General features: G+C 37.3%; 1 protein-coding gene and 1 pseudogene across 1 annotated transcript; one reads left to right on the plus strand and one right to left on the minus strand.

Annotated features, from left to right (window-relative positions):
• Positions 1-26,671: 26,671 nt before the first annotated feature.
• Positions 26,672-52,136, plus strand: LOC119522109 (netrin-G1-like). The gene is made up of 2 exons (XM_037820790.1): positions 26,672-28,350; positions 52,058-52,136. The coding sequence occupies exons 1-2, from the start codon at positions 27,464-27,466 to the stop codon at positions 52,134-52,136; spliced, it is 966 nt and encodes a 321-aa protein (XP_037676718.1). The 5' UTR covers positions 26,672-27,463.
• LOC119523004 lies at positions 49,924-51,354 on the minus strand (annotated as a pseudogene).
• Positions 52,137-72,089: the final 19,953 nt, after the last annotated feature.

Below are 72,089 nucleotides of genomic sequence, written 5' to 3' on the forward strand. Positions count from 1 at the left end.
AAGTGAAGGTCCTCTGTCTGTCTCTCTTAAAAGTCTTCAACTGATTCATTAAATCCAGCTGATTGAATTCTCTCATTGTGGAAGACACACCCTTCATTGATGTAAACAGTCACAGCTGCAGCCAACTGACTGATGATTTAATAAACCAGCCTTCTGGTTTATTTACCAGCCACAAATGTCCTTGCAGTAATGGTTAGGCCAGTGCTTGCTTAACCAGACACTTGGACACCATTACCTGGCCAAGTTGACACATGAACCTAACCATCACATATAGGGTCATGTCTTCTGCAAATAGTGAATATTTTACTTCTTCGTTTCCAATTTGGATGCCTTTTATTTCTTTTTCTTGCCTAAGTGCTCTAGCTAGAACTTCCAGTACAGTGTTGAATAACAGTGGTGACAGTGGACATCCTTATCTTGTTGCAGATCTTAGATGGAAAGCTTTCAGTTTTTCACCATTGAACATGATGTTACCTGTGGCCTTTTCAAATATGCTCTTTATCACGTTGAGGAATTTTCCTTTTATTTCTATTTTTCTAAGTGTTTTTATCAAGAAATGATGCTGAATTTTGCCAAATACATTTTCTGCATCAATTGAGATGATCATGTGTTTTTTTCCCTTTGTTTTGTTAATGTGGTGTATTACATTAATTGATATTATTATGTTGAACCACCATTGCATATGTGGGATAAATCCCACTTGATCATGGTGTGTGATTCTATTAATGTGCTGTTGGATTCAGTTTGCTAGTATTTTTGTGAAGGATTTTTCATCTGTATTCATAAAAGTAATTGGCCTGAATCTGATTGTTAAAGCCATGTGGATCACACTCCCCTTTATCCAGTGTATGGGTGGATGAGTAGAAAAACGGGGGCAAAAAAAAAAAAAAAACTAAAGGAAAAATGTGGCGGGGGGGGGGGGACAATTTGGGTGTTCTGTTTTTACTCCTAACTTTTTATTCCTACTTTTGCCTTCTTTCTGGTACAGAAAATGTTAAAAAAAAAAAATAGATGGGGTGATGAATGAACAACTATATGATGGCAATGTGACCAATGGATTATATACTTTGGATGATTGTATGGTATGTGAATAAACCTCAACAAAAAAATTTAAAAAAGTAATTGGTCTGTAATTTTCTTTTCTTGTAATATCTTTATCTGGATTTGGCATTAGGGTGAATGTTGGCTTCATAGAATGAGTTAGGTAGTGTTCCCTTCTCTTCAATTTTTTGGAAGAGTTTTAACATGGTTGGCATTAATTCTTGGAATGATTGGTAGAATTCCCCTGTGAAGTCATCTGGTCATGAGTTTTTCTTTGTTGGGGGTTTTTTGATGACTGATTTAATCTCTTTACTTGTAATTGGTCTGCTGTGATTTTTATCTCTTCCAGAGTCAGTGTAGTTGTTCATGCATTTCTAGGAATTTGTTCATTTCATCTAGGTTGTCTAGTTTTTTTGGCTCACAGTGCTCATAGCATCCTCTTATGAGCTTTTTAATTTTTGTGGAGTCATTACTAATGCCCCCCCATTTATGATGTTATTTATTTGCATAGTCTCTCTTTTTATTTGTCATTATAGCTAAAGCTTTGTCAATTTTATAGATCTTTTCAAAGAACCAACTTTGGTTTTGTTAAGGCACTCTATTGTTTTTTTCTCTATTCCCTTTATTTGTGCTCTAACCTTTGTTATTTACTTCTGCCTGCTTTGAGTTTAGTTTTCTGTTCTTTTTCTAGTTACTCCAGGTGCATAGGTAGGCCTTTGATTTTAGCTCTTTTCCTTTGTAATATATGAATTTACAGCTATAAGTTTACTTCTGAGCCCTGCTTTTGCTGCATCTCATAAGTTTTTATATGTTTTGTTCTTGTTTTCATTCATCTAAAGATATTTACTGATACTCATCATTTCTTCTTTAATCCATTGGGTTTTTTAAAAGTGTGTTATTTTAATCCCATATGTTTGTTGATTTTCCGGTTCTCTGTCTGTTACTGATTTTAGGCTTCATACCATTGTGATCAGAGAAGATGCTTTGTATAATTTCAATCTTTTTAAATTGATTGAGACTTGTTTTGTGACCCAAAACAAACGTGTGGTCTATCCTGGAGAACAATCCATGAGCACTTGGGAAGAATGTACATACCGCTGTTTTGGGGTACAATGTTCTGTATAGGTCTGTTTGGTCTAGTTCATTTATCGTCTTATTCTAGTTCTCTTTTCCTTGCTGATTTTCTGGCTAGATGTTGTATCTAATGGTGACAGTGGTGTATTGAAGTCACCAACTATTATGATAGAGGTGTAATTTCTCCCTTCAATTTTGCCAGTGTTTGCCTCATGTATGTTTGGGCTTTTAGTTAGGTGATTGATATTTCTTCTTGCTGGATTGACATTTTTATTAATATGTAGTGTCCTTTGTCTCTTTTCACAGTTTTTGACTTAAAGTATATTTTGCCTGATATTAGTATAGCTACCCCAGCTCTTTTTTGGTTACTGTTTGCATGGATTATCTTTTCCCATCCTTTCACTTTCAACCTATTTATGTTTTGGGGTCTAAGATGAGTCTCTTGTAAACAACATATAGTTGGTTCATGCTTTTTTATCCATTCTGCCCATCTGTGTCTTTTGATTGTATAGTTTAATCCATTAACATTCAGTGTTATTACCATAAAGGTAGTGCTTACTTCAGCCATTTTGTCCTTTGTCATATTGTTGTGTCATTTTTTGTGTCTCTCTTTTCCTTTCTTTCAGCCTCTTTTTCTGTATAGTTTATCTTTTATTGTGTATCTGACTGATCTCTTTCTCTTTTCTGTTTCTTTATATTTTAAAAATACCTTCTTTGTGGTTACCCTGGGGTTTTTATTACACAATCTACATCTGCAACCTCTTAATTTGAAAAGATACCAACTTAATTTCAATAGTGTACATGTTCTTTTCTCCCATATCCCTCTGTTTCCCCTCTTTACATTGTTTTTGTCCCCAATTACCTCTTTAAATTTCATGTGCATTATCAGGAAATATGCCTTTTTCTTATTCAATTGTATTCTGAGTCTTACAGGTATTGAAGAGCAGAGTTGTATATTGAGGACACTGTACTATTTGGGTTTGTATTTACCTTTTTACTTACCCTTACTGAAGATCTTCATTTCTTCACACAACTCAAACTACTCTTTCCTGTCTTCTCCTTTAAATGTGCAGAACTCCCTTTAGTAATTCTTGTAAGGCAGGTCTTTTGTTGACAAACTCTCTCAGTTTCTGTTTATCTGTGAATATTTTAAACTCTCCCTCATTTTTGAAGGGGGTTTTTTTCTGGATAAAGAATTTTGGGCTTGCAGGTTTTCTCTTTCAGTACTTTAAATATATCAAAACACTGCCTTCTTGCCTCCATGGTTTCTGATGAGAAGTTGGAACTTAGTCTTATTGAAGATCCCTTGAATATGACAAATCACTTTTCTCTTGCTGCTTTCAGGATTATCTCTTTATCTTTTGTATTTGACAATCTGAATCTGATTAGTATGTGTCTTGGAGTAGGTCTATTAGGATTTATTCTGTTTAGAGTATGTTACATTTCTTGGACATGTATATTTATGTCTTTCATGAAAGTTGGGAACTTTTTGGCCATTCTTTCCTCAAATATTCTTTCTTCCCCTTTTCTCTTTTCTTATACTTCTGGACATCCATGATGCTTGTTTGCATGCTTTATGCTGTCACTCACATCCTTGAGATATTGCTCAGTTTTTTCTATTCTTTTTTCTATCTGTCCTTCTGATTGCATGATTTTGATTGTCCTGTCTTCCAGTTCAATGATTCTTTCTCCTGCCTGTTCAAATTTACTGTTGTATGCATCTATTGTATTTTTAATCTCCATTATGGTGCCTTCGTCCCCATAATTTCTGTTATGTTTCTTTTTAAATTTTCAAATTCCTCTTTACTTTCCAAAATATGTGTCTCCTCTGATGTTTTAATTTGTTCCCTTGACTGAGCCAAATCTTCCTGTTTCTTAATAGTGCTTGTAATTTTTTGTTGATGTCTGGGCATCTGATTTTTTGATGTGTTAACTCTGAATGTCAATTCCTTCTGCTTGCCTAGGGTTTTATTTTTTATTGGCTTTGTGTTAAAACTCATCTTTGATTCTTGATCCAACTTATTCTGGACATTTAGAGTAGGCTGTTCAAATTTTCTCAGCATTTCTGCACCTGATTTTGCACTGGATATGTGGTACAATTTTTAAGATTGCCATTTTTGTGTGCAATTGTTTCACCTCCAGGAGAAAGCTTCCTTTCCTGTTCCTTCTCCAGGAATCTTGATCTTTTCTGTTTGTTTTTGTGCAGAATTTTCTCCCCAGTCCCTATGATTTGTTTGAATTCTCTCCCTCACTCAGTGTCCCCTTTTCATGACACTTTTCAGTTCTGGGACACTTCCTATCTTACAGCAGTTCAGTTCCCCCACCCCTACTTTTTTTCATGAGCCTTTTCTGCCTCTGGTTTCTTCCTCATTAGGGTAGTACACCCTGGTGATCCAGATGGGCTAAATCAAGAAGGGTTCATTTTGTGTGTAGGTTGTCCAGCAAACAGAGACTGGATCAAGTGCATGCACCTCTTGCCAAGTTTTTCTGCAGTCCCTTTTTTTCCCTGGGGGCACTTTTGTACGTGACATTCTTCAGTCACTTGTGATCCACTCTGGGTCTCTGCAGACTTGGGTCCCTGTGCCTGGATATGCAAGTGATTCTAACTCACTGCTGTGAGTGTCTCTAAGGTCTGCATCCATGGAAGGTGGGACCCAGGCCATGCTGCCCCTGTGCAACTCCCACATTGCATGGGAATGAGTAAGGGGGAGGGTCTAGACTGGTGGATCCAAGATGAAAATCTTTGACCTGATTTTGGTGGTGTTTTTTCTTTTCTTTGATTCAGGCTTTGTGGAGTCCTTCACTGGCCTCTATCATACTCCAGAGATCCAAGCAAGTGCGAGTTGTCCTTGTATTAGTTGACTCTGAGGGGAGGCTTTTCCATGCAATGTCTTATTTCACCATGTTGATGACATCACTTTGATTATGTATTTTAATGTAAATTTATTCATCTTTCATTAATTTATTCTGAATTTTGAATTATGGTTCAAAAGGAGTTCTCTATTCCCACATTAAAAAGACATGCAGAGGGGGTGGGTAAGATGGAGAAGTGGTGAGGAGTGGAATTTAGTTTTCCTCTATGGCAGCTGGTAATTAGTCAGGAACCCTATGAAACAGTGCTTTCAGGGTCTCCAGCGACCAGTAACATATTGTACACTAGTCTGGAATGAGTGGAAAAGCTGAGATTGCAGCAAAATTTATAAGTTCCCCTGACCAGGGGTCTGTTGTCTCTCCGTGCCCAGGCCTTGCAGACTCTCCTACAGCTGGCTCCCTGAAAGGAAAAAAAAAACCAATCTGCTGGGAACAAGAAGGAGGGCTCAACCCAGCCTCAACTGCAGAATTAATTAACAAATTAATTACTTAACTTTTGGATCTGGGGGTGCTAGAGAATGGCTGGGCTCTGGGAAGGGGGGAACATATAAGAGGGCACCCATTCCCTGGCTTGAAAAAGGCTTGGTGGTTTTTCCTCTACATTTTGCCCTTTCTTGCTCTCTGATGCCTTATCTTTTTACACTTCAATAGCACCCTGGCAAGGGTGGAATTAAAGCTGTTGGAGAGTAATTATCCAGGTAATAGCCCAAAGGGCATCTTTAAATACTCTATTCTGACACTGACAAAACTTCCAGGCTGGGGAAAGGCTTTAAAAAGGGACTTCTTTTTTTATTCTTTTTTCTTTTTTAAATGACTACTATAAGTAGCTCTTTTCAGATATCTGCAACTGGCCTCTGAACCCAGTCAACAAAGAGCTGAGATATGACTGACAGACAAAGCAGTGAGCTTAGTGGGAGAGACATTTCCCTGAAGGACATAACTTCCCCAAGAAGAGGGGTGTGTGTGATCCAGCTCAATGGGCAGTCCTCCTTCAAGGAGCTCAGACCCCAGGGGCTGGAAATCAGAAATAAGCTTCAGTCAGCCACACCCTTGAGAGGGTCAAACTCAGCAGGAGTACTAAAGACAGGGAGCTGTGAGCTTCCAAGCACCTCCTGCTGGATAGGATAGGAAAACCACAGAATCTAAAGGCCTCACAGGAGGGTCTCATTCTCAAGCAAACTCCATATCATCCTCATGAGACATGGGCCTACCTAGATGGGGAAAACCTGACTGGGGTTGACAAAATCTGAGGAGACCCTCTCACAAAAAGACTACATAGAGGCAGGGCCAAAAAGAAACAGGAAAACAAGAGGTGAAAAATTCTGAACTAAATAGAACCTAAGTTAGAGGTCTAAAATAAGTTGAACAGAGCACCTAAGAATAGTGAAAAAAAGGGAAAACTTTAAGAAAAACCTTGGTAAAAGAGTCAAAATGAGCTCCAGAATAAACTAATCATGAAAATCATATGCCTAGACAGCTTTAGATAACGAGTCATACTAGGAAATACGAAAACATGGACCAGCAACTAAGATACAGGAACTGAAACAAATAACCAAACAGATTGCTTAAATCAATCCAAAAATCAAATCAGTGAGCTGAGGGAACATATGGCAAAAGAGATGAAGGACATAAAGAAGACATAGGGTGACCATGAAGAAGAATTCATAAACTTGAAAAAAAAACAAATGGCAGAACTTATGGGAATGAAGGGCACAATGGAGGAGATGAAAAACACAATGAAGGGACACAACAGTAGATTTGAACAGGCAGAAGAAAGGATCAGTTAACTAGAAGACAATACATTTGAATTCGTACACACAAAAGAACAGATGGAGAAAAGAATGGAAAAATGCAAGCAGTGCCTTAGGGAGCTGAGTGACAACATGAAGCACATGAACATACATGATATGAGTATCCTAGAAGGAGAAGAGAGGGGAAAGGGGGCAGAAAGAATAATAGAAGAAATATTCACTGAAAATTTCTCAACTCTTATGAAAGAGAGAAAATTACAGATTCAGGAAAGATTCAAGAAGTACAGCATACCCCAAACTGAATAGATCCCAATAGACCTACTCCAAGACACTGATCAGACTGTCCAATGTCAAAGACAAAGGGAGAATTCTGAAAGCAGCAAGAGAAAAGCAATCCATCACATACAAGGGAAGCTCGATAAGACTATGTACAGATTTCTCTGCAGAAACCATGGAGGCGAGAAGACAGTGGTATGATATATTTAAGATACTAAAAGAGAAAAACTGCCAACCAAGAATTCTATATCCAGCAAAACTGTCCTTCAAAAATGAGGGAGAGATTAAAATATTTTCAGACAAACAGACACTGAGAGAGTTTGTGAATAAGAGACCAGCACTACAAGAAATACTGAAGGGAGTGCTACAGGCTGATAGGAAAAGACAGGAGAGAGAGGTTTGGAGAAGAGTGTAGAAATGAAGATTATCAGGAAGGGTAAAAGGAGAGAGAGGAAAAAATAAGATATGACATATAAGATCCAAAAGAAAAAATGGTAGAAGAAAGTATTGCCCTTACAGTAATAACATTAAATGTTAATGGATTAAACTCCCAAATAAAAAGACATAGACTGGCAGAATGGATTAAAAAACAGGACCCATCTATATGCTGTCTACAAGAAATTCACTTTAGACACAAGGAAAAAAATAGGCAGAAATGGAAAGGTTAGAAAGATATTTCATGCAAACAGCAATCAGAAAAAAGTGGGAGTAGCTATATTAATATCAGACAATTAGACTTCAAAAGTAAATCAATTAAAAGAGACAAAGAAGGACACTATGTATTAATAAAAGAGTCAATTCATTAAGAAAGCATAACAATCATAAATATTTAGGCATCAAGCCAGATTGCTCCAAAATTCATGAGGCAAACACTGAGAACACTGAAAAGAGAAGCAGATACTTCTACAACAATAGTTGGAGACTTCAACACACCACTCTAATCAATGGCTAGAACATTTAGACAGAGGATCAATAAAGAAATGGAGATGTTGAACTGTATGATAAATGAACTAGACTTGGCAGACATTTACAGAACACCATGCCCCAAAAGAGCAGGATACACCACATCAATAAATCAAAGTGGAAGAACCACATGATCATCTCGATTGATGCAGAAAAGGCATTTGACAAAATTCAACACCCTTTCTTGATGAAAACACTTCAAAGGATAGGAATAGAAGGGAACTTTCTCAATATGATAAAGGCAATATATGAAAAACCCACAGCTAACATCATACTCAATGTGGAAAGACTGAAAGCTTTCTGTCTAAGATGAGGAACAAGACAGGGATGCCCGTTGTCACCATTGTTATTCAACATTGTGATGGGAGTTCCAGCTAGAACAATTAGGCAAGAAAAGGAAATAAAAGGAATCCAAATTGGAGAGGAATAAGTAAAATTTTCACTGTTTTCAGATGACATGATTCTATATGTAGAAAATCCAGAAAAATCTATAGCAAAGCTACTAGAACTAGTCAATGAATACAGCAAAGTGTGAGGCTACAAGATCACTATGCAAAAATCTGTGGTGTTCCTATACACGAGTAATGTGCAACAAGAGGAAGAAATCAAGAAAAAAGTTCATTTACAATAGCAACCAAAAGAATCAAGTATTTAGGAATAAACTTAACAAAGGCCACAAAAGACCTCTACAGAGAAAAACTACAAGAAAATGCTAAAAGAAATTGAACAGGACTTAAAAAATGGAAGAACATACCATGTTCATGGATTGGAAGACTAAATATAGCTAAGACGCCAATTCTACCTAAATTGATTTATAGATTCAATGCAATAACAATTAAAATCCCAACAATTTACTCTGCAGAAATAGAAAAACCAATAACAAAAGTTATTTGGAAGGGCAAAGTGCCCCGAATAGCCAAAAAATATCTTGAGAAAGAGGAACAAAGGGGGAGGTCTCACACTATCTGACTTTGAAACATATTACAAAGCTACAGTGATAAAAAACAGCATGGTACTGGCATAAGGATAGGTATACTGACCAATGGAATTGAATTAAGTAATCAGACATAGACCCTCACATCTACAGACAATTGATCTTTGATAAGGCAGTCAAGCCAGAGCAACTGGGACAGGGCAGCCTCTTCAATAAATGGTGTTTGGAGAACTGGATATCCATTTCCAAAAGAATGAAAGAGGACCCCTATCTCACACCTTATACAAAAATTAACTCAAAATGGATCAAAGACCAAAACAATAGTGCTCAGACCATAAGACCCTTAGAAGAAAATGTAGGGTAATTTGTTAAAAATATTGTGATAGGAGGTGGTTTCCTACACTTTACACACAAAGTGCAAGCAACCAAAGAACAAATAGACAAATGGGATCTACTCAAAATTAAACACTTTTATGCATCAAAGGACTTTGTCAGAAAAGTAAAAAGGCAGCCTATGCAATGAGAGACAATATTTGGAAACCATGTATCAGATAACGGTATAATATTCCAAATATATAAAGCAATCCTACAACTCAACAACAGAAAGACAAACAACCCAATTTAAAAAATGAGCAAAAGACGTGGACAGACACTTTTCTGAAGAGGAAATACAAATGACTCAAAACATATGAAAAAATGCTCAACTTCACTGGCTATTAGGGAAATGCATATCAAAACCACAATGAGATATCATCTCACACCTACCAGAATGGCCATTATCCAAAAAATAGAAAATTACTAGTGCTGGAGAGGATGTGGAGAAAGAGGCACACTTATTCACTGTTGGTGGAATGTAGAATGGTGCAACCCCTCTGGAAGACAGTGTGGCAGTTCCTCAGGAAGCTAAGTATAGATTTGCCATATAACACAGCTATTCCATTGCTAGGAACTGAAAAGTTTAGACATGAATGGACATTTGTAAACCAAAGTATATTGTGGCATTATTCAAGATTACCAATATATGGAACCTGCCCAAAATGTCCATCAATGGATGACTGGATAAATAAACTGTGGTACATACACACGATGGAATATTATGCAGCTATAAGACAGAACAAAGTCATGGAACAGATAACAATGTGGATTAACCTTGAGGACATTATGTTGAGTGAAGTTAGCCAGAAACAAAAGGAAAAATGCTGTATGATCTCACCAATATGAACTAACATTAATGAGCAAACTTTGAGAGCTAAAAGCTGATAACACAGGCTATCAGGAAATAGAAAGAGGGTAGAGATCAGGCACTTGATGCTGAAGGACTACAGAATGTTCAGCAGGATTGATTGTATAGATCCAGAAATAGATAGCAGAATCCTGTGTGATGGTAGCACAATATTATAAGTGCACTGAACAAATATGCCTGTGAGTAAAGTTGAAAGAGGTGAGATAGGGTCATGTATGACACCAGAGGTAAAGATAGATGATAAAGCCTGGGACTGTATAACTTAGCAAAAACTGGAGTGGTCAATGACTGTGAGTAAATGTACAAATGAAAATGTTTTTACATGTGGGAGAACAAATGAATGTTAACCATGCAGAGTGTTGAAAAAGGGATGGCATTGGGGAAAAATATAATCAAAGCAAACTGGAGTCTATGGTCAACAGTAACAATGTAATATGCTTCCAACAAATGTAACAAAGGCAATATACCAAATCTAAATGTGTATGAAAGGGGGCTATAAGGGAGGGATATGGGATTCTTGGTAGTGGTGTTGTTGTCTGACCTTACTATTATATTGTATTACATGATATTTTATTTTTATTTTTATTATCTTTTTTTATTTACTAAAAAAAGAACAACTTTTTTTGTAGTAATCAGTATTTTCAAGTGCTGACTGATGATAAATGCACAACTATATGATGATACCATGAACAACTGATTGTACACTATGGATAATTTTATGGTATGCGAATATATCTCTATAAAATGGTAGGAAAAATAGAAATAGGGATAAAAGTGCTGGAGAAAACGTGGAGAGAGGGATGTACCTATTTACTGTTGATGAGGAGGCAGGATGGTGTAGACTTTCTGGAGGTTAGTGTGGTAGTTCCACAAGAAGCTAAGTATGTGGGGGCTATAAGGTCCTGCAACCTCATTATGGGGTATATACTTGGAAAATCTGAGAGCAGAGACATGAATGGACATTTTCACACTGGTGTTTATGGAGGCAGTATTCATGATTTGCAATGGGTGGAAGTGGCCTAAGGGTACAGCAACTGAGGAACAGAATGGTGAACTGTGGTGTATGCATACAATGGAATATTGAGCAACTACGAGAAGGAATGATGCTGTGAGACATGCAACGAGGTGAATGGATCCTATAGACAGCATTTTGAGTGAAGCATCCCAGAAACAAAGGCATACACTATAATGCCTCAGCAATATGGACTAACTAGAATGTGTAAACTCAGAATTGAACCTTAGAGCACAGCTTATCAGGGGAATGATTATTGTAATGGCCCCTAGATTGTAAGCTCTTACAGCAATCACCTCTATTCCTGAATTGTAATGGCTGTCTCCAAACTTCAAGATGCTGATCCCCTTATGTATAGCCTGATTGGTCTTTGGAATGTGGATAACTATGTGACACCTGAAACTCAGAGCTAGAGTTCAGCAGATATTAATGTCAGTATTAGCACATACAGCTACTGTTAAAAAAAAAAAAGGCTGAAAAAGAACCCAGACGACTTCAATCAGAGATATGAATGAAGCATATCTCGTTAAGACTAGGGCAAATTGGGCTGAAGGGTAAAGGTCAAAACTGACTGTTTTAAAACTTCAACTTCCATGTGAGACCAAGGGAAGAGATGTTTATTTGGTGCAGGATCTATATTTTCTAAACAATATAACTTCTACAGTCGGTTTCTTCAAACACCATAATTACATGGAACTTTGAATAGGAAGTGAGATCTGGTAGGTTTGTATAGGTTAGTGTGAAATAGAGACATATCCCAAAATAATTTTGGCAGAATAAAAATATATATTCAGTGCCCCCCTGAGAATCTGGGGGAAAATGCAGAAGTGTTGGACTCCCTCACCTGCATTGTTGCTGATATTCTCACAAACATTGAGGACTGACAGTTTGGTATGCTGAGCACTCTCTTGGGGCTTGCCCTTATGAAGTTTGTTACTGCAAAAGAGAGCTAAAGTTGCTTATAATTGTGCCTAAGAGTCTCCCCCTGAGTACCTCTTTGTTGCTCAAATGTGGCCCTCTCTCTCTAGCTAAGCCAACTTGGCAGGTGAAATCACTGCCCTCCCTGCTATGTAAGACCTGATACCCAGGGGTGTAAATCTCCCTGGCAATGCAGGATATGACTCCTGGGGATAAATATTGACCCAGCATTGTGGGATTGAGAACATCTTCTTGACCAAAAGGGGGATGCAAAATGAAATAAAATAAAGTTTCTCTGGCTGAGAGATTTCAAATGGAGTCAAGAGGTCACTCTGGTGGGCATTCTTATGCACTATATAGATAACATCTCTTAGGTTTTAATGTATTGGAATAGCTAGAAGTAAATACCTGAAACTACCAAACTCCAACCCAGTAGCCTTGACTCTTGAAGACAATTGTATAGCAATGTAGCTTACAAGGGGTGAGAGTGTGATTGTGAAAACTTTGTGGATCGCACTCCCCTTATCCAGTGTATGGATGGATGAGTACAAGAATGGGGATAAAAACTAAATGAAAAATAGGTTGGGATGGGGGGGGATGATTTGGGTATTCTTTTTTACTTTTATTTTTTGTTCTTATTCTTATTCTTTCTGGTGTAAGGAAAATGTTCAAAAATAGATTGAGGTGATGAATGCACAACTATATGATGGTACTGTGAACAATTGATTGTACACTTTCAATGATTGTATGGTATGTAAATATATCTCAATAAAAATGAATTTAATAAAAAAAGAAGATATACAGAGTCCAGGCAAGGACCTGAGGGCCCAGATTGGAGATTTTTGTGAGAGCAGGTACCATTTTATCTCCATTTAATTATATGCAGTAACTGAAAAGGCATAAATCAGCTATCACTGAAAAAGAAATAGAACCCCTCCAGCCCACCCCAGGTCTGAGATACTCCATCTGTGACTGCATTTCCCTGCTAGATGAAGCTAGTTGGGGCCCTGTGATTACCTTTGGACCAGCAGTATGTGAACGGAAGAGATATGTACAACTTTTTGGGTCAGTTTCATAAACAAAAGCCATTTGCCCTGGATGTCTTCTTTTCCTTTTTCCTCTTTGGCCGGGAAATAAAAAGAATTGCTGCAATAACCTTGTATCCAGAGATGAAAGCCAAATGATGTAGATGGCAGAACTGACTACCTAATCTGGGTTTCGTGTAGCAGAGCTGTCTACCCACTGGAGATTACCCACTTACTTTTGAACTGTTTTGTGAGAGAGAAATAAACTCCTATATTACATAAAAAAAACAAATACAGGAACTTCCAGTTCCAGCCAAGCTGAAATACTTCCATTTCTCCCAGGTCCTTCCTCTAAACAGCTAAAAATTCCTGGACATAATACAACAAAGGTGGAAAGAAGAAGGTGGACTGCCTAAGGACCTTGGAACTTCAAGAACAAGCAACAGTGAATTTTCCCAGTTTCCTTATTGCCTCCCATACATTGCAGGCAGGGCACTGCAGAAGCCTCCAACCAGTAACCACTAACAGGCACAGTCAAAGAAAGCTCCAAGAAAAGCCTATTTCCCCTACAGAAAGGACCAGGTAAGGATATCATGAAACGAGAAAATCTTTTGGTAATACTTGCTGTACTACAGACAATCATAAATGGAAAAACTGCACTCTACCCCCCCTGAGTTTTTTAGGGGGGGCAGTGGAGAGTTGCTCTTCTACCCAAATCCATCCTCACCCCTACCACACCCTGCAGAAGCAAGAAGCAGTGCTCTGATTCCCAAACCTGATGGTATTGGCAGGGCTAAGTGGGGAGCAGATCTTTCATCAACCACATAGGGGAGCAGGTAGTACTCAGCTTTCCTTGCTGGGATAGTATTAGTGGGGCTGAGTGGAGAAATGATCTTCTAACCCCTGCCTAGCAGAAAATGGTGGCAGTGGGGTACTGGTGAGACTGAACAGAGAGCTGAGCTTCTGTTCCCTGTCCAACAGAAACAGGCTATCTTAGTGTGTCAGGTCTGCTATGACAAATACCACACAATGTATTTGTGGTACAACAAGCCTTTGTTGTCTCATGGTTTTGAGGTTGAGAAGTTCAAAATCAAGATGTTGGCAAGACCATGCTTTCTCTTGGAGTAGTTACAAGTCTAGTGATGGCAGTCCTCCATCACATGGCAACCTCTCTGTCCTCTATGGCTTCTTCTGTGTTCTGGTTTCTTCCTGTGTCTTTCTCTGACTGACTGCATCCAAAGTTCTATTTATAAGACCTCCAGTCATACAATTAAGACTAATAATAGCATCTTCAAAAGATCCTGTTTACAAATGGGTTCACACTCACAGAAAAGTGGATTAAGATCTGAGCACATCTTTTGTGAAGGATATGATCCCCAACACAGGCAGTGTTCTGATTCCCTTGCTAGGGTAGCGCCAGCAGGATCAAGCAGCAAGCTATAAGCCTCCACCAGCATCATGCAGCAACAAGTCTTAACAAGGCAGAGAGTGAGATGGGGCTAGCTCTTATTCTGATCCACTCACTACAAATGTTATCAGACACCAGCCATGGAGTATCTACTACCACCTGGCATCAATAAGACTAAACAAGGTAGTGCAAGTCAAGTCTAGTCAGCATCCCTCTATCCTCCCACCTCTGGTGTCAGTGGAGCCCAGTGAGGAGCTGAACATCCACACTGATCTGGCAGCAACAAGACTGAACAAGATAGTGTGAAGGAGGGTTAGCTGGCACTTCAGTTCCTCCTCAGCCCCTAGTGTCAAAAAGGTTCAGTGAGGACCTGAGGTTTCAACCCCACCCAACATTAATGAGGCAGAAGTTAGTGCAAGGTAAGATAGTCGAGACTTGGCTTACTTCCTTTTCCTAGTGTCAGTGGGCCCAGTGGGGAGTTGAGTCCCCAGTCCCATACAGCATCAGTGAGGCAGGAAGAGGTAGAGGAAAGTGGGATTTGTTGGCACTTCACTTTTTCCCCTAGTGTCATTAGAACCCAGCACAGAACTGAACTGCTATCCCCCACCCTCTATCAAAAAAAAAAAAAACCATAATGGGTCAACCCTCCACTTCCCCCCTCACTAATGATAGTGGGGACCTGAGTGTACACCCATACTAGAGATGGTATAAATCAGTACCCACATTTTCTGGGAAGTAAGATGGAGTAAATCAGTTCCCATTTTTTCTGGGAAGGTATCAGTGGGTCTGAGAAGGTAGCTGAACTTCCACTCCACACATCTATAATGAGGCAGTGAGAGTCAGTGCCAACTTTTACTGGGGTAGTGTCACCAGGGACCAGATGGAAGCTGAACATACACACCTACTCAGTCATCCTGCTATATCTAAACCAGACTGCCTGCTAAAAACAATAGAAAAGAATGGATATGATCTAAAGTCTGATAATATAATATCCAAAATGACTAGGATATAATTGAAAATCACTCATCATACCAAGAACCAGGAGAATCACAACATGACTGAAAAAAGACAATCAATAGACACTATCACTGATGAATCCGATGATGGCATTATCAGACAAGGATTTTAAAGCAGCAATCATAAAAAATGCTTCAACAAGCAATTACAAATTTTCTTCAAACAATGAAAACTATGGAAACTCTCAGCAAAGAAATAGGAGTTATAAAATAGAGTCAAATGGAGATTATAGAATTGAAAAATACAATAACCAAAATAGAAAAATATCACTGGATGGGCTCAATAACAGAGATGACAGAGGATAAATCAATAAATTTGAGGACACATCAATAGAAATTACTCAATCTGAACAACAAGATAGAAGATAGATCAGGAATGAAATAAACAGAATCACAGGGACTAATAGGGTGATAACAAAAGTGCTAACAGTTATATCACAGGATATCATAAAGATAGGAAAGAAGTAGAACTGAAAAAGTATTCAAAGAAATAATGGCTGAAAACTTGCCAAATTTGGTGAAAGACATAAACCTATAGATTCAAGAAGTCAAGTGAACACCAAATAGTATAAACCTAAAGAAATCTATACCAGTACACATAATAATAAACTTCTGAAAACTAAAGATAAAGAAAAAAATCTTGGAAGCCAACCAGAGAGAAACAATGCATTAATTATAGGGAATGCCAATTTGAATTACAGATGATATATCATCTGAAACCATGGAGGCCAGAAACAATTGGCACATTTTTCAAGTATGGAAATAAAAGGTCTGTCAACTGTGAATTCTATATCCAGTGTAAATATCCATCAGGAATGAAGGGAAAATAAGGCATTCATAGGGAAAGGAAAATTAAGAGAATTTGTCACTACCAAACCACCCTTAAAGAATGGCTAAAAGTTCTCTAAACAGAAAGGCAATGATGACATAAGAAGGCTTGAAAATTCAGAAATGAATGAAAAACATTGGACTGGATGAAAACAAGAAACTAAAAATAGAAAAGCAAAATAAGCCCAAAGCAAGCAGAAGAACAGAAATAATAAAGAGCAGAAATCAACGAAATTTAAAACAGGAACACAATACAGAAAATCAATGAAACAAAAACCAAGTTCTTTGAAAAAAATCAATAAAATTGGTAAACCTTTAGCAAGACTGACAAAGATAAAAAGAGAGAAGACATAAATCACCAATATCAGGAATGAAGCAAAGGATTCCCTACAGATCCTGCAGCCTTTGAAAGGTTAATCAGGGAATACTACAAATAAATGTATGACCATAAATTCAAACTCTCAGAAAAAGTGGACCAATTCCTTGAAATCTACAAATCACCATACTCAAACACAATAAAATAGGCAATGTGAATTCTTCTATAAAGTTTTAAAAATGAATTTGAAATTTAACAACTCCTGCAACAGAATTCTCCATGCCCAGATGGTTTCACTGGAGAATTCTACCAAATATTTAAAGAAAAATTAATGTCAATTTTACACAAAATCCTCCAGAAAATAGCATAGGAGGGAACATTTTCCAACTCATATTATGAGGCTAATGTTACCCTGACCCAAAACCAAACAAATGATACTGAAAATCTCCCATGAATTTAGATGTAAAAATCCTCAATAAAATATTATCAAATCTAATCCAGCAATGTATAGTGTACAATGTACAACATGACCCAAATGGGATTCATTCCAGGTATGAAAGGCTTGTTCAACATTTTAAAATAAATCATTCTAATCCACCATATCAACAGGCTAAAGATGAAAAAGCATATGATCCTATCAATTGAGGTAGAAAAATCATTCAATGTAATGCAACCCTCAGTCATGATAAAACTCTCAGAAAACTAGGAATAGAGGGAAACTATCCAAACTTGATAAAGAACACCTACAAGCAAACCTAACTCTAATATCATTCTTGATGAAAGATTGAATGCTTTCTCCCCAAAATCAGGAAAAAAAGGCAAGGATGCCTGCTCTCACCTTTCTTATTCAATGTAGTCTTAGAAGTTGCAATAAAGCAAGAACAAGAAACAAAAGGCATACAGATTGGAAAGGAGGAAATAAAACTGTTCCTGTTTGGAGATGACATGATTATCTATGTAAAAATCCCAAGGAGGCTACAAAAAACTCCTAGAAATAATAATTGAGTTCAGCAAGGTCACAGGATACACGATCAGCCCACAAGAATCAATCATATTTCTATATACTAACAAACATGTAGAAACCAATATTCAAAACATAATACCATTTACCATCTCCACAAAGAAAATGAAATACTTAGGTGCACACTTAAGAAAGCATGTACAGGATCTGTATGCTGCAAATTACATGCTGATGAAAAAAATCAAGGAAGAACTAAATAAATGAAGAGACATGCCATATTCATCGATCAGAGCACTCAACATAGTAAAGATGTTAATTTGTCCACAAATTGATCTACAGGCTTAATGCAATTCTTATCAAAATATCAACAAGGATTTTTTTAAACATAAGCAAGCTTATTCAAAAGTGGAAAGACACAGGTCCTACAATGACTAAAGCAATCTTGGAAAAGAAGGGTAAATTGAGAGGAATCATTCTCCCCAATATTAAGGCCTACTATATAGCTACACTAATCAATACAGTGTGGTATTGGTGGTAGAATAGACACATATATCAATGGAACAGAATAGAGAATATAGAAATAAACCCACATAAACATGCTCAATTGATTTTTAGCAAAGATACAAAAGCAATTCAATGGAGGAAGGTTAGACTTTCCAACAAATGGTGCTGGAAACAGTGGACATCCATATACAGAAAAAAGAACCTTGATCTAAACCTCACACCTTATACAAAAAAGTTAATTCAAAAATTTATCATGGGATTGAACGTAAAATGTGAAAGTATAAAACTCTCAGAAAAAAATAGTAGGTAATCTATGTGATCTAGGGCTAGGCAAACAGTTCTTGGAATCGACACTAAATCAAGATCCATAAAAATTAAACTGATAAATTGGACCTCATCAAAATTAAAAAAAAATTCTCTCTGAAAGACCCTTTTAAGAAGGTGAAAAGACAAGCAACAGACTGGGAGAAAATATTTGCAAACCACATCCCAGCAATGGACTAGTATCTAGAATATATAAGGAACTCTCAAAACTCAACAGTAAAGAATGAAACAATCCATATAAAAATGGGCAAAAGACCTAAAGAGATATTTCACAAAAGAGGATATGCAAATGGCAAAAAGAACACATGAAAGGATGTTCAACATCATTAGCCATCAGGAAAATTCAAATTTAAACTACAATGAGATATCACTACACACGTATAAGAATGGTTATACTAAAAAATAGCAACAACACATAATGTTTGTGAGGATGTGGAGAAACTGGATCACTCATACATTGCTCATGGGAATGGGAAATGGTACAGCCACTCTAAAAGAATGAAGCATTTTCTTTCAAAACCAAAGATGAGCTTACCAAACAACCCAGCAATTGTACATTTGGGCTTTTATCCTGGAGAAATGAACACCTATGTTCATACAAAAACTTATACACAAATGTTCATATCAGCTTTATTCATAATAGAGAAATACAGGAAACAACCCAAATGTCCTTCAATGAGTGAATGGTTAAACAAACTGTGGTACATCCATACTGTGGAATACTACTCAGCAATAAAAAGGAATGAACTAGGGGATTGTGGGAAGGTGGCAGAGTAGGGAGCTCCAGGACTCAGTCTTACCTACAGAACAATTATTAAACAGACAGGAGCTCTGTCTGAAACAACTATTTTGAAAATCCAGATGCCAGAACACTGTACAGCATGCAGGGAAGAGGCCCATAAATTATTATAAAGAACAGTAATTTGCTTGCACCATGTATGGTAGCTCCTACTCTCATGGCAGGCTGCTATCAGTTCCACCCCTGGATAGCTCACTGGTGACAGAAAAGGACATAAAAATCCTCTTTCCAAAGAACAGGGGTGGGCACAGCCAATTACTGATCATGGCTTTTGATTTGTGACTTCAGATTGCTGGGGGTCTAGCTCCAAGGGTGGCCATTGTTTCAACCCACCCCAGAAAAAAGCCATGGTGGAAGAGACTTAAAGACATCATATTTCCTCAGGGCTGTGGGGGACAGTTAGTTAAAGAGCTGAAATTGCTGGGCAGGTCAAGAAAGCTCATCTTTAGGGAGCCATGGAGAAGTTCTTAGTGCCCTTCCTGACTCCCTCCCCAGGGCACCATGGAGTTGGTCTACATGCCCTTCATGGGTCCCTGTCCCTGTTGTGGCTGGGAAAAACTGACTTACGAACGTCCTCTTCAGCGTGCTCCTCCTCCCAGAATTTGCCCTCCAGGCAAAAGTAGTTTGAGACAATGATAGGGGTGTAAGAAACTATAGAGGTGGACAATCTGGGGCAAAGGCTTGCTGATTTCAAACCCACAGAAGAGGGAGGCCTGTCTCTTGGGAAAGAAAAGGGATGACCAAACTCCTGTATACAGGGGAACTCCAAAACAACTAACAAACAAAAGCACAGGACAAGACACAGGCCCAGAAAAGATAGGGAAGACACTAAACACTGCATTCTCCATGGGCAGACCTTCCTGACAGGAGGGCCAAAACTCAAGAAAATCTCTGTCTCATCTCCAGTTGGTTACAAAATTAATAAGCACACATCTCAGGGAGTAAATCCCAGAGTTAACATTTTAAAACATTAAAATGTCACTGTGCAACGAGTACAAGACAAACAGGAAATAATGGCCCATCAAAAGGAAGAGAATAAAAATACAGAAAACACTGATGAAGAGGACCAGAATGTGGACATACTGAATAAAGCCATTAAAAAATAATCTTAAAAATACTCCAGGATATAAAGGAAAATGCAGAGAAAGAACTAAAGGATATGAGGAAAACAATGAATAAGCAATAGGAGAATCTTAGTAAAGAGACAGAAAATTTAAAAAGGAACCAAACAGGACTGCTAGAGTTGAAGACCACAAGTATCAGAAATGAAAAATGCCCAGAAGGGTTTCAAGAGCATATTGGAAGTGGAATCAGTAAATTCAAAGACAAAACATTTGAAATGAGTCAGGCTGAGAAGCAGAAAAAAAAAGAATTATAAAAAGTGAAAATAGCCTAAGACACCTCTGGGACACCATCAATTGCACCAATATATGCATTATGGGAGTCCCAGAAGAAGAAAGATAGAATGGGGCAGAAGGAATAGTCAAAGAAATAATGACAGAGAACTTCTCAATCATAGCAAAAGACATGAATATGCATGTCCAAGAAGCCCAGAGAACACCAAACAGGATAAACATGAAGAAAAATACACCCCTCATATACTGATCACACTATTGAATGCAAAGGACAAGGAGAAAACAAACGTGCTATGTATAGGGGAGTCCCAATTAGATTGAGTGCCAATTTTTCATCAGAAATCATGAAGACAAGAAAATGGTGAGTTGGAATTATTAAAGTGCTGAAAGAAAACAACTGCCAACTAAGAATTTTATGTACAGTGGTGAGACTTTCTTTCAAAAATGAGGGAGATATTAACACCTAAACAAAAGCTGTTGGAATTCATCACTTCTAGACCTGTCCTACAAGCAATGCTAAAGGAGTTCTTCAGACTGAAAGGAAAGGACACTAGACAGTCATTTAAAGGAGCATAAAAAAAGACTTGCAGTAAAGGTAACCAATTGGGTAATTATAAGTATTATTTTAGTGTATTGTTTGGTATGTAACTCCACTTCTTACACCCTACAGATGCTAAAATGCAAATGCATAACAATAATGATAAATTTATGGTTTTGGACATACAATGAACAAAGATATAAGTGGTAATAAGCACAAAACAAGAAGCAGAGACAGAGGTTTTTGGGCATATGCTATTGAAGTTCAGTTGGTATCAAAACAGATATGACTGTTATATATTTAGGATGTTAAATTTTAACCCTATGGCTCTAGTGAATTGGAGTAGCTAGCAGTAAATACCTGAAACTATCAAACTACAACCCAGAACCCATGAATCTGGAAGACGACTGTATAAAAATGTAGCCTATGAGGGGTGACAATGGGATTGGGAAACCCATATGGACCACACTCCCCTTTGTCTAGTTTATGGATGGATGAGTAGAAACATGGGGGAAGGAAAACAAACAAACAAAGGCACCCAGTGTTCTTTTTTACTTTAATTGCTCTTTTTCACTTTAATTTTTATTCTTGTTATTTTTGTGTGTGTGGTAATGAAGGTGTCAGGGATTGATTTTGGTGATGAATGCACAGCTATGTAATGGTACTGTGAACAATTGAATGTATGCTTTGTTTTTTTTTTTCTCTTTTCTGTATTTGTGTTTTGTATCATATTCACACACATGCATACACAAAAGACTATAAAATGAAAGGAAAACATGGTTAAATATTCAATACATGTAAATTATGGCTAATAGTTTTTTAAAAAATGAGGTAAATCTACATATAGTGGCTTGAAAAATTTTTGAAGACATGCCATTACCATTGGGAAAACAAAAACAATTTACAGAATGATGCACACAATATGATACACATATCAAAACAAAACAATACTACATATTTACATATATAGTCATAGAGGCATAGAAATGTATAAACATAATTTCAAAAGTATCTATACCAATCTAAAAACTGTGCTTACCTCCAGGGAGGGGAATGGGTATTTGTTGAGGGGGATTTGTATAACTAAAAAGAAATAATAAAAACAAAATAAAAAGAGAAAGAAAGAAGAAAGAAGGGAAGGAGGGAAGAAGGAAGGAAATGAAAAAAGAAGGACCAAGCCAAGAATATTGAGCCAGGCTACCCAAGCTCATTATAGATATGGCCTAGAGCAGCTTCAGATAGAATGTTCTCCAGACATTTCTTTTCTTTTTCCACTGTGGGGGTTGTCAAAAGTCTGAAGAATTGGTTTATTCATTTTTTTTCAACAAACATCTATACTATAAAGTGTGTTCTCCAAGGTAGAGCAGGCTGTAGTTTTCATGTTTCAGTCAGCCATTGAGTAGGAAAACATTCGACCATCACGTGAAAACCTCACCTTGATCAGGTAGATCATGACTGTTTATAAGTGTCACGTGAATCTCTGAGTGTTTAGTTACCTGATCTAAGAACTCAGTTCATCAAAGGCTTAAGTCTTAAGAAGTATAATAACGGCTGCACAGCTTGTAAGAGCTCTAGAAAACTGTAGGAGAGATGCTGATGACACCTTATGGAAGAATCTAATAGACTTGGTGATGGAAATAAAACTCCAAGGAGACAGCCAGCGAACAACAGAAAGAGGAGAAAACAATAATTGGATGTGAACAGCTATGAGGATATGATGGTCTTGGAAGAACTTGATGCAGGACATGTGTATAAGTCCTGTGAGCTGCAGGGAATGTGGGCATATTCTCACACATTCCATCGAGCACACACGTGCTTTTTTTTTTTTTGCCTTTTTTTTATTTTAAATCTTCATTTTATTGAGATATATTCACATACCATGCAGTCATACAAAACAAATCGTACATTCGATTGTTCACAGTACCATTACATAGTTGTACATTCATCACCAAAATCAATCCCTGACACCTTCATTAGCACACACACAAAAATAACAAGAATAATAATTAAAGTGAAAAAGAGCAATTAAAGTAAAAAAGAACACTGGGTGCCTTTGTTTGTTTGTTTGTTTCCTTCCCCTATTTTTCTACTCATCCATCCATAAACTAGACAAAGGGGAGCGTGGTCTTTATGGCTTTCCCAATCCCATTGTCACCCCTCATAAGCTACATTTTTATACAATTATCTTCGAGATTCATGGGTTCTGGGTTGTAGTTTGATAGTTTCAGGTATCTACCACCAGCTACCCCAATTATGCTTTGTTTTGTATGACTGCATGGTATGTGAATATATCTCAATAAAATGAATTTTAAAAAAAATTTAACCCTATGGTAACCACAAGGAAAATAGATGAAAAATACATCCAGATAGAAACAAAAGGGCACTTAATATAGTACAACACACACAAAATATGAAAGTGGGTATTAACAGAATGATTGAAGGACAAAAAAATGGTGTAAGACTTACAAAGGCTAAATAGCAAAATGACAGAAGAAATTCCTACATTATCGGTAGTGACTTAAAATGTAAATGGATTAAACTCTCCAGTCATAAGGCAGAGTATGGCAGAATGGATAAAAAAGCATGACCCAACATATGCTGTTTGCAAGAGACTCACCTTAAATTCAAAGATACAAGTAGGTTGAAAGTGAAAAGATGGAAAAAAAAAAAATATATATATATATATATATATATACCATGAAAGTAGTAACCAAAGGAAAGCTGTGGTAGCTGTGCTAATGTCAGCTAAAATAGACTTTAAATCAACAATAGATATTAGGGACAAAGACAGTCATTATATACTAATAAAGGGAACAGCTCAACAAGAAGATGTAACAATTATAAATATACATATACCTAACAGCAGAGCCCCAAAATATATGAAGCAAATACTGACAGATGTGAAGGGAGAAATTGACAGTTCTACATTAATAGTAGGAGACTTTAAGGCACTGCTTTCAATAATGGATAGCCATCAGATCAATAGGAAATACAAGACTTGAACAATACTCTAAATCAACTAGACCTAACAAACATAGAGAGAACACTACACCCAATAAAAACAGGATACACATTCTTCTCAAATGCACATGTATCATTCTCCAGGAGAGACCACATGTTGGGTCACAAAAGAAGTCTCAATAAATTCAAAAATATTGAAATCTTGCAATGTATATTCTCTTACCACAAAGGAATAAAGCAAGAAATCAGTAACAGAGGGAGAAGAGGAAAATTCACAAATATGTGGAAATTAAACAACATACTCTTAAACAACCAGTGGGCTAAAGAAGAAATCAGAAGTGAAATTAGGAAATATCTTGACATAAAGGAAAATGAAAATACAACCCACCAAAACTTATGGAATGCTGTGAATGCAGTGCTGAAAGGGAAATTTATAACTCTAAATGCTAACACTAAAAAAGAAGAAAGACTTCAAATCAGAAACCTAACCTGAAACCAGAAGAACTAGAAAAAGAAGAGCAAATTAAACCTAAATCAAGTAGAAGGAAGGAAATAACAAAGATTAGAGTGGAGATAAATGAAATAAAAAATAAAAAAACAACAGAGAAAATCAACAAAACAAAAGATTGGTTCTTTGAAATGATCAATAAAATAGACAAATCTTTATCTAGACTGACAAAGAAAAATGGAGAGAGGATACAAATAACAAAAATCAGAAATGAAAAGGGTGACATTACCACCAATCCCACTGAAATCAAAAAGACTATAAGAGGGTAATATGAACAACTGTATTCCAATAAACTAGACAATTTAGATGAAATGGACAAATTCTTATAAACACAAGCTGACTATACTGACTCAAGAAGTAGAAGATCCCAACAAACCAATTACTAGTAGAGATTGAATCAGTAGTCAAAAACCTCCCAACAAAGAAAAAGCCCAGGACCAGATGACCTCACAGGGGAATTCTACCAACATTCCAAGAATTAATACCAATTCTGCACAAACTCTTCCAAAAATTGAAGAGGAGGGAACACTCCCTAACTCATTTTACAAGGCAAACATCACCCTCATACCAAAGTCAGATAAAGATACCATGAGATAAGAAAATTACAAAGCAATATTTCTTTATGAATACTGATGCAAAAATCCTCAACAAAATGCTAGCAAACAGAATCCAACAGCATATTAAAAGAATTATACAGTTTGATCAAGTGAGATTTATCCCTGGTATGTAAGGTTGGTTCAACATAAGAAAATCAATTATGTAATACACTACAACTCACAACTTTTCTAATAATAAAAGAATAAAAAAGAACAGAGAAAAAAAGGAATGAACTATTGATGCAGCAATAACTTCGATGGATCTCAAGACAGTTATGCTTAGTAAAAACTGCCTATCCCACAAGGTCACATACTATATAATTCCATTTATACAATGTTCTTAAAATAACAAAATATATTTATAAAGATGTAGAACAGAGTAGTAGTTGCCAGGAATCAGGGACGGGGTGGGGGTGGGGGGTAAAGGAGAGAGGAGGGTGTGACTATAAAAAGGGAAACTTGATGAATCCTTTTGGTGATGGAAATGTTCTGTAACTTGACTGCATCAATGTCAGTATCCTGTTGTGATGTTGTACTATAGTTTTGCAAGATGTTATCATTAGGGAACTGGGTAAAGGGTACACAGGATCTCTCTGAATTACTTCTTATAACTGCATGTGAATCTACAATTATCTCAAAATGTATAAAAAAGAATTCGAGGGAGAGAGGTAGTGGGTGATCTTGTAGCTACAGCACCCTGAGGTCGTGGAGCGGTGGGAGCGGTGGCCGGAGCAGCAGCAGCAACAGAGAGCCGGACGGAGTTAGGACCGCTCGGAGCGCCCAGGTCTCGAGGTAGTAGAAGGTTTGCAATCCTTCCACTTGCTGGCAGTTGCAGAAGAAGATCTGCTTTTAAGTGAAACGTACATGCCACCCCTCTGAGGGCTGCGGCTTCCCCGGGTTTGCTTCTTTCCTTCCTCCTCTTCCGGCCCTAGCGCTCACTCTTTAATTTGTGCGCGCCCCTAAGTTTGCCGAGAGCTCACTGCCTGCACGGAGCAGGGTCCCGGCCAGGCGCCGCGGGCGGGGGCGGGGAGCCCGGGAACCGCAATCCAGAAGCATCGTGGGCCATGTATATTTCATCAAATGGACTTTGGGTGCGTCGCGTCTCGCAGCCATCAACGCTATGTGCAGTGACATTTCTGACTTGAGTGGAGGAATGCGCGAAGGAAGCCCGGGAGAAATTGGTACTAGAGGATCTTCTTGGCGCCAATGCTAATTGCCCTGATTTATGTCCCTTCTGACTAAGCTCAACGTCTTCATCTGAAATAAAATGAAAGCGGTGCCAAGCAGAGTAGAACTGCCTGGCCGCTGGTTCTGATCCCCGGGAATCAGGAAATCATCCTGCGGCTTAAAAAAAAAAAAAAAAAAAGAAAGAAAAGAATAGAAATCGAAAAAAAAATCCCTCAGTAAAAGTTTAAGGCGAGAAGTGGCAGAGGCAGCGGCGCGAGGAGGTGCGGAGGAGAGCCGGCGAGCGGGGGACTGGGCTGCTAAGACCTCCCGAAGGCAGCGATTTTATTATTAATATCACTATATTTTTGGAGGGAGAGGCACCTTTCTCATCCTCTCTTCCTCTCCGCCCACCCCTATTCCCTCCTCCTCATCTACCTGTCAAAGTCACTGATCTTTTGCATTTCGGAAGAGGACGTCAACGGGAAGGAATTCCCCCTCTCGGTGCAGGCTCCGAGAGGGGGCGACGCGCAGGAGGCTCCCCACCCGGGGCCGGAGGCTAAGGGTGTTGGTGCCAGAAGAAAAGAATGATTGATTGGAAACAGACACCGGGCTATAGACACCCATAGTTTTGCTTCAGATACTGATATCTCAGCGCATCTGGGCATCCCTTGTGAGCCGTGAACATCGAGGATCACTCAGGGTTATCGGATGTACAACGGAAGACTCATCACTCAGCTAAATTATTATCTGCTACATCTTTTACAAATACAAATCAGATCTGAGTCTAATAGATATGTGCTAGGACAAAGAAAAAGCTGCAAATTGTCGTTAACACCAATCACACAAGTATGTTAGGCTTCCAGCAAAGTTCTCAATATATCCGAACACGCACAATATCTTAACACTTCACATTTGGTGTTGGAATCTGCTTTGATATCTCATCCTCTTTTCTTTTTTTAATATACAGATCTACCTACATACAGACATATATGTGTATGTATATATAAAATAGACATAGGTCACAGATAAGCAAACTCGGCTTTAGTTACCACGAAGACTGCAAAGGATTCAGAGATGTATTTGTCAAGATTCTTATCAATCCATGCCCTTTGGGTTACAGTGTCCTCAGTGATGCAGCCTTACCCTTTGGTGTGGGGACATTATGATGTGTGTAAGACTCCGATTTACACAGAAGAAGGGAAAGTTTGGGATTACATGGCCTGTCAGCCAGAATCCATGGACATGACAAAATATCTGAAAGTGAAACTGGATCCTCCAGATATTACCTGTGGAGACCCTCCGGAGACATTCTGTGCAATGGGAAACCCCTACATGTGCAATAATGAGTGTGATGCAAGTACCCCTGAGCTGGCACATCCCCCTGAGCTGATGTTTGATTTTGAAGGAAGACACCCCTCCACATTTTGGCAGTCTGCTACGTGGAAGGAGTATCCCAAGCCTCTTCAGGTTAACATCACTCTGTCTTGGAGCAAAACCATTGAGCTTACAGACAACATAGTCATTACCTTTGAATCTGGGCGTCCCGACCAAATGATCCTGGAGAAATCTCTTGATTACGGACGAACGTGGCAGCCCTATCAATATTATGCCACAGACTGCCTAGATGCTTTCCACATGGATCCTAAATCCGTGAAGGATTTATCACAGCATACTGTCTTAGAAATCATTTGCACAGAAGAATACTCCACGGGGTATATGACAAATAGCAAAATAATCCACTTTGAAATCAAAGATAGGTTTGCGTTTTTTGCTGGGCCTCGGCTACGCAATATGGCTTCCCTCTACGGACAGCTGGATACCACCAAGAAACTCAGAGATTTCTTTACAATCACAGACCTGAGGATAAGGCTTTTGAGACCAGCCACCGGGGAAATATTTGTAGATGAACAACACTTGGCACGCTACTTTTATGCAATCTCAGATGTAAAGGTACATGGAAGGTAAGAGAACATCCTGTCTGACTTGAATGGGTATAGCTGTGTCCCAAGAAAATGTCAGTGTGTTTGTCCAACAGTTGTATAGTGACATTTGTCAATTTCTACTGAAACATTTTCTCAGAAACACCAGCCTAGAGGTAGGTTCTGAAGGCATTTGAGACCCTTCTTACTCAGCAATAATCTGTAACCGCAGACTTGCTGTCACTGAACCTGGCAGGATTCCTTAGAACTTAAACAAAAGAAAAAAGAAAAAAAAAAGCCTCTTATTCCAGAGAAAGGAACTCCCTAGGTCAGGAGATAGAAGGCATTTTAAGTTTTTAAGGCAGTGAAACCAGCAGGGAGCAGAGCCGGTTCCTCTATGAAAAACAAGAAATACATCTTCCTTTGTTTTTGAATGCAAGGGAAATTTAGAGACAGGTGATTTTCTTTGTTTCCTCAATCTCACTCACTAGCCTACTGTGGTCCCAAGTAAAGAAAGGATTTCAGCATGGTACAACTCTCTGCTTATGCTTTGTTATATTCCACAAAAAATTTCCAGAAATTAAAGTTTCATGTCTTTAAATGTATTGATTCAGAACCAAAAGCATCTGGGAAAGAGAATGCATTTGCCAAAAAAGGGGCAAGCTTGATTTTTCATGGTTTTTTTTTTTTTTAATGTTATTATCTTAACACTATATACTACCATTTAAAATATGGACTTTAGTTGGGTTCCCTTCATTTTGTAGGTGAATTGCAGATGGACCAGACACTAAAATTTAAACACATTAATGGACATACTCAGGGATATCTTTGGTTTTGACAATATCCCATTGGCACAATTGAAAAAGTTTCCAACAAATTTTAAAAAGTTTAAGTGGAAAACTTGAATAATGAGAACTGGGACCACCAAGCTAGGGATACATAAACACATTATTAATTATGGTATGCTATCAAAATAATCAACTGATAGGAGTTGAAGCTTGTGGAAATGGGTGGGAAGAGTTAAAACTCAGAATGGTAGACAGCAAAATGGAGAAGAAAAGGAGACTGCAAAGCAAAGCAATAATCATCTCAAAATGCCAAGATAGCTTTAAATAAGAATATATGAAGAAATGAGTATAAACAGTGCATAAGTCATATAGATTTAACCAAGTAATTATAAAACTTAGACGTTTAAGGCAGGATTTGTTCAATTTAGTGATACCCAGTATCCCTTAGGGCAGACCAGTCTTCAGAAACCAGAGAGGAGTCAAGAGTCCCAGCCTTTCAGAGTTGCCTTAGCCTTTTTTGAGGGTAGTGCTCTTGTACTTGTGTGCTTGGAGAAAGAAGAGGTCACTGCTGTTTAGATAATGGCCATGGTGGGCACGCAGAATGGGGTGGTGGCTCTGACCTCAGTATGCTGGCAAAGATTTCAGAATCTTAGCTTTGGAAAAGTGGCAGAAACGGGTAGCCATCTACTACTCTCAGCCTTATTCTAGGTCCTTGTTTCTTACGAAAAAGTCAGGAGTCTTTAGGTGTGGAGCCTTCTTAAAAAGTTTTCAACCAAGATCGTGGTGATGTGTCATGAAAATATCTTTAAAGCAAAATAATGTTTTGGGGAGAAATATGGACAAGTACAATATTGAGCTCATGGGTTCCAGGGTATAGCAGGGAACCAAGAGAAGGCAATATGGATCTGTTACCTTACACATGAATTTGCTATTTAGAATAAAATGCAGCCATTATAATTATGAACACTTCAGCAGAAGATTATCAGTTTCTAGTATCTCATTCTTGGGGACATATGACATAAGAAAATAATTAATATTGACATTAACAATAGTATACACAGTGAAGTAACAAATATTCAGTTCCTCTACTAGAATAAATGTCAGAATTAATAAGCTGAGATTTGAACTTGAAAAATAAAAAAAGAATTCATGCATGTTTTCTTCAATTCTTTGTATGATTTTTCCTTTTTGTTAAAATGTAGATCTCTGATCCATTTACTAATCTACCTTTTAATTTCTTGAACTGGTGTTGCATCACACAGCTATGTGACATCCATCCCCCTCTTCTAGCCAAACCTTTCTACATTCAGTCAAATTATTCTGGTCTTTCAGCTTCTCTTTTTCCAACTTTCCACCCTTTAACCACTCCTTAACCATGCCCAATGAAGACAATATACCTTTGAAGGAAAGACAGAAATTCTGACAGCCACAAATGAATGCATAACACTAATAAACATCAACAATAATAACAGGAATTGATTTATCGACTGCTAGGAGTTTTAGATAATTATATCATTTAATCTTTACATCAGCATTTCAGGAAAGTTAACAGATGAGGTAATTAAATCTTGGAGTGGTAATTAAATCTTAGTTATTTAGCTAAGCCAAAATCACACTTTTATTAAAATGATGTAGTAACCATAAGAATTCAGGTACATTTGGCACAAGAACGTATGTACTTTCCTCTGTGAGGAACTGAATACAACCCAAGAAATCTCACTTAGAAAGTGGCAGGACATTCAGTTGGCTCAGGTCTTTCTTGTCTGAGGTCCTAGATGTAGAATATCAGACTCTGGCCCTGAGACTGAAAAGAAATGAACATTTATAACCAAGATAAACATCTTTACGGAATCATACATAGCTCAAGTAGGTAAAATCCTTCTGTACATTTATGCATCATTTTGAGTCTAGTGTCTTTAAAACTTTTTTTTTTACTATATCCATGATAAAAAAATTTTTAATACTTTTTGCACTTCAGCTCAGTACATTCATATATTTATAAAACTGTACAAAAGTTTCACAAATTAAGTCTGATTACACTAGGGGCATTATATTCAGACACTTTCTATTCCATTCTATTCTGTTTTTTTTTTTAAATTAAGAGAGTGCTAGTTGCCCCTCACTGAATTGATTTTAAGAAATATTAAGTCCTGCTGTTTGAAAATCAATATTTTAATTTGTGCTAAGTCACCTGTGAGTGTCAAAAATTTATATACATTCTACTCCCAAAGCTCTGATTCCCACCACTCCACACATGTATTCAATCAGTTAGACTTTGTTTTTTGAAAATCCCTGATCCATTCTTCATTACTTTCAGTCCCTAATTCCTCCATTTCTGTCAACTGCCCTGTAAACTCTGGCACCATTTCCACTGTAACAAAAAGAAAATTGCCATCTCATGTTGGAAGGGAGACAAAGCAAGCCCACATTTAGTATCCTTCCTCACAATTCTTTCCTGCCACCGCCCCCCCCCCGCCCGATCCTCCTTTCTGATACCATTTTTCAGAAACATTTAGCCACATTTTAGCAGAGCCTCTCTTTCCTTTCATGGAATCTTTTTAAAAATCTTCCTGACATGGTATTGCATTCTGTAAGTTTGGCTACTCCTTTCATAGACATTTGAAGATTTGGGTGCTAGATTCAGCTCTAGGTCTTATACTGTGTAACCATGAACATGCCTCTTAACTCTCTGAGTCTTAGTTGTCTTAAACACAAAATGAACATGATAAAATGTTTCCTGACGACTTCACTGAGTTCTCCTGAGAGTCAATGAAGAAAATACAGCTGAAAAAAGGCTCCTTGCTTCTGGCTTTCTCCCCTTCTGCCTATTTTTAACTCACCAACCAAATCCTGTTTAAACTAAGTCAGGAGAGTTTCCAAGTAAGATAGCAGAGAGGGAGCTTCAACACTCAGTTTGTCCACCAGGGCAGCTAGTAAACAGCCAAAAACTGTCTGAAACAACTGTTCAGGGGCTCTGGAGACCTGAAGAATACTGTACCCCATCCAGAGAAGAGCAGAAGGAAGAGACTTTATTGATAAACTGCTGTGAAGAGCTGTAAGTAAAACTCTCCAAGCTGAGGAGGTTGGTGCCCATCCCACCCTCCTGCAGCAGCCCACCCTGGGATCCATTTCTAGACTGAAAACAAAAGTCCCCTTCCCCAAGAAAACCAGGGGGGCAGCTATGGCCAAACACCAGTCACAGCTCTTGATTAGTGAATTCCAAATGCTGGTTCCTGGCTCTGAGGACTCTGAGGACAGCTACAGTTTCAACCAGCCAGGACAAAAAGCAGCCAGCAGCTTCAATTTCAACCCTGTCCCCAACAGGAGTGAAAGCAGGTGTGATTTAGAAATGCAGTGCCTTCTTGTGGCTGCAGGAAACAGCTTGCTGAAGGATTGCTCTTCCCCAAGAACAGGGTGAAAGCATGGCCCAGCATAGTTTGTGGCTTTTGATTAGTGAATAGGATCCCTGGGTCCCAACTCTGAGCTATATGGTTTCAACCCACCCTAGTCAAAAGCAGCTGGCAGCCTCTGTGTCAACCCCACCCCCAACAGAGGCAGAGTCCATTGAGACTTAAAGGCACAGTACCACCTTAGGATTGGGAGAACAGTTGGCTGAAGAGTGTCATCTGCAGGGCAGGCAAGGATAGTACAGATTCAGGGAGCTGTCAAAGATAAGTTTACATCCTTCTGCGTCTCCTCCCCAGAGCACTTTGGAACCAATCTATGCACCCTTCGTGGGTCCCTGGCCCTGTTTTGACTGGGATAGACTGAATTAGAAAGTCCTTTCTGGGTTGTCCAGCCTACCAGAATTTGCCCTCCAGGCAAAAGCAGCTAGACACAATGAAAGGAGTGTTAAAAAACTACACAGGCAAATCAAAAGCAAATAAAACAGATCAACATTCCCAGGGAAGGAACAGGGGAAAGGAAGCTTTCACGTGGGGGTGAAATAATTGCACAAATAATGCAATCTTAAAAATTGTACCATATACCCAGGGCAAGATTCAGATGAATAAGAGCTGAAAAAATATAAGTTAAACTCACACTGTTCTAAAGGTCTAGAAAAGTTGAGGCAAGTGTCAAAGAAGTGCATTAGCACAAAGCCAACAAGAAAACTCTAGGCAAGAGAAAGAAACTGACCTCCAGAGTAAACTCATCAAGATAATCAGATGCCTAGACACCATCAAAATATTACAAGCCATATTAAGGAACAGGAAGATATGGTACAGTCAAAGGAACAAATTAAAACTTCAGAGGAGACACAGAATTTGAAACAAATAATCAAAGATGTTCAAACAAGTCTCCTAAATGAATTCAAGGTGATGAAGGAAAATATGGCTAAAGAGATAAAGGATATTAAGAAGAAACTGGGTGATCACAAAAAAGAATTTGAAAACATAAAAGATACATAACAGAAATGATGGTAATGAAAGACACAATAGAAGAGACTGAAAATACACTAGAGGCATACAACAGAAGATATGAACAGGCAGAAGAAAGAATCAGAGAGCTAGAAGACAGGACAGTTGAAATCTTACAGACAGAAGAAGAGATAGAGAAAAGAATAGAACAATTTAAGCAGGGTCTCAGGTATTTGAATGACAGCCCAAAGCATTCAAACATATGGATTATGGGTGTCCCAGAAGGAGAAGAGAAGGGAAAAGAGGCAAGCATATTTGAGGAAAAAAATGGCTGAAAATTTCCCAACTCTTATGGAGAACATAAATATACATGTTTGAAGGGGGCAGCCTACTCCAAACACAATAAATCCTAATAGACCTACTATGAGACACAACTAATCAAAATGTCAAATACCAAAGCTAAGGGAAAAATCCTGAAAGCAGCAAGAGAAAAACAATTCATCACATACAAGGCAGCCACAACAAGGCTCAGTTCCAATTTCTCTTCAGAAACCATGGAGACAAGAAGGCAATTGTATGATATATTTAAGGTACTGAAAGACAAAAACTGCCAACCAATAATTCTTTATCCAGTAAAAATGTCCTTCAGAAGTGAGGGAGAGTTTAAAATATTGACAGATAAACAGAAACTGAGAGAGTTCATAAAAAGAGATCTGCCCTACAAGAAATTCTGAAGGGAGTTATGCACACTGAAAGGAAAATACAGGAGAGAGAGGCTTGGAGGAGAGCGTAGAAATGAAGATTGTTAGTAAGGGTAATTTAAAGGGTAAAGAGAGAGACAAAAATAAGATATGATATATAAAAGTCCAAGGATAAAATGGTTGAAGTGAGTACCAATTTTACATTAATAACATTGAACATTAGTGGATTAAACTCCCCAATCAAAAGACACAGATTGGCAGAAAGGATTTAAAAAAAGGATGATCCAACTATATGCTATCTAAAAGTGACTCACCTCAGACCCAAAAACAAAAATAGATTGAAAGTGAAAGGTTGGAAAAAGATATTCCATGCAAACAGTAACCAAAAGAACTGGGGTAGCTATATTTAAGCACTAACCATGGTGCCCCAAAATACATGGGGGAAGCACAGGCAAAACTGAAGGGTGGAATAGATGTCTCTACAATAATAGTTGGAGATTCAATACACTACTGTCTTCAATAGATAGAACACCTAGATGGATGATCAATAAGAAAGCAGATAACTTGTATTATATGATAAATAAACCAGACCCAACAGACATATATAGAACATGCACCCCCAAACAGCAGGGTACACATTCTTCCCAAGTGCTCATGGATCATTTTCCAGGACAGAACACATGTCGGGTCACAAAACAAGCCTCAATAAATGTAAAAAGATTGAAATTAAACACAGCATATTCTCTGACAATAATGGAATGAAGCTGGAAATCAATAACAGACAGAGAACTGGAAAATTCACAAATATATGGAAGTTAAACAACACACTCTTAACTCAACCCAAAGAGTGGGTCAAAGGCAAAATTGCAAGAGAAATCAGTAAATATCTGGAGATGAATGAAAAAGAGAATACAACATATCAAAACTAATGGGATGCAGTGAAGGCAGTGCTTACAGAGAAATTTATATCACTAAATGCCTACATTAGAAAAGAAGAGAGGCTAAAATCAAATACCTAACTGCAGACCTGGAGGAACTAGAAAAAAGAACAGCAAACTACTCCCTAAGCAAGCATAAGGAAAGAAATAATAAAGATTAGAGAAGAAATAAATGAAGTTGAGAATAAAAAACTATACAGAGTATCAACAAACCCAAAGCTGGTTCTTTGAGAAGATCAATAAAATAGCTACACTGACAATGAAAAGAGAGAGAAGATGCAAATAAATAAAATCAGAAATGAGAGGGGGGACATTACTAACAACCCCACAGAAATAAAAATGATCATAAGAGGTTACTATGAACAACTGAATGCCAACAATTTAGACAAGCTAGATGAAATGGGTAAATTCCTAAAAACACAGGAACAACCTACACTGACTCTAGAAGAAATAGAAGACCTCAACAGACCAATTGCAAGTAAAGCGATTGAAGCAGTCAACAGAAACCTCCCAACAAAGAAAAGCCCAGGACCAGATGGCTTCACAGGTGAATTCTACTGATCATTCCAAGAATTAATACCAATGCTGCTCAAACTCTTCCAAAAACTGAAGAGGAAGGAGCACTACCCAACTCATTCTTTGAAGAAAACATCACCCTCATACCAAAACCAGATAGATACTACAAGAAAAGATAATTACACACCAATATCTCCAATGAATATAGATGCCAAAATCCTCAACAAAATACTTGCAAAGCACATCCAACAGCACATTAAAAGAATTACACACCATGAGCAAGTGGGTTTTATCCCAGGTATGCAAGGGTGATTCAACATAAGAAAATCAATTACTGCAATACATCATATTAACAAATTGAAAGGGGAAACCACATGATCATCAGGATGGACACAGAAAATGCAGTTGACAAAATCCAGCATCCTTTCTTGATAAAAACATTTGGAAAGGTAGGAATAGCAGGAAATTTCCTACATGATAAAGGGCATATATAAAAAACCCACCGCTAACAGCATTCTCAATGGTGAAAAACTGAAAGCTTTCCCTGTAAGATCTGGAACATGATAAAGATGCCCACTGTCACCACTGTGATCCAACATCATGCTAGCTAGAGCAGTTAGGCAGGAAAAAGAAATAAAAGGCATCCAAATTGGAAAGGAAGAAGTAAAACTTTCACTATTTGCAGAAGTCATGATCCTATATATAGAAAGTCCAAAAAAATCTACAACAAAGCTACTAGAGCTAATAAACAAATTCAGCAAAGTGGCAGGATACAAGATCAACATGCAAAAATCAGTAGTATTTCTGTACACTAGTAATAAGCAATATGAGCAGGAAACCAAGAAAAATATTCCATTTAAAATAGCAACTGAAAGAATTAAATAACAAGGAATAAACTTAACCAAGGATGTAAAGGTCCTATACACAGAAGACTACAAAAGATTACTAAAAGAAATCAAATAAGACCTAAATAAATTGAAGAATATTCCAAGTTCATGGATTGGAAGACTAAATATTGTTAAGGTGTTGATTCTACCAAATTGATTTACAGAGTCAACACAATCACAATCAAAATTCCAACAGCCTACTTTGCAGAACTGGAAAAGCCAATTATCAAATTTATTTGGAAGGGTAATGGAACCCAAATAGCCAAAACACCTTGAAAAAGAAGACCAAAGTTGGAGGACTCACACTTCCTGAATTTAAATCATATTAAAAAGCTACAGTGGTCAAAACAGCATGGTACTGGAATAAAGATATATCTAATGGGTTAAACAGTAAGCAGCAGCACAATTAGGAAATATCTTGAGGTGAATGAAAATGAAAGTATAACATACCAAATCTTATGGGATGCAGTGTAGACAGTGCAGAGAGGGAATTTCATAGCTCTGCATGCTACATTAGATATGAAGAATGACTTCAAATCAGAGACCTAACTTCAAAACTGGAAGAACCTGAAAAAGAAGAGCAAATTAAGTCCAAAGCAAGCAGAAGGAAGAAAATAACAAAGATTAGAGTGGTGATAAATGAAATAGAAACAAACAAACAAAAAAAGAGACAATCAACAAAACCAAAAGCTGGTTCTTTGAAAAGATCAACAAAATTAACAAACCTTTAGCTAGACTGACAAAGAAAAAACTAGAGAGGATACAAATCAAGAAAAACAGAAATGAAAAGAGGGACATTACTATGGACCACACTGAAATAAAAAGGACTATAAGTGGATGCTATGAACAACTGTATGCCAATAAATTCAATAACCTAGTTGAAATGGACAAATTCTCAGAAACACACAAACTACCTGAATTGACTCAAGAAGTAATAGAAGATCTCAACAAACCAAGTAGTAATAAAGGGATTGAATCAGTAATCAAAAACCTCCCCAAAGAAAAGCCCAGGATCATATGGCTTCACTGAGGAATTCTACCAAACATTCCAAGAAGAATTAACTCCAATTCTGCACAAACTCTTCCAAAAAATTGAAGAGAAGGGAACACTCCCTAAATCACTGTATGAGGCCAACATTACCTTCATACCAACACCAGATAACTAAATACAACGAGGAAAGAGAACAACAGACCAATATCTCTTATGAATATAGATGCAAAAATCCTCAACAAAATTCTAGCAAACCAAATCCAACAGCATATTAAAAGAATTATACAGCATGATCAAGTGGGATTTACCCCTGGTATGCAAGATTGGTTCAACATAAGAAAATCAATTAATGTAATACAACACATTAATAGAATGAAGGAAAAAACTACTTGACCATCTCAATCAATGCAGAAAAGGCATTTGACAAAATATAGCACCATTTCTTGATAAAAACACTTAGAAAAATAGCAACAGAAGGAAACCTCCTCAACATGATTAAAGGCATATATGTAAAGCCCACAGATAAAATCCTACTTAATGGCAAAAGACTGAAAGCTTTCCCTGTATGATCAGGAACAAGACAAGGATGTCCACTGTCACCACTGTTATTCAACATTGTACTAGAAGTTCTTGCCAGAGTAATTAGGCAAGAAAAAGAGATAAAAGGCATCCAAATTGAGAAGGAAGAAGTAATACTTTCCATATTTGCTGATATGATCCTATATAAACAAAATTCTGAAAAATCTACCACAAGGCTCTTAAGCTAATAAAATATCATTAGTGCTTCTGTACACAAGCAATGAACAATCAGAAAAGGAAATCCAGAAAACAATTCCATTCATAACAGGAACTAAAAGAATCAAATATTTAGGAATAAATCTAACCAAGGAAGAAAGGACTTGTACACAAAAAATGCAAAATATTGCTAAAAGAAATTAGAGAAGTCCTAAGTAAATGGAAGGATATTCCCTATTCATGAATTGGAAGAATAAATATCATTAAGATATCAATACTACCCAAAGAAATTTATAGATTCAATGTAATCCCAATCAAAATTCCAACAACCTTTACAGAAATGGAAAAGCCAACCATCAAATTTATATGGAAGGGTAAGGGGAACAGAATAGCTAAAGCCATCTTAATAAAGAAGAATGAAGTTGGAGGATTCACACATCCTGATCTTAAAACTTATTACAAAGCCTCAATAATCATAACAGCACGGTACTGGCACAAGGACAGATATATAGACCAATAGAAAACAATTGAGAGCTAAGAAATCCACCTTCACCTTTATGGCCAACTGTCTTTTGACAAGTTGGCAAAGACCACTCAATTTGGAAGGAAAGGTCTTTTCATCAAATGGTACTGGGAAAACTGGATCTCCATTTGCCAAAAAAAAAAAAAAAAAGACCATCTACCTCACACCATATACAAATACAAAAATCTACTCAAAAGACATAAATATAAGAGCTAGAACTATCAGACTCCTAGAAGAAAACCTAGGGAAGCATTCTCATTGTGTTAGGCAATGGTTTCTTAGACTTTACACCCAAAGCACAAGCAACAACAGAAAAAATAGATAAATGGGACCTCATCAAACTTAAGACCATTTGTTCCTCAAAGGACTTTATTATGAAAGTGAAAAAACAACCTATAATGATACTGTGTGATGATGTCATGACCCAGTGATTTTATGCTTTGGATGGTTTCTATCGTGTGTGAATATATCTCAATAAAATTGCTTTAAAAAAAAAGACAACCTACACAATGGGAGAAAATATTTGGAACCTACATATCCGAAAAAGGATTAATGTCCCGTATATATAAAGAAATGCTTCCACTTAACAACAAAAAGACAAAAAACCCAATTAAAAAACGGTTAAAAGACATGAACAGATGTCTTTCCAAAAAACATACAAAAATGACCAGAAAGCACATGAAAAGTTAAACAATATTAGCCATCAGGGAAATGCAAATCACAGCCACAATGCAATAACATTTCATACCCATTAGAATGGCTGCTATTAAAAAAATGAAAAATAGATATTGGAGAGAATGCAGAGAAACAGGAACACTCATTCATTGCTGGTGGGAATGTAAAATGGTGCAGCCACTGTGGAAGAGAGTTTGGAGGTTCCTCAGAAAGTTAAGTATAGAATTACCATATGACCCGACAATCCCACTGCTAGGTATATACCCAAAAGAACTGATAGCAGGGGCTTGAACAGATACTTGCACACTGATGTTCATAGCTACATTATTCACAATTGCCAAAAGATGGAGGCAACCTAAGTGTCCATCAACTGATGAATGGATAAACAAAATGTGGTATATACATACAATGGGATATTATTCAGCTATTAAAAGGAATGAAGTCCCGATACATGTGACAACATGGATGAACCTTGAAGACATCCTGTGGTGTGAAATAAGTCAGATGCAAAAGGACAAATATTGTATGATCTCACTGATTTGAAACAATTAGAATAAGCAAACTCATAGAGTCAGAATCTAGAATATAGGTTACCAGGGGATGGGGTGGGGAGCTAGGGAATGGGAAGTTAAGGCTTAAAATGTACATGGCTCCTATCTTGAATGATGGAAAAGTTTTGGTAATGGATGGTGGTGATGGTAGCACAACATTGTGAACTCAATTAACAGCACTGATATAAATATCTGTATATGATTAAAAGGGGAAATGTCATCTTGTATATATTATAACAGAATAAAGACCTACACAGAATAAAACCCACAACCTCTCTATAAAGAAAATAAATTTTTAAAAAGCCACAGAGACTCTCTCTAATCTAGAGAAAGTCAAAATATCAGTAGGGAAAATAAAATACACTGCCAATACATTAATTCACCATGTCTTAAGGATTATTATGTTTTTTAATTAGAGAAGTTGGGGGTTTACAGAAAAATCATGCATAAAATACAGGATTCTCACATACCACCCTATAGTAACACCTTGCATTGGTGTGGTACATTTGTTACAATTATTGAAAGCACATTTTAATAATTGTACTATTAACTATAGTTCATGGTTTAACTTAGTATTTACTGTTTGTGTAGTGCAGTTCCACAGATTATTTTATTTGCTAATTTATCCCACTCCTAAACATGTTGTAGACTGATATTTTATTTTAAATTAAAATGGAAAAAATTACAAGTTTTAAAATAGCTAAAGATAGCAAGAGAGTGTTGAAAAAAATTTTAGATGGGGAAAACTGGAGTTGGGAATAACTGGTTTTTGAATCACTTTTTAAAAATAACTAGTTTGACTTATCCAGATGAAGCTCACATCATGGCACTGTGAAGTTCTTGATTGTCCTTTGGCAAGGGAAAGCAGGGAGGATGGGATAATCTATTACTACCCATACCTCAACTTCCCTCTCTCATGTTTCTAGTCTCTTTAATAGCAATCACTACTATCTCTCAGGCGTAAAACCTCTGACACATCTCTATGCCCATCAAATGCTAATTACTGTAATTCTATTTCTTCATTTTTTTCTTCTCCCACCATTTCACTTGCAATTGTCAGTATCCTTGTTCAGATCCTTCTTAATTCTTCCCTGTACCCTGGCTTCCTTCCCTGTCCCAAGTTCTTCCTGTTCTATCTTATATTATGTCAGAGTTTATCTTCTAAAGCACATCAGTCTATTAACATAAAATCACACAGATCTCTTCAAAACCTCCAGTGGTTCCCTACTGCCATGCCAAAAACAAACAAAACAATGCAAAACAAGAAAGAAAGCAAAACACAGTTCTCAGTCTAGCACTGAAGTTCCTTCATGATCTGACCTCTGTTTACTTTTCATGACTGTTTCCCAATACGTCATCCCCCTGCATCCTACTGTGAGCCACAGAAGACAATGCAATACCTCCCTAAAATGCCTACCATTCTCCCCCTGCCCAGAGAATTTTTTGCTTCCAAACACTTATCACTATCTGACATGTAAATTCCATAAGGATGGAAGCTTTGGAGCACCAGAGTATCCTTGGCACCTATGCATGCCATAAATATTTGTTGCATAAATGATGTTCTCTCAGTATGGAAGGTCCTTTACTCCCATCCTTACCTGTCTGGGTACTATCATTTCCTTCCATGCATCATTCAAATCATTCCTCCTCTACAATGCCTTCCCTGCTGATCCCCATGGAATCAGTCCCTTGACTATGTCTGTGCAACCGTTCCCCTCTTCTATCACTTCCATTGGCTGCCTCAGGTTACAGGTACACTTGACCCTGGTCTCTTGACCGAGAAGCCCCTGGAGGGCAGAGGATGTGTTCCAAGCACAGGGCCTGGCACTTAGTAGGAGCACAAAAGAAAATCATGTATTAAACTGAAATTTATTTACAATAGCCAGGCCACCAATATATATGTGAGCTTTTTGTGTGTGCGTTTTTTACCTTCAGGGACAAAACATGGATATACACAAATACAGTTGTATTATATTGTCAGGGATCAGCAAACTTCTCTAAAGGGTCAGAAAGTAAATATTTTAGGCTTTGTGGGCCATAAGCTTTCTGTTGCAACTATGGTGAAAGCAGCCACGGACAATACATAAACAGAAGGGCATGACCATGTTCCAATAAAACTTTATTTGTGAAAGCAGGCAGTGGGCTGGATTTGGGTAATGGGCTGTAGTTTACTAACCCCTGCATTAAATCATAGCACCAAATTAGCAGAAACAATGTCTTCTTTGTTTTTCTAGCAATGCTGCTATGAATATTGGTGTACAACTATCTGTTCAAATTCCTGTTTTCAATTCTTTTGGGTCTAAACCTAGAAGTAGAATTGCTGGGTCATATGGTAATTCTATGTTTAGCTTAATGAGGAACTGCCAAACTGTTTTCCACAGTAGCTCAATTAGGATCAAAACATCTGTACTTCTGTACTTCAACAAAGGGCCTGTTGGTGCTGATGTCTATTTTCCTGCTGGAAGGATGCAAAAATAAATATTGGAAAAGTCACTTGTGAGAGTGCAGTATGTAAATATTTGGCAATTCACATTATCATTTCCTTCCTCTTTATTTCACAATTTATGTTCTGTTGACTTTTAAACTTCATTGCTAAACTGGCATAAAAAGACAGATTCTATTTTCTGAGTGATATACCATTTCACATATATGTATATTTCCCTTCTAAAAAATTCCTTTTTTATTGTGGTAACATATATATAACAAAAAATGTTCCCTTTTAACAATTTTTAATTGTACACTTCAGTGGTATTAATTACATCTACAATGTTGTACTATCATCACCACCATCTATTTCATTACCCTAAACAGAAAATCTGTACCTATTAAGTAATACATCCCCATTAACCCCACCACTCAGCCTCAAGTAACCTCTAATTATAAAAGTGGTATCATACAATGTTTATATTTTTGTATCTTTCTTATTTCACTCAGCATAATTATGTCAAGATTCTTTGATTTATAGCATCCATCAGAGCATCATTTGTCATTCCTTTTTTAATGTTTTATTTTGAAATACTGTCAAACTTACAAGGCAGTTATTAAAATAATACAAACCCCATACAAAGGAGTCCAACATCTCTCCACCCACTTCAATATCCAGATCCACAAATTTTAACATTTTGCCACATTTGCTGAATGATTCTATCAATCCATCTATCTATCCATCTATCTCTTTATAGATCTGCTATCTATCTATATGTTTCAGTAATCCAGTTTTTGAATAGTTGAATATAGGTTGTTTACATCATGCTACTTGAGCACATAATATACCATGCACGTTTCTTAAGAACAAGGCTATTCACTTATGTAACCAACTTAAGTGCAGTTATCCAGTTCAAGAAATTTAACATTGGTATAAAGCTTACAGGTTAGCATTTTTTTTTCATATGTCCCAATAATATCCTTTTTGAGCCTTTTCTCCTCCCTTGATAGATCCTGTCAGCAAAATATATTGCATTTAATTGTCATTGTCTCCTTAGTTACACTTTCTCTTTTTTTGATTGTGGGAATATATATACAACATAAACTTTCCCATCTCAACCACTCATGAGCATTACCATTCAGTGGGATTAATTGCATTCACAATGTTTCAGTACCCTCGCCACATACCATTACTAAAACTTTCCCATCTCCCAAAACAGAAACCCTACACCCATTATGCTTTAACTTTCCATCCCCACTGATCCCTGCCCCTGGAAACCTGTACTCTAATTTCTGTCTCTATGAGCATGCATACTCTCCAATATTTTCTTTGAAGTTACCATGGGGCTTACATTTAATATCTTAAAGCTGCAGCAATCTAGCAATGTAGTTTGCTTTGCTACCAACTTAATTTCTATAGCATACACAAACTCTGCTCCTATACCACTCTGTCCCCTGAACTTTATGTAGTTCTTGTCATCAATGACATGTCTATACATTATGAGTCCAACACCCAAAATTTACCATTACATTTTATACATTTGCCTTTCAGATCCTGTAGGAAGTAAAAAGTGAAGTTACAAACCAAAAATACAATAGTACTAAGATCTATATTTACCAATGTCATTACCAACAATTAAGAGAAATAACACATCTCAAATGGTGAACACTCTCAACCATGACCCAGCTCTACAAATGGCCAACTAACCTCCAGAAAATACTTGCAGAGTCAACAATGTGCCCCATTATGTGTCTGCTTTCACTCATTAATGTAGTGTATTACAATGATTGATTTTCCTATGTTGAACCCCACCTCCTGCATTCCTTGGATATATCCCACTTGGTCATGGTAGATAAACATTTTAATATATTATTGGATTCAAATTGCTAGTATTTTATTTAGGAATTTTGCATCTATATACATAAGGGAAATTGGTCTTGAATTTCCTTTCTTGTGATGTCTTTATCTGGCTTTGGTATCAGGGTAAAGTTGGCCTCATAGAATGAGTTAGGAAGCATTCCCTCCTTTCCAATTTTTTGGAAGAGTTTGACAAAAATTGGTGTTAATTTTTCTTTGCTCATTTTCTAGAATTCACCAGTGAAGCCATCTGGTCCTCAACTTGTCTTTTTTGGGAGGTTTTTGATTAGTGATTTAATCTCTTTATTTGTTATAGGTCTGTTAATTTTTCTATATCTTGTTGAGTCAGTTTAGGTAACTTCTGTGTGCCTAGGAATGTGTCCATTTCCTTTAGATTTTCTAATTTTGGGGCATACAATTGTTCATACTATTTTATAATCCTTTTTTATTCTGTAAATCAGAAATTTTAATTCACCATCATAATAATGCCCCTAGTTTCATTTCGGATATTAGTTATTTGCGTCTTCTCTCTTTTTCTTTCAGCACTTTAAAGATATCATCCCACTGCATTCTGGCCTCCATGGTTTCTAATGAGAAATCAGCACATAATCTTATTCAGGATCATATAAATTAATGAGCAGCTTCTCTCATGCTGCTTTTAGGATTCTGTCTTTGTCTTTGTTCTTTGATAGTTTGATTATAATATATCTTGGCTTGGGTGTCTTTGAGTTTCTCCTATTTAGAGTTTGCTGAGCTTCTTGGATGTGTATTTTCATGCCTTTCAATAAATTTGGGAAGTTTTGGCCATTACTTCTTCAAATAGCCTTTCTTCTCTTTTCTCTTTCCTTTCTCCTTCTGGGACTCCCATAATTCATATGTTGTTATGCTTCATGGTGTCCCACAGGACCTTTTGGCCCTAATCACTTTTTTCCCATCTTTATTTCTTTCTGCTCTTCAGATTGAATAATTTCAATTGTCCTATCTTCAATTTTACTGATTCTCTCTCCTTCCTTTTCAAATCTGCTGTTGAACCCCTCTAGTGAATTTTTAATTTCAGTTGTTTTAATTTTCAGCACCATAATTTGTTTGGTTCCCTTCTTAAATTTCTGTCTCTTTACTGAATTCCTCCGTTTGCTCATGTATCATTTTCCTGACTTCCTTTAGTCCTTTGTCCATGTTTTCCTTTAGTTCATTGAACTTATTTAGGAGAACTGACCTAACATCTTTGATTAGTAATTCCAATTTCTGGACTTCCTCATGGATAGTTTATGTCACTTTATTCTGTTCCTTTGAATGGGCCATCTCTTCCTGTTTCTTTATATCCCTTGGGGTTTTTTTTTTTTTTTTGAGGTCTGGACATTTGAATATTTTGATGTGTTAACTCTGGAAATCAGATTTGCTCCATTCCCCGGGGTTTTCTGTGGGATTTTGTTTGTTTTCTGGCTCTGTGTTACAGAGGCTCCCCTTCAATGCTTTTCCCAGTTTATATTGATCCTATAGATCAGCCCAAGGTGAGCCAGGGAATAGGGTGGGGCCAGAGCAAGTAGAATCCCCACACAGCTTTTCTACCATTCTTAGGTTGCCTATTTCTTGATTCAGCATTTGCTCTGGGAAAGTTGGTTCTGAGAGCTTCTGCTTATTTATTGATGCTTCTATAAGTGGGGAAGGGTGTGCATTTGGGCATTCTTACTCTGCCATTTGCTGATGCCACTCACTAAAGAATTCCTTTTTAATTAAGCAAAAACACATAAAAATGAATCAGAATAGGAAACTGAATATTTACTATAGTCTCGATTATATAACAAATGTTCACAGAATTGATAAGTGATACAGTGATACTTTTCAATATTGTAGAGAGACATTTTGTATTTCAATGGAAAATTCTGCATCATCTATAGAACATCCTTTCCAGTTACCAGATTCTGGTTCTGTTCATTGTCTTTGAGCTATTTTGCACCTCTATGTAAATTGTGATTACTGATGGATATGCAAACTCTGTGTTGTCTGGTGGAGATTTAATTGACTTCTTCCCCTTCTGTAAAATCCAGTTTGGTACTAACCTGCAAATTGGTCTGGATCTTGAAACCCTTAACCAATTCTTACTAGATTTTCAAATTTTTTTTTAGTTTCCTTCAATATCTGACTAAAACGCTCCAAACTAATGTTTCCAATTCCTCTCTCCTGACTTGGCATCACTGAAAATTAAAATCTGATTGCTCAGATCCTTATTGGGACTCTAAACTACCTTGCAGCTGGTCTATTCCCTGATGATCTGAAGAAACCCTGCAAGCTGAAGCCCAACAACTTGATATAAACCTCTAAGGACTCACTGTTGCAGCAGAACATGCATGGGCTGGAATTCTTCCTTGACAGGCCATATAGTCTGGGCCACTAAGGAAGGCCAGAAAGATGCTTGGGTTATGCATGCCAATATAAAAGAGGTAATCAAGACTGTGGACAACATCACCAAGAGCATAAACATCTGAACTTTATTGCTAAAAGTCAACAAACAGTGCTGAATAATGACTGGTGCTTGACATGATTCTGGCCTCTGGAGGGGTGGGGTATGTGCATAGTAGTTAGAAGCAATTGCTGTACATTTGTTCCCCAAAGCTCCTCTGAAATCTTTATGGTCAACAATCACGTTCAAGATGCCAAAAAAGAAATATGATAAATATCTACAATTCTCCTGACTCTTCCAGCTAAAGATTTTCCTCCACTGACCTCTTAGAATTCACTGAACTGGTTACCCTCAGGTTTCAATTCCTGGTTCTTTACTTTAAAACAACTTTTCATATTAATGCTTCTCTTTTTCATTTTAGGCATCCATCTTTTGAGATGCTTGATTTCCAAGACCGTAAAACAACTGACCTTTGCCACCACCTCTACAGATGGTTCACTGACTTTACAGGAACAATGCCAACAAGTGTTCTTGAGAGATTATTTCATAGACTTTGCTTCACCCACTCAAGTTTATGATCACTTCTGAGTTGTTAAGCAACAAATGATATTTGTCTTGAAAAAAAGAGGCAACTGACCACCTTGACCTTTATCTAGTCTCTGTGCTCCTGGAGAATAGCAATGGTTAGGAAATTCCCCATACTTCTATATTCCAGGAAAGGACTAACCACAAAGGACCACGCTGATCTCTCATTTTCAGAGATAAGACCATCCTCCATTCTTCCTTATGACTCCTCATGACCCTTCCTCAAGATTCCCTTGTTTACTTGTCTCTATAAAAATTCAGGTTTTCTCCTTCTTCTTTGAAATTTCCTAATTAAGGAACATTCTCCCTATGGCAATAGCCTGAATAAAACCATATCCATAACAGTCCAGTCTTTAAGAGTAGTTAAAAGTTTCATTAAGTCATTCTCGGAATGCCCAGGAATGACTATGCTTTGTTAATTTCTGATGGATATGGTAGGAACAAGTTCAAAGAAATGTTGCTATATTAGTTTATTTTCTTGGGGTAGAGTAGGAACATGTTGGAAGTAAAGTACTTATCTTAGGTTAGTTGTCTTTTTCTTACTCCCTTGTTATGGTTTGTTTGAAATGTTTTTTTTTATTGTATGTTTTTTTTTAATTTTATTTTTATATAGTTGATTTAAAAAAAAAGAGTTAATAAAAAAAAAAAACAATGAAAAATATGCAGAGCCCCCTTGAGGAGCTGGTGGAGAATGCAGGGGTATTGGGCTTGCCCACCTCGATGTTTGCTGATGTGCTCACAGACATAGAGTACTGGTGGTTTGATGGGCTGAGCCCTCTACCACAGGACTTGCCCTTGGCAAGACTGTTGTTGCAAAGGAGAGGCTAGGCCTGCCTATAATTGTGTCTAAGAGCTTCCTCCTTAACGCCTCTTTGTTGCTCAGATTAGTTTTAATTTTTTATTCTGTTACCATATACACAACCTAACATTTCCCCTTTTAGCCACATTCATATATATATATATTTTAGTGCTATTAATTAAATTCACAATGTTGTGCTACCATCACCACCATCCATTTCCAAAACCTTTCCATCATTCCAAATAGGAACCCCGTACATTTTAAGCCTTAACTTCCCATTCCCCACCTATCCCCAACCTGTCCCCTTGTAATCTTTATTCTAGATTCTGACTCTAAGTGTTTGTTTATTCTAATAGTTTCAAATCAGCGAGATCATGCAATGTTTGTCCTTTTGTGTCTGGTTTATTTCACACCACATGATGTTTTCAAGGTTCATCCATGTTGTCACATGTATCAGGACTTCATTCCTTTTTTTTAAATGATAGTGTGGAATTGTTTATTGACATATAAAGTTACCTATAATATAATGCTAAATTTAAAAATTCAAATTCTAAAAGAGTAGATATACTATGATCCCATTTTTGTAGAAAGCATAGCTTATGTATACACAGATACATGGATCAACATGTTAATAGTGGTGAGATTATAGAAGAAATTTTATTTTCTTTATAATTCTGTATTATTTGATTTTTTTAAAAAATCATAGCATTTATTTGATTTATTATTTTCTCATTTAAAATTTATTTCCATTTTGAAATAAATCAAGTAGACATTAAAACTACCTTTTTCTGTCACAAAACTTCACTTGAATAACTAAATTTGGCATACAATATTCAAGTGGACAAGTATTAGAAAGAACTTGGATTTCTAAATGCAACTCAAAGTGTTGGATAATCATTTTGATTCTGTTTCTGATTAAAGTGAGCCTCTAATAAAATGATCATTGTTATACCTTCATTTCTGTATCACATTTATTATTTTATTTTTCTGCCCATAAATAACCATTAAACTCTTCTCCCTTTTCTTACTCATTTTCCTACTCAGGATATGAAGAATGGAATAGACTTCAATTTCTTGTCCCATCCTGTTTTTTAACTGAAGGCTAAGAAATTTAAAAGGTACTGCACTTCTGGATGTAAGAAAATGTCAGAGGCTGCTACATTTAATATTTCTTTACATAAAGCAAATTTGTGAACATGAAGTTTCTTCCCAAGAAAACACCAAAATATTACCAAAATTCCAAAAGTTTAACCATTTTAAACAAACACCTTTAATGGTCTTACTGGTTATAAAACTATACAGGGGCATTTTTAAGATCATGTTATACTTTTCCCTATTAAAAGATGTCAATTTGTATAAATAAGACATTTACAGATGATAATCTCTACAGAACAATAATACACTTCTGGATATCTTAAAAGTACAATTGCACATATTTTATACAACAATTTGCATTATTGTGGGGAATAGAAAATATTTTTGTATATAAATTCATTTTCCCAACTAAGAGTACTTAAAAGTTTCATTAAGAGTCAGTTAAAACAAAAGAAAAGAAACAGGGCAAATACTGTATATGGCTACCTGTCTTTCTGTAACATTAACTATGCTGTTTTTGCCAGTTTCAATCCATTGACTCAGAGACCTCAGCACCATATTAAAAAGTCACACTATGACCTATAAAATGTAACATCCCAAGGAAACTATTACATCATTACTCATTTTCAGGAAAAAGTCTAACAGAATAGTGATAAGTATTTGCCTTAAACCTTAATCAGACAATAAAGATCATTTATAATATGAATTGCAATGAAGAACACAGACCGGCACAGATAGGCTTTACATATAATTTGGAAGCCCAGAAAGTTCAAGGATGTCTTATCAATCTTCATTTCAGATCTAGTAGCATAAAAGCTGGGTTTTCTATGTAGGATTTCCATAAATTAGAGAAGTGTGACATTGTAGCACCATCAATAATTCTGTGATCAGCTGACCAGCTCACATTCATTACCTGTGCTTTATATACTTCTCCCTTCTGGTTAAATCAGGGAAGGTCCTTAACTGAGCCAAAAGCCCCAGTTGCTACTTCAGGTGGTAATATCACCGGTTTGGCATAGGGACCAACAATTGATCCAACGTTGGAAAGAGGAAATATTCCTTCTGTAAGATCAGTGGTTCCGATCTGAACTGCAGAGCCCAATTTCTGGAGACGGTTCAATTCACTAGCAATCTCAAATAGAGCAGATCTGAACATTTTTTACATTAGGAACAATCAACCCTTGCTCAGTATCCATCACTACCCCAATATTATGAGACGCTTTATATGTTATGTTCTGGCAGTTTTCATCCACAAAAGCATTAAGAATGGGGAACTGTAATAATCCCAAGGAAGCAGCCTTTAAGAAGAAGGGCATAAAGGAGAGTTTGATTCCATGAGAAAAAAGCAATGGGCTTTAATTCTTCTCGTAGCTTAACCAGTTCAGTAAGGTCAACCTCATCACAATACCCAAAGGGAGGAATATTCAGGGACGCAGTCATCATCTTGACCATTTCTTTGTGAAAGCCTTTAATGGGTTCTGTTCTGTCTTTCCCTGTGAATACCGGAGGTATTCATATTGGTATAGGAAGAGTCCTGTCTTTTGGTGTTGCTGGAGGTGGCATAACTTTGGCTTTTGGTGAAGGGGGTAATATAGCTCCTGTTTGCTTTGTCAAATAGTTGAGAATATCTTCCTTACATAGTCTGCCATCTTGTCCTGAGCCAACAGTCTCACTCAGCTCATTATTGTTTTCCATTGCAAGGCAGTGAACTGCAGGAGTTGCCAGTGTGTTTTGGGCCTCTATCTCTTGGTGTGTATGTTCATCATGGGACACAGCAGGTGCTTCAACAACGTCTTCCTCTGAATCTTTTAAAGCTTCCATTTCTATGTCTACTGACAGCTTCCACATAGGCAATCTCATCTAGATTATAATGAGGTTTTTTAATGACTCCATCGTATGACATTTATCACTTTGAACTTCACAGATGCTATCAAATTGAGACACTGTATCTCCTTCTTTTACATACCATTCTTAGACAGTTATTTCTCTAACCCCTTCTCCAATGTCTGAGAGTTTGAATTGAACAATCTGTCCATGTAGAGCAGCAGTTGTTTACAGGAATTCATGTGGATGACTATACTTGAAGGATAACCAGAAAAACACACAAATTTTGGCTTCAAAACATGAACATCACAACATGTTTGAAAATAACGAACACAAATCTCCTTACCAGCTGCCAAGCATTCCGGCTCCAGGTCCTCAGCACTCACGCTACCGCCATCTTACTCCAGAAATGATAACTGCTCCCCCAGGACTTTATTCCTTTTAACGGCCGAATAATATTCCATTGTATGTAATACCACATTTTGTTTATCCATTCATTGGTTGATGGACACTTGGGTTGTCTCTATCTTTTGACAATTGTGAATAATGCCACTAAGAACATCAATGCACAAGTATCTGTTTGAGTCCCTGTTTTCAATTCTTTTGGGTATATATACCTAGCAGTGGGGTTGTTGGGTCATATGGTAATTCTATACTTACTTTTCTGAGGAACCTCCAAACTCTCTTCCACAGCAGCTGCACCATTTTACATTCCTACCAGCAATGAGTGAGTATTCCTATTTCTCTACATCCTCTCCAACACTTGTAATTTTCCATTTTTAAAATAGTAGCCATTCTAATGGGTATGGGGAAGAAGTACATAAGTTCTTTTCTTCTTTTCTTGTGTTCCCTTTGAAAAGTGTTTTTGATTTTATGTGATCAACTAATGATTTTTCAGTGGAGGGAAAAGGACAAATGAATTTTGAACTTTGTATCCGTTACTTTGATACATATTTGTGTGGTGCCTTTAGTTGTGGATACTCTGTTTTACTGATGGAGACACAGGCTAAGGGATGTAATGCTTTGCTGTGCTTGACATAGGCTGTGCTGCCACTCAGCATTCTTTACACCTCCTTATATACACCTCTCCTGTTTTTCAGGGTCTTGAACACTTGGAACCACATTTCCCAAACTCCCTTGCCAGCAGGATTCTGGATTCGTTTTTGGTTCTGCCAATGAGATGTATATGTACAATAATTGGAAGGTAAAAGAAAGTAGGTAGACCTGTATGCCTCAGTAGACATGAATTTTTTCATCAACTTCCAGATGTTTCTCAGCTAATCACCCTCCATGATGCTGCAGGAAGCAGTGACCATTGGTTGTAGTCTCCTGCAATTCCATTCCTGAATAGCATGAGCAACTTCCTGAGTCTCTAAAAGCTAGGAGTGAATCCAAGAGCTAGCAGTGGCCTTTCCTGACTTTTACTCCTTCAGCCTTTCCAACAGTGTAAAACACCTAATTCTCTGTGTTTCCACCCTTTTGATTGAAACACCTAGAGTAATTTCTGTTTTGTTGACCTAGCCCTGACTGATCCAGATGTGCCTAATATTACAGAGCTAAACATATGACCCATCTCTGTCTGATTACCTAGCCTAAGTTCCTTCTAAACTTCCTTCCTTTTCCACCACCAGTACCTGCATTGCAGATTGCCCATCCCAGGATGGCTTCCTTCTTGCATGTTCCTCCAGTTCAGGGTCAGACTGGATGGAGTTTTGAGAACAGGCAAGGAGATGAAAGGAGGCAGGAGGAAAATGTGGGAAGAACACTGGGAAGAACACATTCTGTGTCTGTTGAACACATTAGAGAACTGTCAAAAGACATGAGATCAAGTGGATATTCATTCTATACAATGTAAAACAAAGATTTCATCGAGATGACACCATAATGGAGCCAGTATCTATTCTAGATAATCTGAGTCCTACCCAAACCCTTTCTTACCATCACATAGGGCCTGCTGTTCTGGGGTGAAGGAGGGGGCTTCAGGCCAAAATTTAAAGTTCTCAAAGTCTGCCTTTTAGAACCAGCCCACCACTTTTGAAGTTACCCCCCTTTTCTCCCTTCTACATTCCCACCTCACCCACCCCAGGTGTCAATCTCCTGTTCACTGGTCAGAATTTAAATCTTAAGTGACAGGCACTTAGGATATTTGAATTTCAATAAAGGATCCCGAAGAAAAGCCTTCTCCAACCCTGACCCTCTCCCTTAAGAACATGAGTGACGGATGATTCAGCAGGCCACTTTAGATATATGTCAGAACCCTGATTTAGCTCACACCCAAGAAGCATAACCCTGATACTATTCCTACATGAAAGGAGTCTACCTTTTCCTTAGAAATCTTTAGAGAATGTGCCTTTGCTATCAGGTTCTTGTTTCAAACACTGCAAACATTAAACACTTGGGGGTTACCACTAAGCTGCTACCAAACCAACTCACAGAAGGATTAGACAAATATAAAAGTATAAGGCGGTTGGTCTCTCTGTCTGTGGAAATGTCTGAGGACTGGTTTTGAGAAGTTGTCTTCAACTTCCCTAAAGATCAAACAGATTTCCTCAGACTGGTATCAGACTGGGAGCAAGAGTATCCTGCATACATGTGAACACATGCTCACACATACACACACATCTTTTCCACCTCCAGTCTTTCTCAATTGTGTTATCTAAAATTAAATAAATATTGACTTTTCCCATACACATATATTATGCTTAAATGCCTTTATGTTAAATTCCTAGGTGTTATCAACATTAGGGGTACAGTCAAAGACAGCCCCTAAGGTGAGCCTCTCCAAACCCTCTCCCCTGATGGGTGAAATCTTGGGTAGTTCAAATCATTTCCACTTCAAAAGAGTCTTGATAGATGCTTGCTGGTCTCCTCTGACAAAAGCCTTTTGAGCCTTTAACAGAAGCTTTTTGAGTATTTTATTTCTTAAAAGATCAAAGTCACACAATTTCATGAATGCATGAATTCAAGATTAAGGCATTCAACTTCAGTCTAAAAATCTAACCTCTGACCCAAGTTGGGCTCTCCATTTAACAAATATTTTTTAACTTATGTTTAATTGTTTTAAAAAAATCATGCCTGCCCACAACTCTCCATTTTGCTTCCTCCTCCTTCGCATGTGTCTTTCTTTCATTTACTACACCCCACAAATACATTTGTGATTTCTTTTTTTGCAACCCAGAAATGAAATCTTGTTTAACAATCATAAGACTTTAAATTTTTCCAGTTCTAGCACATATATAATACCATTTAATTCCCTGTGAAGTTTTTATTTATGATGCTTAATATTCAAGGAGGAAATTGAGACTTCATGATATCAGTGGTTTCATTCAGTAAGTAGCAAAACAGGATAAGAACTCAGGTCATCTGATTCCAATATCAGTACATATTCAGGGATTTTTTTTGCAGTAAATATTAAAAATCTGTTTTATGCTAAGTACTGTGTCTGAAGTAGGGATACTATGGTGAGTGAGATGGACAGGTAGCTTATAACCCAATTGCCTATATTCACTCTAATTGTCCCCCAATCACTTTCCATTTCCCTTATCCTAGCACATAGTGAGTTTTTGATACATTGTGGGAGCCCCTGGCTCCCAAGTGTCTTGAAAACTGCACACAGCAGTTTGCTTGACCTAGGACCGCTCAGGTTTGACCTATTCTCCTTGCAATATCAGATGCTAACTGTAATCTATACCAGAAATTACCTCCTCCTTGAGACTCCCTGAGATACTGTTATCTCTATAATCCTCCCCTCCTCCCTGCCGATTATAATCAACCCCTCCCTATGTTTCACGACTCCGCTCCCTGCCTTATGCTCTTATACCCATTAGAATGTCAAGCCCTTATAACCAGCTTATTCAGTCCCCCCCCCCAAGGGCGGACTATTTCCACGTTGTGCTTGAACTGGCCGCCATTCAGAGCAGCTCCTGAATCCATCCAGAGAAGCTCCTGATTTCAGGGCAACGTGGCTCGACTTCCTCACCCTGTAGGTAAGCCCTATAATAAAAGCTCATGTCTCAGAATGTGTCCGGTGCTTTCTTTAGTCCTGTGGCTACAAAAGCCCTCTTGGGCCGTGACATACGTGTTCACTGAATTGAATTGAAAATGCATTTTTATGTATATGAAAGATGGTTCAGATGGCAGGTGGCCAAATTCTTAACTGGATAGGTATGGCAAACAGAAACTTTTCTGTAGGATAGGTCTGTTGTGGGGTGAGTTCTAGTTTCAAGTTGTATTTATTAGAAAGATAGCAGGAAGAAGCCTCAAGTTCAGCCAAGACTAAACACAGTGTTCTATGCTTTCTTTACTGTCTACACTCTGTTCCTCTAAATAGCATCCAGAGGGACCTTGTAATCATGTAAATCATGTTTCAAACCTCCTTAAAATCCTTCAGTGGCTTCTAATTGTTACTGAAATAAAACCCAAACCCCTTCCCATGACCAAACACTAGTTCTCATAGTGTAGTCCCAGGCCAGCAGTGTAGGCATCATCTGTAAACTTATTAGAAATGCAAATTCTTTGCCCCACCCCATACCCCTAGAATCAGAAACTGGGATGGGGCCCAAGAATCTGTGCTTTAACAGGCCCTCCAGGTGATTCTGATGCTGCTTGTTTGGAAACCACTGGCCTACAAGATGGTACAATGCCACGCCCTTGCCGACATCTCTGACCTCATCAAGTTCAACTCCTTCCCTACTCCACTGTGCTCCAGCCACGATGGCCTCCTTTCTACCTCTTAAATACTCAGGCTGATCTCTAACTCAGGAAGTTTTCACTTGTTGTTCCCTCTTCCTGGAATGCATTTCCTGTGATCTTAGTGTGGCCTGTTCCTTTTCATTTTACAGGTTTCTAGTAAGATAACATCTCCTCAGAGGACCCTTCCCTAACTACTTTATCTAAGGTCACCTTCCTAAGTCCCCTAGGATTTTATTTTATTTTTCATAACAGTTGTCACCAACTTGAATTATCTTATTTAATTAAGTTTTACTTTTTAATTTTCTGTCTCTCTCCACTAGATTGTAAGCTCTATGAAGGCAGGGAACTTATCTGTACTGCTGGCTCAATAATTATTTGTCAAATGAACTGGCCTGGATTTCTTTTTTCACTGCCCAAGTATTACCCCAGGCAGGTCTCACCTCAAGTAATGAACAAAAGAATATTGCTGTAAATTGATTGGAGGGGCTTTTCCTTCTATCTCTAACTTAAAGAGGCAAAACTATGTTTTTAAAAATCTACAAAATAAACAAGATTGAAGAAGTCACTGCCAAAGAGAAGTTGATATGTACCTACCATGGAAATTTTTTGGCAAGGAATATTCTTGATTCAAGTTAAAAAGAAAAACTCATTTCCACCATTTGAATTATTTTTATGATGAAGCTCTAATGCATCTTAAAAGCTTTTATAATAAAAAGGACAATGAACCTCTGTTTCCCGGCCCTTCTGCCTATCAAGTGGGAGACGGCCTTTATTCTCGGTCTGCACTAGACGTTACCAGAAATTTTTGTAACAACAGATTTTTAAATCAAGATTTATATTACATACCCAGCAAGGTCGCTCTAATTCCAACCTTCTTCCAAAATCATCACCATCATCATTGTCACCCCAATGCTCTGTTCTTATAATTCTCTTCTCATTCACATACCTAGTTTCAGATATTTGACCAGATCTACTTTTCCCCAATAAGAAGTAACTGATCTTCACTGTTAATGTATGTGTGAAATGAGAATAATAACAGCTTATGATTCATACATGCATGTGCTTTTTGAAAGTGAAAGCACATTATATAAAGAAGGTATTATCATTATATATCATTACATTAATTTCCAAGAGCATCTGCATGGGAGAAGGGCAGATGCTTCCGTTTCCTTTAAAGATCCCCTACAAGCTATTCCCCCACCATCTATAACCCCAAAATGCATTGATTTTACATAGAATCAAATTCCAAGTCAGACTCATCTTTAGAAGGAATCTGAAGGAAACTGGCATCCAAAAATTAGCTTCAAGTGTAGCCAAGAGTCACCTATCATTCATCAGCTCTGTTCATCAGAGCAGGCTTCATAAAGTTACTTATATCAATACCTAAAAAGTAAAATAAGCCACTACCATGTTTCACAATATCAGAAATTCTCTTTTGAGATGTACTCATGCAAGGTCCAAACTGGTCCCCTTACACAGATTAGAAACCTGTAGAGAAACACTGCAATTCTTATTTTAGGATTCTGTTGTACAAGCTGCTGCTTCTGTATAGCAAATAGAAGTCCAGAGTTCTATCCATGACCTCACCCCCTCCAAAGCACCTGCCTAACCTGCAAAAAGAGAGCAGCTATATTCCAATAGAGTGACTTGGATTATGAAAGAATATGATGCAGCATCTCATGTGGCTTCCTCCTCTGTAGCAAGGATTTTCATCAGTGCCTTTGAGGCGCACGATGTGGTGGTATGGTGTGTATGTTATTCATATTAAGACACCACATAAGAATTGGTCCACTAAACATTTTTAACCAATCTGAGTGGTATATATACAATCCCTTTTAGGGAAAAAAAAAGTCCTGTTTTGTGGATTCACCAATTTCCATGATATAACTTCTTCCATCACGGCCAATTTCAATCTACCAATATAGCATCAACCAGCACACAAAATTTCTGAAAATTTAACAATTGGGTCTTGAGAGCAGGTGTGAGCTGACTCCAGTACACCACTGCTTCAAACATACCATTTCTTCTGTTCATCCTCTAAGTTTTATTTTGGAAAATCCCATTTCATCTTTCAAGCTTCAAAGTTAAGTATCACTTACTTAGAGACGCCATTCCAAATTAAATCAGATACCCCCATAGATATTTTCATTATACTTTTCCTTCAGAACCTGTATTATATAATTAAGTGTATATGATTTTTTTTACCTCACCTGATATAAGCTCTATGAGAGCAGATTCATGTTTGATTTTGCCTGCTACTTTATCCTCAATGCCTTCCAGAGTTCCTGTACCTAGTAAGTGTTCTTTCTTTGTCCTCACTCTCTCTTAGCTCTCCTCCTACTTCAGTGTCTGCTCCTTCTTTGACTCCTTTGCTATTTCCTGTTCATCTTCCCAACCATAAAATGTTAGAAAGTTTCATAGCTTAGTTCTCAGACTGCTTCTTCTCTATCTACATCCACTTTCTGGGTGATTTCACATTGTTTCATGACTTTAACTACCATCTATATGCTGACACATCTTAAATTTATATCTCCCCTGAACTACAGACTTGCATATCCAAATGCTTACTTAAAATCTCTAACTCTATGTCTATAATAGCATTCTATTTTTTGACCTGGATGCAGGTTACAGGTGCAGTCATTTTCTAAAAATTCAATGAGCACTCTTCTATTGGAATGTGATATTTCAAATACAAAAGAATCTTAAATAAAAAAGAAATTAACATATGGGAACTCTGTATCATATGCATGATTTTTCTATAAACTTACAACTTCTCTAATAAAGAAAAAAATAGCAAAAAAAAGTGCATCTGGGAAGAGATCATAATAACGAAGGGTGATGTTGTGATAAAGTACCCCATGAATAAAAGCCAGCTAGGCAATCAGATGATGAGAAACACACCAAAGTCATGGGTACAGATACAAAAAGATGAATGTACAGGGTTCCTATTTGGGATGATGGAAAGGTTTTGGCAATGGATGATGGTGATGGTACCACAACATTGTGAACGTAATTAATAGCACTGAAATGTATACCTGAACGTGATTAAAAGGGAAAGTGTTAGATTGTATATATGGTAACAGAATAAAAATTTTTCAAAATCCATGAAACTGCACTACACAGTGAACCCTAAGTTAAACCATGAACTACAGTTAATAGCACAATTATAAAAATATACTTTCATCAATTATAACAAATGTTCCACACCAATGCAAGGTGTTAATAATAGGGTGGTATATGGGAATCCTGTATTTCATACATGATTGTTCCATAAACCTACAGCTTCCCTAATAAAGGGAAAAAAAAGATGCTGGACAAAGAAATTCAGTAGTTAGTAGTGAATCCGGGTAGGTGAGGCACCGTGATTGGGATTTTTTTGTTATTATTATTTTAACTTTTCTGCTTTTTCCAATTTTTTACAAAGTGCACATGCCGGTTTGAACCTATTATGTGCCTTAGAAAAGACTATGCTCTTTTACTACAATCTTGTGGGGGTAGACCTATGGTGTATGGGACCTTTTGGTTAGGTTGTTTCCATGGTGATATGACTCCACCCATTCAAGGTGGGTCTTAATCCTTTACTGGAGTCCTTTAAGAGAGCTCACAGAGACAGAGAGCTCAGAGAAGCTAAGAGAGAAGCTAAGATATGTAATCCAGAGTTTGTCCCTGGGAGAAGCTAAGAGAGAAGCTAAGACATAAGCCCAGAGACTTTTTGGAGAAAGCCATGGAAACCAAAAGCTTAGCCCAGGAGAGGACCAGCAGACTCCAGCCATGTGCCTTCCCATGTGACAGAGAAACCCCAGACGTGATTGGCCTTTCTTCAGAGAAGGTATCATCCTGTTGATGCCTCAATTGGGACATTTTCATGGCCTTAGAATGGTAAATTCATGAACTAATAAACCCCTGTTGTAAAAGCCAGTCCTTTTCTGGTATATTGCATTTTGGCAGCTTTAGCAAACTGAAACAGTGCATATTACCAATATATTTAAAATCCAATCAACCAGTTTATAGTCTTAAAACAATGACAATGGACAAATTCAAAACAAAACTCCTGATCTTACTCCCCTCACCTGCTCTTTGCACCATCTTCCCCATCTTGGTATATAGAACTCCATTTTTCAACTGTTGAAGGCAGAAACTTTGAAGTCATTCTTGACTTCTCACACCCCATGTCTAATCCATCAGCAAATCTCCTCAAAATGTGTCCAGAATATGACCACTTCTCACCACTTCCAGTGTAAGCCACCATCATTTCCTGCTTCTCCCCTTGCCCCCGTACAGTCTATTCTCAAGAGTGTAGCCTTGTCACTCCTCAGCTCAACAACTTTCAATGGCTTTGCATACCACTCAGATTGAAAATCCAACTCCTTATGCCTAATCTTGTCTCCTTCTGTGCTCCCTTTCACTCACTCCACATCACTGTCTCCCTTGCTCTTCCTCAAACATGCCATGTACAATCCCATCTAAAAACTTTTGTACTTGTTAGTCCCTCTGCTCAGAATGCTCTTCCCCTAAATATCTGCATTCAAATACCTCCCTTTCTTAAAGTTTTCTGTTCAAATGTCACCTTACCAGTGAAACATTCCCCAACCACCCAATAAAATACAGCAACCCATCTGTCCTCAGCTCTCCTAAATTACTTTACCTTGCTTTGTCTTCTTCCCAATATTTACTCATTTGTTTATTGTTTGTCTATACCCATCAGAATATAATTTCCATGAGACTGGAGACTTTGTCTATTTTGTTCATGGTTCTATCCCTAGACCTAGACCAAGTCTGGCACATAATAGGTGCTCAAGAAATGAATGAACTTAGAAGATTAAGCAAGTGTTAGACCAGGTTGGAGAATATTGAAGAGAAAGGAATTTATTCTGATATCTATGGAGGGGTAGAAATCAATAATGCCTCAAAAAGAAATGAGTATTTGAACACAATCGTGAAAAATGAGTAGGATTTCCATTCTCAGAGAAAGGATAAAGGGCATTCCATAATTCTTATTCAGGCAAAAATTATGTTATTACTTGAAAACAAAGTCTAAAAATAAATGCCTATTCTACTAAGATAAGATTATTAAAACCTAACACCATAAAATCACACAAATGTAACTTTGTAATGATGCTTTGTGTAAACAACAAAGCAGAAAAGTGAATAGCATAATTTCTTTGCTGTTCTGCTGTTTGTGGAAAAAAAAAGAAATAAAATATAAAATTGGATGACTCTGAAGTAGAAACCATTCAATAAATGTATCATCTCAATATTTAACACTGTTTGGATGGCCAAAAGGGGGTGAAAACTAAGGCAACTTCACCCAGATAATAAATGATTCTGATATTCTAGTCTAGGTTTTGCCACTGATTAGCTTGAGTAAGTCACTGGGCCTTGTCTGATCTATATTATTCACAAAGTCAATTCCTGCTTTCATGTTCTATGTAGGAGGTAATGCATTTGGAATTAAATCAAGAAGTCATTACGGAAGCTTAAATGTTTTGAAATGCTGGTGCAGAAAATCCTACACTTTCCCAAAGTAATCTGAGATTCAAGAGGAAGTTACTTTAATTGGTAGAGATTTTGATTTTGACGTGCCTATGACCTTATCACATGGGTCACTGTTTCCCCTTCTAAATTCCTCCCACAGTGAACCATGGAATGTTACTATCCATCAATCAAGTTTTAAAATCATCAATTCACAAACCAGGTAAATCAATTATGAATCTAAGAACCCCTAAAAGATCCAAACAAATTAACTGGTACCTGCCTACACAACGAAGTCCAAGTTAAATGAGCTTTCTATTTTTTTCTTAGTTCATTCTCATGCAACAGCAGAGGAAAAAACCACTTCTTCATCTTGTACCTCTACAAATCCCCTTCCTAACTGGTATTTGCTTCTCTTTCCCTTTGATTAGAGGACATGCAACAGCCTGAAACCTGACCTCAGACACTGATCTCTATGTGACCCCATGAACCTTGCCTGGGACAGTTTTGTTATATACATTCATGAATCATGTGGCTATCGCTTTCCTCTGTCACAGATGGTTAACCTCAGGGAATTACCATGGGAACCCTCTTGCCCCATCAAGCACTAACAAGATCCAGTCTATCTAGACTACTATCCACTACCTACTGTGTACCCGCCCCAACTGAGTTCCCTGGGAAGTGCTTCTCTTTCCTCCCCCAACCTCTGTCTCAGTGAGAGAAGGACTTTGTGTGCCTCTTATGCATCTCAAAATATGCACATCTGTAATGAATCCCAAACCCAGGAGACTATCTCCCTAGCTTTCCCAATGTTTAGATTTAAACTGGAATCTTTGAAACCTACAGGTTTTCTCATTATTATATTAGCTTAGGAATTCCAAATATTTTAAGCAAGGAGTATTGCTTCAAGGTGTGTTGCTTCAAGGAGGGAACTTCAACACGGAGAAAACGACCCTCTTTGGATGCCAGTGAACCCAGGGTCATGCCAGTGGCTTTAGCATGCTAAGGACTCATTCTGGAAATTCCATTTGTGCTGCTGGAGGGCTGCTGGTACAAGAGGAAAATTTCTGAAGATCAGCAGCTCGCTGACAAATTGCCTGGGTCTGGAAATATTCAGCAAACTTGAAGTCTTTTGTTATTTGAGTTAAGAATATGCTAGGAAAAGTGCATCATTCCACTCTCAAACAGAATGATGTAGGCTCTAAATAGCTCCTATGACAGTCTGTCTCAGAAAAGAATGCATTTCACAGAAATATTCAAGAATTCCATTTTTAAAGAGCTCTTATAAGCCTGCAAGAACAGCACACATAAGACATGAGAAAGGGGGTGGGGGAGCTTGGGAAAAGCTCCTTTAAAGGGCACTCTGGAGAAACTCAATTTGAGCTCCTTAAAAAAATAAAGCTCTCATCCATTGCAACCAGAAATTTGCTGGTGCTGGAAGATACAGGCTTTTGGGGAACCTCAACTCACTTCAGGAGCACACCATAAACATCAACATCAGTGGCACAGGGATTTCTGGCATCAATTGGTTTAATCATTACTGAGAATTTCTACAACAAATGGCAACTTTGTCAGCCAGTGGGACCAACTAGACCTTCAGGATCCAGCTACTGCTCTCACACTCAAGGAAATTCCAGAAGACTGTCAAAGAGAGAGTGCATTGGCCAGGCAATTTCTGAATTCATTGACTTTCACTGCTATCTGGATCAACAAGGTGTTTTAGAAACTAGAAACACAAAAGCCAGGTCTGAAGGAGACTTCTTTGTCTAGAGACAAGTGGCAAACAACTGTAGGTCCCCAGGGATGGAGGATAATGAAGAACAACCATGAACTTCTCTGTTCACAGAGAAGACAGCAAACAAAATAATCTTCCCTCATGACACCGTCTTTGAGAACATCTTGCTACTCACTGTTAAAATGCCAGGGAAGATGTGATGACAGGAGTCCATGAGTAGGAATGGGACTTGACGGGCAAAAGAAAAGAAATAGGTACAGATAGAACAAACAAACAAAAAAGCATTACTTATTCGAGAAACTATTTTCACTTAGATCATATTTCTTAGCTCCAAAGCAAGGCATGTGAGAATTCATTCAAAAGTAGAAACCAACCTATTCCCCACCAGCTCATAAATTCCAGGAAATGCCAGGCACTGTGATTATTATGGCCCATATGCCATGAATTCGTTAAAACACAGACCTGTTTAAGCTACAGGAAGCACAGCTTTGTGGAATGAGCACGAGACTGAGTCCTGGCTTGACTGTTGTTTTTTAAGTAATGCTAGGCAACTTGCTTGGCTTTTCTCTCTAACTCTCCATCTGTAGGAAGGGAAAAAGAGAAAGCGAGAGGAGAGAGCGAAGGAAGGAAAAAAATTCTCCATTTAGCCTGCTTGTCATCCAGGGACGCTGTGAGAATCAGTGAATAGTATCCTTAGAAGACTGAGAGTGTTCTGGAAGCCATTCACCTTCATGCCATTAACATTGGCTATTACTGAGGCGTCTCTTAGGGTTGGGTGCCTGGAACTTGGCTCCTATCCCTGCAGGACTCCATACCGCAAACTTTCTCCTTTAGCAAGTCCTGCTTGTAAATGATGGTTCACTGGTATTCTCTGATGCTCCTCATGTAGGAGGTGAGAGCTGACTGCTAATTTTAAAATAATTTCCCAGCACGGATTTTTTTTTAAGAAGAAAGCGTTTAGAATCAAGGCATTTTAACTGAGGAAAGAAAGGGAAAGGAAATATCTCATACTGTGGTCAATGAATTGATTCATTTATTCATTCCACAAACATTTATGGAGCAGTTCCAATGTGCTAGAAACTATGCTAGACCCTGGGGATACAAAGCCAAATAAGGTAGGGCTCTGCCCTCTGGAGTTTACAGTCTCATAGGAGAGAAAGATGAGCAATTTTGTGATCCTAGTACTGTGCTGAGGGTAAGACCAGGCACTACTTGAGTCAAAAGTGACCACATCTAAACTGTACTGGATTGTAGGGACACACAGGAATTAGATCGAAAAGAAGGAAAGGATATTCCATGCAAAAGGAACAACATCTGCAACAATAGAGAAATGTGAAGCAGCTTTCATACATAGAGAAATGAAATCATAAAGGAGATAATGTATGGAGAACATCTGAGGAAGACTAGGCATTCAATAAATAGTTGAAACAAATAGGAAAGTTCCAGGGAAAGGGATAAAGAGCTGGGCAGCTGGTGATGCCAACATAAGTGCCTCACCTCATCCATGAGGACCTGAAGTTCACGACTGTTGAGAGAGCATGCAGAATGGATGGGGTGATAAGCAAATGATTCTGACTTTACCATCCTATCCTCACCTCCCACCTTCAAACCTTCAACTATAGTTCTTGCCACAACACCTTGTAGATAAATAAAAAGTGACCATGTTGGATACACTTTTCTCAGAATTACTGATTTTAAAAGGTGCCATGGGAAGCCAGGGACTGAATCATATCTAGGCCAGAACTATAGAAAATGTGCAGATTTGCTGGCCAGTGTGAGACCCTTAACAAAAGATATGCAGGCCCCTCTGGATGTGGTGGTCTACGAGCTTAGAGAACATGCTCTGGGAGTTGGAGCAGTTACCTTCTGAAAACACTAACGACAACCAACGTTTATTGAGCGCTCACCAGATGCAAAGCACTATGATTGCTGTGAGGATATCATGATGACTAAGACACAGTCTCTTGCCCTTGGTGGCTGCTGAAAAACTAGCCATTAGAAACAAACAAACAAACAAACAAGTTCTTGCCCAACCTCTGACTAGCACATGAGGCTTTTTTCTGTTGTTAGTATTGTAAGGATAGTCACCTCTCCCAGCTCTGCAGTCTGGTAAAGACATTTAGACCAATGAGAGTCATATGTAAGCAAGCTCTCTCCATTCATCACACAGTTCCCAGAGATAAAGCTTAGCAAAGCCAAGTGTCTGCTGCCACCAAGTGGCCATAACTCATCTTTTCCTTTTAGCAATCACATTCAAATACATTTCACACACCAACATCAGAAGAAGTGTGAAATTAAGAAGTCTGCTGAATAAGGCTGCAGTCTTGTGTAAGGGGTTTCTCCTTTTCTGTGTCCCTCGGAAAAGCCTATGATAAAAACGGAAAATATTTTCAATCTCTCCAGGACATTCTGGAAGATCCCAGTAGAAAATTATGGCTTATCCTTTTTGAACTGAAGTTCCATGTTTTGAAATTCTAAACTCCATAAGTTTCTGCAGTGTTCAAACTGTTAAAACAGTTCATTTCCAGGAATTCAGTAAACAAATTCTGGAAGCTATTTCAATCAAGGTTTTAGCCATGTGCTGTGAGAGCTGTGAAGAATAAATCCAAATTTCAAATTGGTTATTTTCTGATCTTCAACTACCGTCTCCACCCTCCCTTCACCATTTAAAATTCTGTCATGGATTAAGTTTAGCCAAGTAAATACATTTGTTATTCTCCACACATAGTCCAACAACTACTGAATCAAATTATTCTCCCTTATTTATTTCTCTTTTATGGAACATTACTTTATCCTCTTCATCACACCAATTCCCTCCACTCTAGGAAATTTCTACTCAGAAATTCATCTTCTCTGCAAATCTTCCCAGACTTCACCCAGAAAACATAGTCAAGTCAATAATTTCAGCATCTTCCACATGGAGAAAAAAACAGTGACAGAGACAGAAGGAAACATACAGAGAGAGAACAACTAGGAAGGCCTTACTATTTACTTAACTTACATACAACTTACTCAAAGGCAAGGACTGTATCTAATCTTTCCATTTTGTTTTATCCTACACTACTAAAATGGTCTCTATATATTGAGAGCTTAATAATAAGAGAAGAATTCAGGACCCTAATTATGATTTACATCATGGTTTCTAAGAATTTTGGATATTGAGATCAGGCACGAAACATAATGAGAAAGAAAACCCATAGCACATGAATATACCTTTATAAATGAAATTAACTCAAAATATTACATTTGTTTGCTGAAATGTCTGTCTCCTCTGTTAAATGCCAGGCACCTTGCACCCTGTGGGTAAGAAACATGCCTGCTTGACATTTTGTAAAAACAGCTTTATTGATGAATAACTTATATGCCACAAAATTCACCCATTTTGACTACACAACTCAATGATTTTTAGTAAGTTTATAAAGTTGTGAAACCATCAACAATCCAGTTTAAGAACATTTCCATCACTCTAAAAAGATTCTTCATGGCCATATTCCGTCAATCCCTGCTCCCATCTCCAGCCTGAGGTAACCATTTAACTGCCTTCTGTTCCTCTAGATTTGCCTTTTCTGAAGATTTCATATAAATGGAGTCATACAAAATATGGTCTTTTGCTTTGGACTTCTTTCCCTTAGCATAATGTTTTTGAAGTTCACCTATACTATAGCATATATTCAAGTAGTTCATTCCTTTCATTGCCAAATAATATTCCATTGAGTAGCTATACTACATTTTATCAGTTGATGGGCATTTGGATTGTTTCCACTCTTTGTTGTTCTTGTTGAAAATCAATTGACCATAAATGTAAGGGTTGATTTCTGAACTCTCAATACTGTTCCATTGATCTTTATGTCTATCCTCATGATAATACCACACTATATTGATTACTGTAGTTTTATAGTAATTTTTGAAATTGGGTTGGAGAAAGTCCTTTTAGGATCAGTTTATCATTTCTGAAAAAAAAAAAAACATGCCAGTTGGTATTTTTTATAAGGATTGAGTTAAACCTATAGCTCTATTTGGGGAGATTGCTATCTTTACAGTATTTGGCCTTCTAGTCCATGAACATGAAATGTCTCTCCATTTACTTAGATCTTTAACTTCTCAACAGTGTTTTGTATCTTCAGTGTACAAGTCTTGCACTTCTTTTGTTATATTTATTCCACAGTATATGATTCTTTTTGATGCTATTGTCAATTGAATTGGGGTTTTTTATTTAATTTCCAGATTGCTCACTGTTAGTATATAAAAAAAGCAATTGATTTTTTGTGTACTGATCCTGTATCCTTGGACCTTGCTCAATTTTTTTTTTTACTAGCTCTAGTAGTTGTTTTGTGGGTACTCCAAGATATTGTACATACAAGATCATATTATCTATGAATAAAGACAGTTTTACTTCTTCCTTTCCAATTTGGATGACTTTAGTATTTTTTCCTTGTTGCATTGTCTAGAATGTTCAGTTTGATGTTGAATAAAAGTGGTGAGAGGAGATTTCTTGTCTTGTTGCCAATTTAGGGAAAACATTCAATCTTTCACCATTAGGTATGGTGGTGTATTTTTTAGTGGTTTTAGTCACACACCATACAATCCATCCTAAGTGTAAATCAATGCCTCCTGGTATATTCACATAGTCATGCTTCACCACCACAATCTATATGAGAACATTTCCATTTCTTCCGAAAAGAAAGAAGAAAAAAGCCCATACCCCTCCCTTGTATCTCCCTATTATTGACATTTAGCTTTGGTATAGTGCTTTTGTTACCATTAATGAAAGAATATTACAATGTTACTGTTATCTATAGACCTTATTTTGCATTAATTGTATTTTTTCCACACAAGCATCACATTTTTAATACCTTGTAATAGTGACATACATTTGTTCCAGTTCATGTAAAAATTTTCTTATATTTGTTCAATTAGCCACCATCATTGTCTACTCCAGGTTTCTCTATGTTATATAGTCCCAGGTTTTATCCTCCAGCTTTCCTTCTAGAGACATACCCGCCCCTAGCCTTCCTCTTTAAACCATATTCACACTCAACTTTGTTCATTATACTTACAATATTGTGCTATCATCACACAGTATTGTGCTATCAATTTCCAAACCTTTACAAGCAACCTTATTGAATATTCTGTATTCCTTAAGCATCAATTGCTCAATCTCTGCCCTTTTTCTATCTCCTGATAACCTATGCTTTCAAATTTAACTCTCAGAGTTTGCTCATTATAGTTAGTTCATATTAGTGAGACCATACAATATTTGTCCTTTTGTTTCTGGCTTATTTCACTCAACATAATGTCTTCAAGGTTCATTCACATCGTTGCATGCATCACAACTTCATTCCTTCCTGCAGCCGCACAATATTCAGTCATATGTATACACCACAGTTTGCCCTTCCACTCATCAGTCAATGGACACTTGGGACATCTCCATCTATTGGCAATCATGAATAATGCCGCCATAAACATTGGTGTGCAAATGTCTATTCGTGTCCCTGCCTTCAGTTCTTCCGAATAGATACCTAGTAACAAGATTGCTGGATGATATGGCAATTTTATACTTAGCTTTTTGAGGAAGGTATGGTTTTAACTATAGGTTTTTCACAGATGCCATTTACCTAGTTGAATATATTCCCTCCTATTTCTAATTTGGTGAGAGTTGTTTGTTAGTTTGTTTCATCATCATAAATGGGTGTTAGATTTATCAAATGCCTTTACTGTGTCTATTGAGATTATCATTTGTTTTTTATCCTTTATCTTGTTAATATGGTTTTCTACATTAATTGATTTTCATATAATAAATCAACCTTGCATTCCTGAGATAAATCCTGCTTGGTCATGGTGTATGATACTATTTATATGTTGATGAATTTGATTTGCTAATTTTCATTTATGTTCATGAAGCATATCAGTCCATAGTTTCTGTTTGTTTTTGTGATGTCTTGGTCTGGCATCTATAGCAGGGTAATACTGGCCTCATAGAATGCGTTGGGATGTATTTTCTCCTTCTCCTTTTTCTGGAAAAATTTGTGAGAATAGGTGTTAATTCTTATTTAAACATCATATAGAATTCACCGGTAAAGCCATCTGAGCTTGGGCTTTTCTTTGTGAGCAGAATTTTAATTACTAATTCAATGTCTTTACTTGTTATAGGTTTATTCAGTTTCTCTATTTCTACTTGAATCAGTTTGGGTAATTTGCATATTTCTAATAATTTTTCTATTGCATCTATGCTGCCTAATTTGTTGGCATTAAATTTGTTCATAGTGTTCCTTAATAGTTCTTCTAATTTCTATAAAGGCAGTAATAATAACCCTTTTTTTCATTCCAGGTTTTGGTAATTTGTGCTTCTCTTTTTTTTTTCTTGGCCTGTCTAGCCAAAGTTTTTAAAAAATGAGGAGCCTTTCCAAGAAACAACTTGTTCTTAGTTTTATTGATTTTATCAGTTGCCTTTTTGTCATTGTTATTTTCTATTTAATTAATTTCTTCTCTAATCTTTATTCTTCCTTCTGTTGGATTTGGGTTTAGGTTACTCTTCTACTTCTAATTTCTTAAGATAAGAGTTTAGGTTATTGACTTTATATTTTGCTTTCTAATATAGGTGTTTAAAGCTATAAATTTCCCTCAAGCACTGCTTTAGCTGTACCTCATAAATTTTGCTATGTTGTGTTTTCATTTTCATTCAGTTCACTCTATTTCTGATACTCTTTGTGACTTCTTCTTTCACTCATGGGTTATATAGAAGTATGTTATTTAGTTTCCAAATATTTGGAAATTTCCCAATTTCTTTCTGTTGTTGATTTTTAATTCAGTTCTGTTGCAGTCAGATAATAAATCTGCATGATTTCAAATCTTTTACATTTACCAAGGCTTTTTATAGTCTTGCATATGGTCTATCCTAGAGAATGTTCCATTTGCACTTGGAATTCTGCCCTTCTTGGGTGGAGTATTTTATAGATGTTAGTCATGTCAAGTTAGTTGATATTGCTGCTCAAGTATTCTATATACTTGTTGATTTTCAGTCTAGTTGTTCTAGCCGTTGTTTAGAGTGGGATGCTGAAGTCTCCAACTATTGTTGAATTGTCTATTTCACCTTTCAATTCTATCAGTTTTTGCTCCATCAATTTTGGGGCTCTAATGTTAGATGAATATATATTCAAAATTGTTTTATATTCCTGATGAAATTATACTTTTATCATTATGAACTATCCCTCTTTGTCTCTTGTACTATTTTTTACCTTCAAGTCTATTTTTTCAGGTATTAGTATGGCTACTTCAGCACTTCTATAGCTACTTTTTCCATGATGTATCTGTTTTCTCATCCTTTTACTTTCAACCTATCTGTATCCTCCAATATAAAGTGTGCCTCTTGTAGAAAGTATATTGGATCTTGTTTTCTATCCTGTCTGAAAACCTCTACATTTTGATTGGAATGTTTAATCCATTCATATTTAATGAAATTATTCATATGATAAATTTACATCTGCCATTTTGCTCATTGTTTCCTATATGTATTATGTCCTTTTTTGTTTCCCTGTTCCTGCTTTATTTCCTTCTTTTTTGTTTATACATTTTTGTCTCTATTGTAGCATTTAAATTCCTGTTGAATTTTTAAGTTATTTTTGTAGCTGTTGCTCTAGGGATTATGTGTCTTTTCATTATCTCAGATTAATTCTAACTTATCTCTGATAACATATAAAAATTTGTACTAATACAACTGCATTTCTTCTCCTCCACCCATTTTGTGCTACCATTGTCACATATATTGCATCGTTATATATTATAAGCTCAATCATAGTTTTATAATTATCATTTTATACAATCATATCTTTTAAATCTGTTAAGAAAAGAAAATATATACAGATAGATTGTTTCATATTTACATACATATTTACCTTTTCTGGAGCTCTTTAGTTCTTTGGGAGAATTGGAGTTACCATTTGGTATCATTTCCTGCCAACCTGAATATCTTCCTTAATTATTCCTGGAAAGACATTATAAAGAATAAGATTATTTTGGCTTTACTAAATAATGGGTTGCCCAATTTAGAGATACGTTAAAGGCTAAAATGAGAAAGACACAAATATTTTATTTGTATCTCATTAACCTGGTACATCGTGCCCTCACATGGGGTCTAGATATATTCTGGAAATTTTGACTAAGAGGTTGTCAACAAGTCCTTGGACTATAAGCCCATTATCCTCTTCCAATATGTGAGAATAGGTTGGAGATGCCTCCAAAAAAAGAGTATTCTTTGAAGGGAAATCTTTTTTGCCACTTTCCTATGGATCTCACTGCCACCACCTCAAGCTAAGAGAGGAGGCCCCAAGATAACTCAGAGAAATGAAGATTGAGTTCTGGAAGGGAAGATTTACATCTCTCTCTCCTCCAGTGGCTGAGCTGCAAAATCCACAGACATACCCAGTTCTATCTCTAGGGTAAGGTTTGAGGACATTTTGGTAAAGTTTGATGCATGTCCTCAGGGTTTGGAGATATAGTTGAAGATAGATACTGATGATTGCTCCTACCTGGATGAACCTATAGAGAGGAGGCTGGCATAGCAGCCAGAAATGGCAGGATAAGGAAAGAGTAGCACGGCAGACAGTATGCATGTCTAGAATTTGGTGGGGTGAGAGTGTATGGGTTTTCCCAGGGGCCAAATGGATGCCACAGAAGGTAGCCAGCTGGAAGAATCTTGAAGGGTCTTGACTTAAGTGAATAGTTTGTCAGGTGAGGATATTGGGGCTAGAGGTACTCTTTGTGGTAGAAACTGAAGCAGTAAGTGAGTTGAGGAGTATTTATGAATTTAGTGTTCTTGGGCACTTAGGACCATCAGAACCCCCCCTTAATCCCTCCACTACTCCTGTATAGCTGCTAAACCAGCACAGGTCCTGCAAAGGTCTTGCTGTTGTCAATGGTTTAGCATCATCCATTTGTATCCTAGGGTTCCTGTGGGTACTTTTCATCTTGTTTTGTTCAGTGTAGTCTGGGAGATATTTTCTTTGGTTATCATTACAGTTATGTTTTTATGAGAATGTTTAGGAAGATTAAATACTGCCCAGTTGAATTTCTGAGGAAAATGGCAGAGTAAGGGACTCCAGGATTCACTCTTCCTCCCAAACAGCTAGCAAACAGGCAGGAATTGACTGAAACAACTGTTCTGAGGCTCTGGAGGCCAGAAAAACACTATACAGCATCCAGGGAAGAGAGGGAAGAAGAGGCTGAGAAACTGTGGT

This window comes from Choloepus didactylus, chromosome X (assembly GCF_015220235.1).
Source record: "Choloepus didactylus isolate mChoDid1 chromosome X, mChoDid1.pri, whole genome shotgun sequence".
NCBI lineage: Eukaryota > Metazoa > Chordata > Mammalia > Pilosa > Megalonychidae > Choloepus > Choloepus didactylus.

Excerpts from the sequence above, each read along its gene's own strand:
- LOC119522109 (XM_037820790.1), top strand. The coding sequence starts at position 27,464 with ATGTATTTGTCAAGATTCTTATCAATCCATGCCCTTTGGGTTACAGTG. Across the intron at positions 28,351-52,057 it reads GATGTAAAGGTACATGGAAG|GGTCTTGAACACTTGGAACC; the intron begins GTAAGAGAACAT and ends CCTGTTTTTCAG.